This window comes from Hipposideros armiger, unplaced genomic scaffold, assembly GCF_001890085.2.
Source record: "Hipposideros armiger isolate ML-2016 unplaced genomic scaffold, ASM189008v1 scaffold_0, whole genome shotgun sequence".
Classification (NCBI taxonomy): Eukaryota; Metazoa; Chordata; class Mammalia; order Chiroptera; family Hipposideridae; genus Hipposideros; species Hipposideros armiger.
In genome coordinates, this window is record NW_017731350.1 from 1,217,146 (window position 1) to 1,276,709 (window position 59,564).

Consider the following 59,564-nt stretch of genomic DNA (forward strand, 5'->3'; position numbering starts at 1 on the left):
GGGGGGGGGAAATAAGGCAAGTTTATAATGCGATGAAAATATGCTATATCTTAATTGGAGATGTAGTTATATTGGTGTATGCATCTGTCAAAATTCACTGAATTTTACATTTAAGATCTATGCATCTCACATATGTAGAGTATACCTCAATAAAAAAAAACAAATAGCAGTTGCCAGGGGCTGAAGAAAGGGGTTAATGGGGAGTTATGTTTAATGGGTATAGTTTCAGTTTTGCAGATGAGAAAGTTCTGGGGATGGGTTGCAAACCAATGTGAATATACTTAACACTACCCAATTGCACACTTAGAAATAGTTTAAATTGTCATTTTTATGTTATGTGTATTTTACCACCTTTTAAAAAACAAACAAACTATGCTACCACATACAAGCTTACAAGCCTTATTCATGAGGGTTCAAACACAGACAGCTCAGTTTCTTCATGTAATAGTTATGTAGTCTCTTGAAGTTGAAGAGTCAAGGTAAGTTGTGTGTTGTACATATTTCACTACAATACAATACAATACAAAACATAATAAAATAAAATAAACAAAATAAAACATGTAGTGCTGCCGTGAACCTGCTCTCAGGGCACCCAAACCCTGGCTCTGTCTGACTGTTGGCAGTTACTGTCTACCTCAGTGTCACGACTTTCCATATGGCCTCACAATGGATTTTGAAGGTTCTCAAATGCTAATATGGCTTATGCTAGTGGGAGAAAGAAGTTCCAGAAGGATTTCCTGATGAATTCTACCCTGAAGAGCCTGGTTTCTTGTGTCTCTATATTGGGTCTTTTTTACTCCAATCCCTCCCCCATGCCCCCCTCACTCTCTGGACCCAGACAACACTTTATACAGTGATGACAACTGGTCAAGGTAACTGGGCCCCTCCACATCCTGCCCTCTGGGCTCTGTAGACCTCGCTCAGTGAAGGGGCTGGCCGGTGGGGACCCTGAGTCCTGAAATCCGTTCGTCTGTGCTTGCCAGGTGAGCCTCCCTGACAAGGGTGCTGAGTCTGGCCTGTCTTCTCTTCTGTCCGAGGCAGAGGGCAAGGTCATTCTGCATGTCTGGTTACAATGCCTAACATCACGGTCTTTTGCAGACATTTGGGAGAAAGTAGAATTGGCGAAGTGGCGGGGGATGTCTTGAATCTTCTAGAGGTTGACCTTGCCCTCTACTTCAATCACTGCTATACCTGTGCACTCAGCCTGCCTCTTTTCCGCAGCCCAGCGTCATGGTGGTGACTTATGAAGCAGTGGGCATGGAAGGTGGAGAATAAGAGAGAGCCTATGTGGCTGTGAAGGACTCTGTAGGGCTGCCAGGCTCTAGGGCTGAGGAACATCAGGGACCCTTTACATTTCTGACTCGGCCCACCTCAGCTCCCCAGAGGACAGAGAGGGGTGGAGCTGGAAGGTTCAGGAGACCTCTCCCGTGAACCCATTATCTGACACCCTGGTCCCACAAGCTCAGCCAGCCCCCTAGAGGTTAGTATGTACAAGGAGGAGAAGGCCCTGCCTCAGGTGTGTCCTGTGCAGAGGAGCTGAGGGAAGGAAGTAGGGGAGGGAGTGCAATGAACCCCTGCACTGGGAGGCCTCAGCCCACTAGCCAGGACCCCACAGTAACATCCTACGTGGCCTTTGCCAGGTCCTGTATCTGTTCATAAAAAGTAGGGGTGGGAGAACTAGCTCAGGGCTTTCTACACTGAGTTCTTCAGCCCTGGCTGGGACTCCCCTCTAGCTGTGCTGGTCCAGGAGCCAGACGGGGATGAGGCTGGGGGCGCAGGGGGCTGAGGAGAGCTGACCCCCTCCCTCACATGGAGCTGACTTCTAGGCCGGCTGTGTGGCTGAGGGGTGGGGTGATGTAGATGGTGGAAAGGGGTGACTGCAACTGTTGGGCCCAGGTGGGAGGAAGGCAAACAGAGAGGGCATCGTTGACAAGCAAGATTCATGAATCATGGTGTTCGTGAACTCAGGCCAATGAAGAGATGGGTATGATGGCCCCAATGCAGGGCAATTTGTTAACACCCAGTTTTCCCAGTCCCCATCACCCTCCACCTTCTCATGGTCCTAAGAGTGCCCTTTGGGCTGTAAGTGCTTTGGGGGCACTAACAGGCTCTCCTGGCCTGTGCAGTGGACTGCTGCTTTGTGGGAAAATAAAAGAGAGGTGCCAATTATTAAGTATCTCCTGCAGGTCAAGTTCGTGTTAAAAGCTTTTGGAAGGGTTATATCATTTGGTCCTCACAATACCCTAAGAGGTGGGATTCATCCTTCCCAATTTGTAGGTGGATGATTGAGGCTCAGAATGGGACATGGACTTGCCCAAGGTCTCCCACTAAATTAGGCGTGGCCCCTGCCCCCCTTACCTCTCTCCCTTCATCACAATATAGAACTGTCTCACTTGCAAGACTGAAGCTACCTCTGGGTTTTGTCCTCTGACCCCCCGCTATGGCTGTCCCCTGCTCTAACAATTAACCAACACCCCTTCCTTTGCTGGAGACGGAAACTCCCTCCACTGAGATGGATTTTAAGGGTTTGGCTGAAGAATGCTCCCCAGAAGAGGGAAGGTGAGATTTTAATTTTTCTGAAATACACTGGAACAATAGAGGTAAGAATAGCAATTATAGTGTGTTGCAAAGGTAGATGGAAAAATGACCCCTGGAGCCTGAAGGGGTCACGGTGTCTAAAGCACAGGGAAAGCACTTGCATTTAATTCCTGTTTTCAGCAGACGCTGTCCCCCTGCAGCTCTGTGAAGACCGGACTAGGGATGTCAGTGGGCAGCTCGATGGGGTCTGGGGCTCAGAAGAGAGATCTGGGCTAGCGCTAGATCAGAAGTTGTGCTAACAAGGGCTCTCCCAAGGACTGCTTGGTCTTTCGGTATCTCCAGAGCCTGTCACCTTAAACTGCAAAACTGTTGGATGAAGGAAATGGCTGACTGCGTGGTAGCAGAAGCCCTCTCTATGGCAAGGGCACTTAGGATATTGGAAAGAGATGCTAGAGGAACAGCCTCTATTCTGGCCCCACCCCACGCGGAAGTCTGGTGTTTCCACATTCTCACTCTGTTGCTAGACCCATAGCATCCACCTGAGGAGCAGGAATGCATTTTTTCCATCACAGTTTTCTTCTCAGCCCCACCTACCCTTGTTTTTGCCCCAGCTTTCCCATTGAGGCCTCTGATTCCACAATCCAGTTTCTAAACTGGAAACCCCCCCAGCTAACAGCAGGACCCAGAATGCAAGACTCCAGGTACATACACAGGCACCTCACCTGTGATGCTTGGCAGACCCACTCCCACATACAAACCAAACAAACCTCTGCTGAAAGGCAGAAGGCCAGCTTCTCACAAACAGAGAAGTGGTCCCCTGAAGACACACGGTAGTAGTAAGTGGACAGCGCCTTGAGTCCACTTGGTCGACACTTAGAAGCTGATTGGGTTCAAAGCTCCATGAGCTTCCAGAGATCATAAGTGACAGCCCTATGCATGAAAACTAGGCAGACCCAAGAAGCCCATCTTCCTGCCAACAGTTTTCAACCCAGGAAAGGACCACGGGAGGCTGAGCTGCAGTTCTGTTTGCCCACAGAGCCAGAGAGCCGGAAGCTCGTCCCAACAGAGGCCTGGAGGATGGCCAAGGTGAAAGCCCACCTACCCACAATGCCCCAGTGACTGCAGGAGTCCCTTCCTTTGGAAAATCAAGGGGAAGGGGTCAGCTGAGGGGTACGAAAAGCCAATTATATTCTGGCATTCTACCCTCTTTGTAATTGGTGGAAATCCTACAAACTTTCACCAGCTTTCCTAATACAATAGATTTGGGGATTTAAAAAGTGTTATTAGCATGGTGGCTTTTTAAATACTTGAAAATATACCCCTCACCCCCATTCCCACTAAAGTTGAGTATTTGTTTTTTAAAAACAAACACTAGGCAAGGATGCCATACAGTGCCCCTAGCACAGGTGACTGTTGTGTAAGCCAGCCCGCCCACTGGTTGGCCGTGGGTGGGGACCTACCCACAGCTGTCACTCTACTCCTAACAACTCCTCGGGGCACACCCTGCTCATTAGGCCCAGGCCACGCCTGGTCGCCCAGACTCCTGGTTGAACCAGAATGCCAGGGGCGGGAGGTGCTCCTTGAACTCTGAACAATGGGCTGTTAATCCAGGCCCAGGGCCTCAGGCCCCAGAGAGCTGGGCCTCAGGAGCTCCCTCAGCCTTGCCTGGAATGGGCCTGTGGGGCCTGCAGACTGCCTCTGTGGGGCCCGGGGAGCAGTAGGGCCCCCCAGAGGGAGCCAGGCAGAGCTCTAGGCAGTAAAAATAGACGTGTGTTTAGAAGCTTCCTCCCTCAGTGGAGGGCTGAGCCAGTGCAGACATTATCTCACTCCTGCTCAATGTCCCCCCAGGCAGGTAAGGGATGGGACTTGTTCCTGCTTTATAGCTGGGGAACCCAAGCTGAGAGGATGGGCAGGCAGAGAGAGGAGGCCGCCAGCTCTGCCCAGCACCTGCCCCATGTCTGACCACAGCTGAGCAAAGGCCAATGCTGCTGCCCCTGGGATGGGGGCTGTCCCCCCAGGGTGGAGATGTGCCCCCACTGAGACAGGTTACCTGACCCCTAGCCCACCTCAGCTCACACCTCCTCCTCAAGATAATCCGGACCTCGGCTCTCCTTCCAACAGCGTTCTCCCTTGTTTGCAGCACAACCACCCTCAGGGCACCATGTGGCATGAGGAAGGACAGGGTTGCCCACCCAGCCCCGCCTGGGAAGTCCAACCCACGGGTGCTTCTGCTAACTCAGGATAAACCGGATTGGGGTGAGGCGGGTGGCAACCTGCTGCTATTTGTGGAGGCTCCTGGCCTTTCTGCTCCCGTGACACCGGGAGGGTAAGGGCAGTAGCCATCTCTGCCCAGTCACGGGACTCAGGCCTGCCAGTGAGCCAGGATGGAGTCACAGGCCGCAGGCTGGAGGCAGAGAGTCTGCAGACAGGTGGCAAGCCGCCAGGAAAGAGCCCTGGCTTGGGGCATGGGAGACCCCAGTGCAGCAGACTCAGCCCAGGGCACTACCCAGCTTGGGCAGCCTCCCCCTCCTTGGGCCTCATCTGTCCAATGAGGGGGTTGGATTAGATGAGATCTTCTGTCTTTATAATTCCTCCACTGTCATTAGGCTGGGTTCCCTGACTCCCAGTCCCTCCACTGCTTCTCTCAATAAAACCCATTCTAATTGGGAGATTAGAATTAACCTCTGTCTAAATTAAAGGCTGGCTAGGGAGTGATGGCAGCTGCGATGGGCAGAGATTGTGCAGGTGCAGCCCTGGGCAGGCAGCCCTGGGGCCTCCTGAGAGAAGAGAACCAACTGAAAGCCAGGGGACCCTGCCCTGCACCTCCTGCCCGGACCCCACCCCTAATCCCAACCCTGTGAGGCTCACCCACTCTCTCCAGGTCTCCATAGCCAGGACTGAGGCACTTGGGTGGGATTGGGGAACTATGAGCTCCGAAGTAGGGAGCCCCACAGGGTGCCAAGGACAAGCCACAGAGCTTGAGAAAGTCTGAAGTCCTCTTAAAACAAACTCTGCTACATTCACCCACTAGGAAGGCCCACAGACCTCCAAGCTCCTGTAACCCCTTTACTTACCACTTGAATTAGTTAATTACTTGCAGAGCGTGTTTTGGTTGACAAACCATTGTCCCATACATGATGTCATTTGATCCACTTAAAAACACAGTAAAATATTTTCTCATTTTATAGCAGAAAAACTCAAGCTCAGAAAGTTTAATCAACTTGCTTAAAGGATCCCAGTCAGGAAGTGATAAAACCAGAACTGGGAGCCTAGTGGTCAAATTCCAAGGACAGTGCTCTCTCTAGGACACCGTGTCCCTAGGCCCTGGGGATCCAAGAATGCTCCAGTGGGACTCAGTGGGCAGAGACCCTCCCAGCTAGCAAAGGGCCCAGAGAGCCACGGCACTGTTACCGGGGCCCATATTCAGGTCCACAGAAAAGAAAGAAAAAGAAAGCCTCGTGTAGGCGGCCTGAGTCTCCGGGCAAATCTTCCTTGGGGACTGAAAGGACTGGATTTCTTTCCTCCTGCTAAACTCTATGATGGTCTCTCATAGAGAAAGACCCATTAACTGTCTTCAAATCTCTGAAAGCCATGAGGAACAGGAATGGCCATCTTCTGTGGGGACCATGGATGAGAGAAGCAGGAAGCAGATGGGACACAACATAGGGACAGACCAGGGTAAAGATGAACTCTTCAAACATGAGAACTGCCTGCGGATGTTACTGGCTGCTTTGTAAGATGGTAAGCTCCCTGTCACTGGAGGAATTCAAGCAAAGATTGGGTAACCATTCTGCCCTGGGAATGTTATAGAGGAAATTCAACCCCTGGAATGCTGAGAATGTGGAAAGAATGGACTACATAATATTCACAATTCCTCACATCAAGAGCCTATGGTGAAAAAAGAATTATTCCAGCTTCTATTCAAACCCTGGACTCCCCTCTATGAGTGCCATGTTGAATCAAGAGATAGTTGTTACTGAGTGTCTCCACCTCCTGCTGTCACAGGCTGGGACAGAGTTGGGGAAGGGGTCAAGAGGCAGGGATGCAGGGGGTGTGGTAGCCCCCCGACCACAGCAAGCTGAGGGTCTGACATGGGAAGGTTTTTCTGGAGCTCCACGCACTGAGGGCTGAGTGCTTTGAGGCCATCATTATCCACCCTCCCTGGGAGCTAACTGGGGCATTCCCATTGATGTGGGTGACCAGCCAGAGACCTGCCTGGGCCTCATGGGCATCTGTCCCCTTTGCCACAGTGACCAAAATGAGTTGTCAGGCTTAGTCAAGGCAAGCCCTGCCTCGGCCATGGGTGTTGGCTAGCCACCTGCATCCAGGAGACAGCTGGCTGAGTCGCTGGCCATCCCTCCTTTGCAGCTGGCCTGGGTCTTTCATATGGAGAAGGAGCTCTTTTGGGACTTCTGCGTACTTGAAATCCAGAATCTGGATTTACAGGCGGAGGGATTTGATACTAGCATCCCAGCACTGTCAATGGGACACCCCAACATACAAAACTGTCTGCCATCATTTCCTCAGGGTTAGGAGAAACCAGAACAACCTCCTCCTTCAGAGAGTCTCCCGGGATTGTACTCTGTTGGTGAATAGAGGGGCACCTTCCCTCTCCCACCACCCCTCCTGGCCACCCATCCCCTGTTTGAGTTTGGGTTTTCTCCTGGAGGCATTTGCTGCCAACCTAGGAGAAGGGCACCTCCAGACTTCAGGCTTGGCCCCCTTCTTCTAGGAGTCCCAGAGCTGCTCCCACTCATATCTTCCATCAAATGATGCTTACTGGGGCTACTGGTTAGCTCAGGCGGTTACAGCACAGGCTCTTAACACCAAGGTTGCCGGTTCAATTCCCATATGGGTCAGTGTGAGCTGCGCCCTCCACAACTAGATTAAAAACAACGACTTGACTTGGAACTGATGGGTACTGGAAAAAACACACTGTTTTTCAATAAAGTTTTTTTAAAAATGATGCTTACTGAGTACCTGTGCACCCCGCAAGCCAAAAAGGACAGGCCACTACCTCATTAAACAATATGCGAAGGATACAAACAGGCACTTCCCTGACCTGGCTGGGCCACTTACTTGCTGTTTAAATTTGGGCAGGTAACTTCACCACTCTGTGCCTGTTTACATAAATTAGTGGCAGAGCTGGGAAATAGTAGCCGACTGTGGTTTTCGAATTCCATTGCCAAATGCAGGTGGGGGTAACCTATCAGTGTAAGAAGTACAGGCTATGAATTCATCTGATCAGTTAGGGATTCTCAGAAAAGGCTTGATCAAGGCAGGGGTGGAAATGATTGCAGAGGAAGAAGCTAGGGCCTGCCCTGAGCTAGCTGTGTGGCCTTGAATGAGTTGCTTCCTCTCTCTGGGTTCCACCTCCTTCATGTTGTAATAAGGAAGGATGACAGCAGAATGATGGCATTAATCATTATGCAGGACTTACTATGTTTGAGTCACCTTAAGTACATTATCTCACATAATCCCTACAAGAACCCTATGGAATAGGTATTTGTATCCTCATTTTGCAGATGAGAAAATGGCAGTTCATGAGAGTTAAGTGACTTGTCCAAGGACATTCAGCTAATGAGTAACCTACCCTAGCTGGGACGTAAAGCCTTGGAGGGTTGACTAACTCCATCATCTAATCCTTATGTCTGAGAAGTTGTGATGTTCTTGCAGAGTCCCCAGGTACATACAGGGGCCAGTACCCTGGAGTTCCAAGCTGACCTGTACCTGGAGAAGAACCAGGTGGCTCTGGGAAGCCCTTCCTCCTGTCAAAGCAGCCCCAGCCAGCCCCAGAGTCTGAGAGGTCACTGACTTCAGGACTGATAGAGGGAAAGAAACAACCCCACACTTCCCCTCCCTCCAACTCTAAGTCCCTTCCCTACCCTTCCCTTCCCCTCCGTTCCCTTCCTTCCTTCCTTTCTCATTGAAGTAAAATTCACATAACAAAATTAACCACTTTAAAAGTGTACAGTTCAGTGGCATTCAGTACATTCACAATAATGTGCAGTCACCACTCCACCTAGTTCTAAAACAGTTTCATCACCCCAAAGGAAAACCCCATACCCATTAAACGGTCCCTCCCCCATCCTAGCCCTTAGAAACCACCAACCTGCTTCCTGTCTCTTTGGATTTACCAATTCCAGTAATGGAGTAAAAGGAATCATACAATGTGACCTTTGGTGTCTGGTTCCAAGCACATTTCTCAGACCACACTTTCTGTAACTCCCCAAGGAAGGAGGAGAAATGGGGACCTCTTCTCCTGCCTTTGCCCCCAGCTCCGCCTTCTGGTCCACATTGCCCTGCACCCCTGCCCGCAGCCTCTGTGGTGGCCCAGCTCGTCCACTCTGTGCCATTTCCTATTTTTTAACTACCCTGAGCAGATGCCTGGGATGGTTCGTAGGTTCATGCAAGTAGCTCACGGGCTAGCAGGGGAGATGGACAGGTAAACAGTTACTACAAACAGTGTGATAAGGCCGTGTTAGGGGGTTTTCAGAGAGCAGGGGAGCCCAGAGGGGAAACACATAACAGCCTTGGGGTGAGGGTGGTTACGGAAGATAACACGGAGAAGACCAGGGCTTTGGTCTGTCTTGTTCACCCTGTTTCCTTAGCACTTAGCATGGTTCCTGGCACCCAACACAGGATGAATGAACTGTTCAAATATATCAACCAATCAACCAATCAGTGCAACTCTCAGCTAAGAGTTGAAAGATGAATGAGAGTTGCCTTACCCAAAAGAGCATGTCTGAAGAATTGTAGGCAAAGGCTCAGCCCCTGTAATACACTGAAAGACATTCAGTCTAGATGAACAATGATGGGGAGGGGAGGCATGAAGGAGGAGACGGGCCAGATGGTATAGTGCCTTGGAAGGCACATAAAGGAGCTTGACTTTAACCTGAGTGAAAGGAGGAGCCACAAAAGGATTTCAAGCAGATTTGCATTTTGGAAGCTCATCTTTCTAATCTAGATGAGAGATTATGATGACCTAAGGGTGTGCCAGGTGGACAGAACAGACATCATTCTTCCACCTGATGTTCCAGTGGAGAACAGAGGTCCTTAACACATCATGAAAATAATAAATACTCACAAGGGTACAAGGTGCTCTGAGAGACACCATGGGTCAGGGAAATCCTCCCCAAGACATTGACTTTTAAATCAAAACCTGAGAAATGAGTAGGAGTTGGTCAATTAGAGAGAGAGAGAGAGAGAGAGGCAAAGAGCTTTCCAGGCTACACTAAAGCTTTTAGGAAGGTCCTGAGCAAAATGTGTGGAAGGAACTGAGAAAAGTCCAGTGTGGTTGTTGTGAAAGTGAGGCTGGGAGGTTGATCTGATGAGGCTGCAGAGATAAGCATGGGTCAGACCCCAAAGAACCTTCTTACACATTTTGGACTTACCCTAAGCGAAATAGGAAGTCTTTAATGATACAACATCCTATTTTGAAAAACAGGATCACTTGCATTTCTCTTTTGCATTTCTGTGCATGTGACCTTCCTGGTCAGAGCAAGCATCTTCTTGTCTTGGGAGTGGAGTCGGGATTCTCAAATAAGCAAATACAGAGAAGGACATAAGTAAGATTTAGCTTCTGGCATCCAAAACAAGATTTTCCAGCCAGACAATCGTCTCAAAAGACAGTCTTTGTTAAGAAAAAGGGTATTCTGGATGTCTTTAACTTCCTCTTTAAGGCATCAAGAAGCAAGCTCGACTGGATTGGTTGTAGAGCTTTACCTAAAGAAGAGAAGAGAAAGCCCTGATCTTTGGTCTGGAGGGTAGTGGGGAAGAGATGAGAGGAAGCAGGTACGGAAGGAAGTCAGGTATAACTCCTACTTGTCCATCTTCCAGTTGAAGTCCTAGAGAGCGAAGGCGTGTTAGATGAAGGAGGAAGGAAGAAAGGAGTGGTCCTTCTCAGGCTTGGGAGGAGACTTCCACACATATCTATCTAAAGGTCTTCACATCAAAGTAAACTTGGTGCTTTGGTGTAGCTAGGCACAGGGAAGGTTTGAATTTCACCTTCTCAAGCAACCCTAGATTCCCATGTGGTGTTAAAACGATGACAGCCCTAGATCTTTAGCTGTGGGTTTTATATGATAAATGAACCAGAAGCGGACCAATTGAAAGCCAGCTAAGCTTTTAAGGAAAATGCACATGACAAAAAGCATTGACTATGGCCTGTCCTACTCTTCACGGTTAATTCTGAATGTAATTCATGGGTCCAGAACCTGCAACAGCAGAAAATAGACTGTGAACACACAAAATCAGTTTGGTGTTTTGGCTGCAGGGTGGGGGACTGGAGGTGGCTGCAGCTGTCCAGGTGAGGGATGATGGGGGCTTATATGAGGATGGTGATGACCGGGCTGGATAGATTTGAAACATATTTAGGAGGTAAGATTGTTCTTGGTGGTGGTGAGGGAGAGCTGGGAGTCAAGGGCAGGAAGAGGGAAGCCCAGGAACATGGCATTTCAAAGAAGGAGCGGTTAGCAGTGCGGGCTGCTGTGCCTCGGCCAAGGAGATGCAGGCTGAGATGCGTCTGTAAGATCTGGTCACAAGGAAGCAGTCTCGAGGCAGTGAGAGTAGACCAGACTTGAGTGGGTGAGGGAAGAGTGGGGGGTGAGGAAGTAGCACAATAAGAAAAGATAACTCCTCTGAGACTGTCTGGAAGGCTGAGATGGGGGGTGGGTCAACGGACGGTTCTCGTCATTTTTGAGATGGGCAAGACTTGACCCCGTTTAATGCTGATGGGAAGGGGCCCTTGGAGAGGCAAAGGTCAGCCACAAAAGAAGAAGAGGAGAAAGCTAATTGACAAGGGTCCCCAAGAAGAAGGAGATAGGTTTGAGGATTTAGCAATAGCAGGTTGAGGAGATCCCCTTCTGATGGCCTCTGTTTTCTACTAAGTGGGAGGTGATGTCATCTGTGGAGAGCAAGGGGGTTGGGGGAAGGTTTGAGAGAGAGAGGAAGCAGTCTGAGCACCCCTTCTGGGGAATAAGAGAGAGAACTGGCCAGGAAAACACAAACGCTGAGGCCCATGGTGGCACCAATCTGCAAGGTTCTGTGATTTTCTCCAGAAGGAAATTCCTAACCTGAGTCCCCTGCTCCAAGCTCCAGGCCTGCCTTCGCACCGCCAGGCATGTGCACACCTGCAAATCTAGCAAGCTCCTCACAGTATGCCAAAACTGAACTCGGGACCTAGGCCTCCCCTCCCTCACCCAGCTCCTCCTGCTTACAGTTTTTATTCCTGGAATTAGACATGTTGGACTTCCAGGGGCACCTTCTTGCCCTGCTGACCCCACTGCTACCTCTGGCTCTTCCCTGGGCTGTGGGCAGAGCCTCCTCACAGACTCCCAGACCCTGGTCTACTTCCTCCACAACCCCTCACCCCTACATTAATCTTCCCAGAAGGTGACTGTGGCCATGACACCTCCCCTCCCATTCATATCCCCTCTGAAACTCCCAATATCTCAAAATAAAGCTCTTGTTTCCGTTTACTTTTGGGGTCTCAGCTTAAATACCATTAGTTCTGAGAAGACTGTCCCCCCACCCCCCCACCTCCCAGATTAGGGAAAGTTCCAGTGGTACCTGCACCCATGACACCTTATACATCTTCTTTGAGAGACCCAGTGCACTTGTAATTACTTGTTCCAACCCCCATTAGTGATGGCAGCTGTGTGTGTGTGTGTGTGTGTGTGTGTGTGTGTGTGTGTGTCCTTATCACGTCTATCTCCCCAGCAGGGAGGACAGTGCTTGGCACAAATAGACACAACTTTGGAATGACTGACGGATGGAAAGATTCAAGCCTGTCATTAAGGCCTTCAAGAGCTCAGGTTAACTTTCTATCATCCCCTAAAATCAGCCCAGGCTCCAGGTACTGGGGGCTCCTTTCTGGTTCCCAGAGATGCCTCACACTTGCCTCTCCCACCAGGCCTTTGCTCAGACTGTTCCCTCTGCAGGGCCTGCTTGCTCTCCACTCCATCGTGTACAGTGTACAGACTTCCACTGCTCCTTCCAGCCCGGGGCCCCTTCCCCTGCGGCATCGCCTCCGAAACCCCCCCACTCGCCACAGGCCAAACCCCATAAATGTCTACCTTCCCTGTTCTTCCACTCCTATCAGATTGTAACCTCCTTGAGGGAAGCTTCTAATGTGTACTTAATTGATATTTCAAATGAAAACATCTGACGGTGAAGCAGGGCTGCCTCATATAACACTTGTATAAATAGTGTTTTATACAACGGTGTCCCCAGTAGTGACTTTCATGGTGTCATGTACTTCGTAGGGACACAAAAATAGTTTTGAATAAATGAGAGATGTTCTTCCTCAAACCCATAAGGATATGACGGTGACAGTCTTCATCTTCACATTCATTTTTTAAAATTAATTTAAACGTGGTTCTCCTATTTGACAACATGAAAAAGGTGTCTGTTTTCATCGGCGAACAAAGTCTGTCTTTTCAGGTTTATTCCATCTTTGCTTGAGAAACAAATGCAGGCCTTATGCAGCAGATCAGGGGAGTCACTATATTTGCCAGAGTACCAGACATGCCACTGTGTAAGGGAAAAGGAATTTCTCCCCCAGCTGATAACTGCCAACACATTCAGCGACGGTCTCTTGGACTTCTGAACACCACCACAAATGTGAAGGCCTAGGAAATCTATGAAGCACTAAAATAAGGAGGAAACTATATTGCTATTCATAGCTGTTAGGTTATTTTCCATGCTAATGTTTCATGATTGTTTTTAGTTCAGAAAATAGAGCCATTGGGATCCTTAAAAATACTCCCTAAATATAAACCCATCGAGACAGAAAGAGGGTCGGTGGTTGCCAGGGACTGGAGAGGGGGCAATGGGAAATGACTGTTTAATGGGTCAGGGTTTCCTTTGGGGGGTGATGAAAATGTTTTGGAACTAGACAGAGGTGGCAGCTGTACCACACTGTGACTATAGTACTAAATGTCACTGAATTGTTCACTTTAAAATGGTTGCTTTTGTGTTATGTGAATCTCACCCCAATAAAAAACATTACACATCGCCTAAATACCACACCCCTTTCTAAATGCCCCGCAGGACAAGGCAGTGCTATGTTCTAGAGCAGCCCCAGGTCTAAGGTCCCACAGCACTATTTACTTTGTTTTTGGATAAGGAATAGGGTCCCTCATGTATATGCAGGGTTATGTCCTCAAAGTGTCCCCAGAGACACTTAGCTGAGCACCACTACAAAGCAGGCCAAACATTTTGTTTCTCCTTTGGGTGACACAGGACTTGGGAAGGTGTTTAGTTTGATTAAGGGCTTTCTAGTTCTAGAGGTGGAGCCTGAAGCAGGTTTTTTTTGTTTTGTTTTGTCTTTTTCCTTTACACAAGTGGAACTTTGCAGAAACAACAACTCGCCGAGTGTGGATAGAGCCCCACAGCTTCCCTGGGGCGTCTGACCCCCCGGGCCCAGTGGAGGGGAAGGAGAGGTTCTGTACGAAGGGCAGAGTCACGGGCTCCAGTTTCTCTCCACTCCAGGCAGGTCCTACAAAACCAAAGGCTGACTGTAAAGAAGGGGGTGGACCTGTCTCAACAGCTCGCGGCTTCTCAGAAAACAGTCCTTTTGTTGACTTGTCAGGGGAGGAACAGACTCTGTCAGCAAGAGCAAGGCCCAGGTGTGACAGCAGCATCCAGATCAGGTGCGAGGCTGGCTGGAGGGGAGGCCATCAGCCCTCCTCCTCGCTGGGACCCGCTGCCTGTGGGCCTGGCGGGGCCCTGGGCCAGCACCGGCCAGGCTGCCCACATCCAAGCTCCCCATCCATCCTTTATAAACACATAGCGCCCAAAGGGAAATCACACCCTACCATTTCAAACATGGCTCCCGAGCCAGAGCCCACTAGCTGTACCATAATCAAGTTGCATTACTTGACTTTATAACCAAAGTCTGTGGGGTTTAACCACCTAAGTTTCCTCCTTATTTTAGCACTTCTCATATGCCTTCACAGACATGGCCTCGTTCAGTAGCCCAAGAGACAAATGTTGCTGAACGCCTTGGAAAATACTGGCTCCAGGAGAAATCCGCGGTCCCATGAACAAAGAAAGCCTAGTGACAAAGTTGTGCTCACTCGGGGAACTCTAGGTGCAGCAGGAAGGGATAGTCCTAGCAATCCCTTGCCAAAACATTTCTCCTGAAGGAGAGGACTCTGCTTAATCCCTAAAGCTCCAACTCTGTTGGACATGTAATCAGTAGAGTTGGCCACCAATTCAGGTCCCTGAATGGGTTTGGACCAAGACAGCCCAGACTCAGAGGTGACTGCAAAATGCCCTGATGGACCCTGTTAGGTTTGGGAACCCAAAAGAGGTGGCCCCTTATTGTTTTACTCAAGGAAAGACTGAAAAAGCTGTCCAGATGCATTTAAGGCATTTAATAGCTTCACAAAGCAGCAGGACTGCTTAGGACTCCTTGTAATAAGTGCCCGGTGATTATCGACCTCCCTAATTGCCATGGGGGTGAAGCGGTGGAAATTTTAACAGAGAAGCAGATTTCGAAGTGTTACTGGAAGACAAAACATGTTGTGGAAGCGCCTAGACATGAGAGGCAAGCATAGACACATGAGCACAGGCTTCTCCAGACAGCATAATCCCTGAGGCCTGCAGCAGCTGATGTGAACGTTATAGCTACCGGCCTCCTTGACACTATGACACAAGGAGACACATCAGTGGCTCAGGAAAGCACAGGTACTACTGAGACGCCCCCGACTTTCTGCGTAGTCTGCTCAGGCGGAAGAGGTCACTAGGAGGCCCGATGCTGAGACTCCGACTGCCCTGCTCCCCAGTGCCCAGGTCCTCTCAAAGGGAAAAGGGGGAGGTATCATAACCCCTCAGATGTGGCTGTTCATGATACTAGCGTTACCTTCTCTCCCTTGACAGACAAGAAAACTAAGGCTCAGAGAGGTTAAGTGGCTTTCTCCAAAGCCAATGAGTAGCGGGGGCAGCCTAGGATTCAGGGCTCCTTTGACTCACAGCCCTGTGCTCTTAGGTCCTCCAGAGAATGAAGCCTGCGCGCACAGCTTGTCTAAAGATTTGGAGAAGTGGTGTCTGGTTTGGGCCTCTCAGCCAGCTGCCAACCACTACAAGCATTACCTAATGGCTGATATGCCTCCCTACCATTTACTCTGCCAGGGACAAGCACTCGGAACAATGTTCCCCACCTGTCCGGGTTTCCTGGTCTACCGGCCAATGGGGGCTGACATTTCTGCGTGTTCCGCACCTAACAACCTGTGGCCATTCAAAAAGGAAATCTAAGGATGTGACCATTCCACGTATTTGCATGGCTTGGTTGTTTTCAGGGCCCTTTCCGGGCCCTTTCCTGCTCATGAGTTCATGCGACCACCTGGAGAACCTGAGTGATACCTTTAATTGGTTCTTTGAAGATGCTTGGGTTTCCAGAGACCTGTTCAAACAAAATACCCCCAGAAAGGGACAGCACCTTGAATTTTTATTGGTTCACACCTTGGTGGTCGTTGGCAGCTAGCTGAGAATCAGGCCCTGAGAAGTAGGAAACAGGAAGGGGAGGGGCTGGGAGATGATGGACAGGAGAAAGGCATGAGAAAGGAGGGGAGGGGACTCTTAAGCCCCTCCCAGCAGCCCACCTCACAGTTTTGCAGAAAGAGGTTCCAAGCAAGTCATTCCCTGCTTCCCTCACCCACTAGACACCAACTCTACCCACAAAGCCAAAAGTAGAAAGTACTAGAAGGAAAAGTGACAGGAGAGACAAGATGGAATAAACCAACCATCAGAGGCTCTTCAATCTTAATTCATTTTATTCTACAAAATGCTACTCAATTGAAAGTGGAAAAGCTAACCAAAAAAAAAAAATGCAAAGAAAAAAAAAAGTTTTAATATGTTCTTTCTTCCATAGCAGCAAGCTTTTCCTAACAAGCTTTCTTTAGTGCAAGTACTGTAGGCTTGTATTACAGTAAAATAACAAAACCGAACAAGAACAGAAAACACCATCAGAGATGTTTCAGAGCAGAGATAGTCCTCAATTTTCAAAACTATACAAAGATTTTTTGAGTTCACGGTCCTGCCTGGAGAGGCCTAACTAGAAGCCTTTCCAATGGGACCATTTCACCTATACTTTAAAAAAAAAAAAAAAAAAAAGCTCAGGAAGGTAATTCAATTCCCCATAGGGCTATAGGAATCTTGTACAAGTTGTTTGCCTCCAGGATCTTAGAGCAGACTTTACTCCACATCATTGACATATCTCAAATACAGATGCAAAAAGCTTAGGATTTTCCACTATACACCAAAATACTATATATACATCTCCCGCTGCAGAACAGACACCCTGATATCTAACTCTTTATACAAAGGTGAGCATTTTCTTCCTTGATATCAAGTAACCACAAACTGAAATAACTGGAATAAACTTTTAATCATACAGAGAAAATAAGTTTTAAGGAACAGGGCAGGATCTTTCGTTGTGTTCTCTTACAATGTAGACTTCCTGGTGACCACTGTCCCCAGCGGAATGACAATCATCTTTAAAAACAGAACCTTTTTATACAGTTTATACAGCACAAGTCACAAATCATTTTAGAAACAAAGTAAAAAGCATCATTAGCCTAACTTTTTTAAAAATAAGGAAGAAAGGGAGAGAGGAACTGAGTACTTTAATGCTATCTGTTTCTATTCAGGCTTGGTACAACACAAAAGATGTAAACATTTAAAATAAATAATAAAATAAATGTCGACTTTTTTTCTCCCCCTCCCATACCCCCCCCCTCAAAATTTGACCCAGCCCCTCCTGAACATGTCAGCATTGGGAAATTAAAACCCTTTGTTGATGTCTGGCCAAAACACTAGAAGCATGAGAAGATGTCAAATTAGTAGTGGGATGACTGGAATTCCTTTTTAAAAGCTGCAGGAGGACATGGGCACACCTGGAAATGTACACACACACATGCATACACACACATGCACACACACACACATACATACACACACACACACACACATACCCCAACCTGTCAATAAATAGTGAGATGCTGGCTTTTAAGATGAATGCCAAGAAGACTCAACAAGCAGAAAGTAGCAAGACCCCTTTACTTACATTTTCAAAACCAAGTTACACATACTACATATCCTATTGGTCCACAAATTCTATAAGGACTGTTACCCCTCCAACCATCTGCGGAGTGCAGAGGAGCACATGACTGGGTAGAGGGAAAAAAGAAATTTAGAGATGGGAGGGTATTGTAGTGGATGGGTCTTTTGAGACAAACCTTGGACTAAAGACAATCTTGCCTCAGATTTTTGAAGACAGATCTTCTCACCTCCAAGTTTTTGTTTATCCATTTCCTGGGGTCCTTTAATAAAGGATGTCCTTATCCCTTAGTCTTATCCCAAAGAGGAAGTATATAAAAGTGCCTAACACAGTGCCTGGCACATAATAGGTGCTTGTTCTTTACTTTCTTAAAGGGGCCACACAGGTATCTATCTGATCAGGAAGGAAATCGACCTGGAAGTTACATGGTGAGATTGCAAGGAGCACTGTTGGTCCACCAAGGACAGGGTAGAAAAGTCCCAAATGTGTATGGAGGTGAGCCCACCCTTACACTTGGAGCCAAGTGGGAGCAGGGAGGAAACTCCTTTCCCCAAAGCCCGAGAAAGAGCAGCAGCATCTGATGGCTCTTGGCTTTGAGATGCTTGTGTGCCTGGCCGCAGTGGATGCACCTGGCCTTTTACACAGGCAGAGCAATCATTTCCCTCTGAAAACCTCCCCAGTGAATTCCCTGCTCAGAGCTGGCTCCGGCCATTTCCTAAGCTTCACCTGGGCCCTCTCTCTTTCCTGTGTCAGCAGCTGTCCCCATCCACCCAGCCAGGAAGAGGACTGTTCTCAGAGAGGCCAGCCAGGTGGCCAAGAAGACTGCGTGTTTCACACTAGCTTGTCAAGGAATGACTGCCCTGTGCTGTCCCCCAGCTGCCTGCAGCCCAACTGATGTCCACACCAGCTGCCTCACTGCTGGGGACACAGGGGAAGCACAGCAGTTCCCAGCCCAAGCGCCGAGGCCTCCTCCGCCCCACCCCCCACCCCGCCCCATGACAGCTGTTCCCTTAGCTGGAGCCATGGAAGAGGAAGCAGCAGGCCTGGTGTCTGGCGATTCTGGAGCAACCTGTGTGCGCGTGGACTCCGAAAGCCAGCCAGCAGGAAGTAACTGAGGACATGCTCATGATTTAGGCGTAACAGTCAGCCCTCCCCAAGCTCCAAGCCACCTCCTAGAACAAAGCCAGAGGGTCCCGAGTGGGAACGCAGCTGGAGGCCTCGGAAGTGCTGCGAGGCAGCTGGGTTTTGCCTTCCGCGGGTCCCAAAGCCAACACAGCTCTAGTCGGAACAAAAGCCAAACACTAGCTCAGAAACATCCAGCCTGGCCCCAAGTCGCAGACCGGGACCTGCCTCGGGAGCAGTGCTGTACAAACCGGGGCATAAAGCGACTTTTAGAAACTAAACACCAGAAAGCAGCTTCAGAAACATATATATATATATATATATATATATATATATATATATATATATATATATATATATATATGCGCACAAAGAAGCAAATAGCCCCACGTGGCCACAAATACCATTTGAGATGATTAAGCTTTTCAGAGCTGAGTGCACCCGTTTTCTTTGCCCATCGCCTGCTGGCTGACTTCTTCTGCTTCCTTGATTAATCTGAAGCCAGAAATCCAACTGCCAATTCCTATTAGGCCCTTCTCTCCCAGAGCCACAGAAAACCGTGATGGCAGCACCACAGCCAAGAAATGTAGGAAATCACATTTTAAAAGCATTTTTGGACAAAATCTTTTTCCTTTTAATCTCCTTCTCTCTACGTGGCCCATCTTTCACACGTCACCAGTCGTAGCGGGCTATGTATTTTAAGCATAAGCCATTCCATTCTGTGCGTCTAGTGCATGGTAAGTAAGGTAATGGACATTAAATAATGACCAGCACAGAAGCCCAGGTATGTGAAAGGAACAGGTGAGCTTTAAATGTCACTGCTCTCTCCCGAGTCTCACTGAAATTTAACCCCCCTTGGGTCTGATTTAAATAACAGTTATGTAGTTTTAAATTATCATACAATAATCTCTACAGCTGAATCACAACAGCGGTGTCTCCCTCAGAGCACGAGCCCAGCAGAAACGAATTCTGGAAGATCAGGGGAGCTATGTCCTGGGGAGAAAGAAAGGCTCAGAGGGGTGGGAGGCAGGGACCCCCCTGAGCTGTGCTCTTGTGGGGCCAGGAGGACCCCTTCCCCACCCCACCCCCACCTGTGGGAAGGGGCCGGCGCTCCTTCAGTGGGAAGCAACACATCTTAGCTTCCATTTCAGCGGCCCCCAGGAATGGAGAATACGTCACAAGCCACAGCAACAACTCTGGGCCAGCTGGTGGACCTGAGGAGCACACTGATGTGAGGGGCTGGGAGAGTATAAAGAGAAAGCACTTGATCCAGCCGGTGACAATGGGCACTTCAGAGAGGTGAGCAGCCAGGACAGGGCAAGGCGGGGGCCAGGGCTGATGTGAGGCGAACCCCGTTCCAATCGCCCCCCTCTTCCCTGCCCTGCCTTTCCATCCACAGCGAAGGTGGCTTTGAGGCTTGGGGAGGGGCCACCTGGCAGCCATCTGGGGAGGGTCCAGGCCCACGCTCATTAAACCTCTGTGGGTGGCGTCACCCTGAGAGCCAGGGTGGGGGAGGGTGGAGCCGGCAGGGACGTGGAGTGATGTGTGGTTCCTAGGGAGAGGTGCCTCCCTGGTCTGGAGAGAAGGGTCCAGGGGCAGAATGGCGAGGCAGTAATTAGAGGAGACGTCCTGTTCAAGACACCAGGTGAAGGGAAGCCGGCTAGGACACAATGGGGCTCGTTGGCACTATTCCTGGCCTGGTAATTAGGTGTTGGCAAACCCAACCTGCGCCCCGGCTGTCTCGCTCACACCCTTTCTTCTGGCCAAGCCGCTCCTCCAAGAGCCGTCTCCAAGGATGGGAGGAAGGGTCCTCTGAGCCTCCCAGTGATGGCGGCATCTCCTTGAGAGCTCGGGAAGCTCTGCTGGTGGTTCTGGAGATGGTAGTGGACGGGGGAGTGTCGGGGGAGGGAGATTCTGTATTGCACATTGACTGTCTCCTTCTGGACAAGTCAGTCCCAGCAGAAGAGCCACTTGCTGCCCCATCTCCAGAAATGAAGAGCTTTAATATTCAGATCACCCAGATGAAATGTCATGGCAAATTGGATAAAAACCAACAGGAAGTGAAATTGACACTGGGGGGAGAAAGGGGCAAATAGAGGGGAGGTGAAACCCATAGGCCCCGAGCATGCTTGGTGGGGTGGGGAAGGACACCATCACTCCAGTGACATTTCCTAACGAAGGGACAGGAGTGGTCCACGCCAGCTTCAGGCTCTTCGGGAGCCAGAGGTGCCCGAATCCACTAAGCCACGTTCTCCAAGACTTTTCAAGAAACAGGATTAACGTTTTGCCAGAGAAACGACGGAGGAGGCCCCATGACTTCCAAGAGATCATCCGAGTCGTCTAGTGCCTCATTGCCAAATCCCGCCTCGGTCCCCCCAGAGCCAGGAAGCTCTCCGGCAGGGTCCCCCTCTTGCCCTCACAGACCTGGAGCACTTGCAGGTGCTGGTCCCTGGGAAGGAGGCAGTGACGAGGACCCCCTGGGAGCTGGGTTACAGAGCCAGCAGAGTGGGGGAGTTCAAGGAGTCCGATGACTGGTCTCCACTGCTACTGCTTCTGCGGTGGGCCTTGGAGCAGGACTCGGAGGGAGACGCAGGCGATTCCTGTTCCAGGACGCTGGGGTAGGTGAAGACGAGGTTCGAGGTGCCCGGAGTGATGGCGGGCGTGGAGGTCACCACGATGGGGGTGTGCAGGGGCTCCTCCCCGTAGAAGCCCCCAGCAATGCTGATGGGCTTGATGACAGAGCGCTGGGCCTTGTCCAGCCCCGCTGTTGAGGACGAGGGGCTGTCCTCTTCCAGGGGCTCCTGTTTCACCACCACGGCACCCACTCCACCAACCCCACCGCGCAGGGAAGCCGGGGGCGATCGGCGCTCCTCAGGGCTGATCTTACACACGGGCCCGTGGGCCACCAACATGAACTCCAGCTTCTCCTTCTCCTTCTGCAGCTCGGCGATCTCCTTCTGCAGGCCTGACTTCTCCTCCTCCAGTTCCTCTGTCTCCTACAGGAGAGAGGAAGAGGCATGTGAGGGCCAGCAGCCTGCCAGGGCGTGGGGGCTGTGGGGGTGGGGGATTCAAATCCAGGGAAGAAAGGGAAAACCAGCTATGTCCTCAGAGGACCGACCGTGAGAGCAGCCAGCTCACATACCTGGCCGCAGCCCCACTGGTGCTGAGTCACCCGGAGGCTCCGGACTGAGCAAGGAGGCAAGTCGGCTTGGAGGAGGGATGAAATCACAGCTGTAGCCGCTGTGACTGAGCGTTTACTTTCTGCCAGGCACTGCGTTAAGCGCGTCGTAGGCATTATTGCCTTCAATCCTCTAGCAGTTTTTTGAAGCAGGTATTAGCATCAACCCATTTTGCAGATAAAGAAACCGAGGTTCGGAGAGGTGTAATAATTTGGGGAAAGTCACAGAGCCAGCAGGTAGGGTAGCCCATATGCTGCTATATCCTACAGCTTGGGTGGCAGGACCACCCCCTGGAGACCCCTGAAAGGGGTAAGTAATTGTGAGATTTGGAGGAGAAAGGGAACACAGCTATAGATCCGCCCCTCTCTCCTTCTCAGACTTCCTCAACCCCATCCTGCCTGCCTGCGGACACATACACACTAAACTCCATGTTACATGACAGTGGCGACTGTCCGGACACAGCCTCGGACAGCGCCTGGCTTGTTCAATCAGGCCTGGCTGGATGGTCACAGTCCCGCTTCACTTTCTCCCTCTACTATCTGTTTCAGGACTCACAGAACCCTGGAAGGCATTCAGCTCAGCCGCTGAGCTTAACGGACGAGGGACCTGGCAGCCTGAACAGGCATGTGAGGATGGCAGGGTCCCACAGCAAGGGCCTCGGCCCCTCCTTTCACACAAAGCCGGAGGAGCAGCAAATGCACGTGGAAGGGGTCACAGTGGAAGGCGAGAAGGTGTGTGTCACCAGCCTCCTCCCCACTTTTCCCCTAACGCCGGGTTCCTGTCAAGAATGACATGGTACGGGGCCAGAGCTTCAGTAAATGGAGTACAGCATATTCCGGAGTAAAAAAAAGTTTCCATCTGTCTCAAGGGTCTGACGAACGTCATGAGCTTATGAGAGGTTTCCTGTGGAGGATGTGGCTCAGGGGCCTGGGTGGCTGGGCCGGGGGTGGGGAGGCGGGGGAGTAGGGTGTGAGGCTTCTGGGGGAGGGAGGGAGGAAAGCAGAGGGGCCTCGGAGGGCGGGGCTCTCCTGGGGCTGCTGGTAAGGGCGCCAGGGCAGACCCAGAGGGCCAGGGTCCTCGAAAGGCTGGTGGTGAGGAGGGCTCTCCTGGGTGAGTCTCCCCATGGAGTGCTCATCATCAACGGACTCACCTCACCTGGCAACAGAGAACTCCAACTCACCCTCCCCAACTTTAACGCTTCCGTGGGACACTAGTACAAGCGTCACGGAATTCACAGTGTCCATTCGGTACCCAAGAGCAAGGGCTCCAAGAGGGACAAAGGGAAGCCGGAGCAGGTGAATGGGACCTGGGAGCATTAAATAAAGCGATGAGATGTGCAAGGCCATTTCTGATTTCCAGAGCCCCTCCTGGCTGGTCACTGTAAGGGACCATGACAGTCTTCCTCATCTCCCTCTGAAAACATTCCACAGAGGAGAGTCAGTCCTGGCTCTGGGCTTCCTCTGCGCGGCACACGGCCCATCCCGCAGGGCTAGGCTCTGGAGGGAGTTACGTGATGTCGGTCAGGTCAAGCTTTGTAGAGGGAAGGGCAGGGCCACGGGCCCCCAGGTGTGGGCAATTAGGCAGCAGGGGAGAGTGACTCACCAGGGCAGAATGAGGTACCAAGGCACAGCTTCGGGCTCATGGCAGGGGCGGGAAACCCTCCTGCCCGTGAAGGATACGAGAAAACCTCAAGATAGTACAACTCAGCTGGCACGTGCGCCATCTCCATAAGACCCAGAAAGTATCAAGACCCCCGCCGAGATGAAGGAGCCCAGGCAGGCAGCAGGTCTCCTGTCCAAACTAGATCGCCTAAGCTAGGCTGGGCCGCTCCTGCTGGCAGAAATGGGGATGGCTAGAACCTTGGGAAGCAGCCCTGGAGGGGGCAGGTCTGGGCCTGCAGTGGCTCCTGGGGCCTCACAGTGCCCCACGCTCTGTCGTCCCTCACCCAGGAGACCCAGCAGGTCTGAGAGCAGAAAGCGCTGAGTGAGAAAGCATGCTAGGCCCAATGAGAGTGTCCCGTTCTCTCTCTGTGCCCAGGCTGGTGCCAAAGGCCAGCTCCCTCCGTCCAGCCTTCTCTGTTCTTTAACCCATGTGCTCAAAGGAAGGAACGTTTGTCTCCAACGACTCATGTGTAGGCCACTAGTGGGCAAGGAGAGGGTGGGAGAGCCAGGAGGCCTGGGGCTCAGGCTGTGGCCCTCCCAGAAGTGCCCCCACCCCACGCAGAGGTCCTCACCGCCTGCAGCTTCTCTGTCAGCTCCCGGCGTCGGTTCCGGCACTTGGCTGCCGCCAGTTTGTTCCTCTCCCTCCGGATTCGCCGCTTCTCCTCCTCTTCGGGGGACAGCTAGAGGCCAAGGTTGAAGATCATAATTAGGTTCAGGTAAACGGTTCACCGGCTTTCTGGGATTTCTTTTTTTTTAACCACATTTTAAGTAGGGCAGGAAGTCCTTCTGGGAATGGGGAAGGACGGGAGGAAGGCGAGAAGAGTGTGGCCGGACTCAGAGGTCCCCGGACATGACGCCCCGTGTTTGAAGGGAGAACAGGGCAGCAATGGGTCAGGGACAGACCGGCCCAGGCATGATGACAGCAGCATTGGTCATGTCAGCTCTGATTCAGTGCCAAGGCCAGAGAGAAGGCGCTGGGACTACTTCTCCCAGAGAGTCCCCTCATGCCAGCTAGGTCCGGCCCTACCCACTTAAGCAGTTTCTTCCAAACCCTGGCTAATTACTCCTACCCAGCACTCTGCCTGCTCTGCAAGCCTCATTATCCCCATTTGGTTAAGTAGCTGGGCCCAGAGTGAGAACCACCCGGGGCAGAAGGTCCTGTTGCCAGGAGGAGGGTCATGGATGCCACCCCACGTCCATTTTCCTCTGCCAGCCCTGGAGTGCCAGGTACTCACAGCTCAACCCCGAGGACCCAGCAGTGTCCTGACACCGTCCTAGGCTGGACAGGATGGGGCAAAGGGGAAGGCGCCCTCAGGCACGCTGAACCCTGCTGCCCACCGTATCCACTCATTCGACAAATGAGCCAGGCACAGTGTGGGGGGTTCGAGAGTTATCAGAGAACCAAGTGAACCAACATCCCTCTGCAGAGCTCACAGCCGAGGTCCTTCCAGTGAGGCTACTTAGGGGACTGTGACTCACGCTACAGCACAAGAGCTCTGCTCCACTCAGCAGGGCTGTTTACATACAGCCCTTCCAGGGCTGTGACCCAGTGCCCAGTGACACGGAGAGATGGCTGTGGGCCAAGGCAGAAAGCAATCCAAAAGGAAAGACCATCCCATTCAGTTATCAGACACTGACGGCGTATCTACTTTGTGCCAAGAGCAGGACTAGGGGCCTAGGAGACTCTGGGGGGAAGCAAATCTGGGTCCCCCCCTCTAGGAACCCTTGGGGAAAAAGCCAAAGCCACTTGTGAAGGCAATGAGGGAAGCTACCCCACTGAGGGACGCTCTGGCCACCCTGTGAGGGTTAGAGCCACTCGTCTGGCTGAGCCAAGGTCAGAGTCCCCAGGACACTCCCTACTGCCCCGCTGGCCTATGGCTGTGATGTCCTGAACAGCAAAGCAGGGCACAGCATCAGAAAGGACAAAGCCATCCCTGTCTACACCGAGGCGAGCCTATGGCCCCACCGTGCTGGAGCCCTGTATCTAAATTCTCCATAAATACTGGCATGAAAACGTGCCAGTCAACTGCTCAGACATGAAGTGTCTCCGAGGCCATTTCCAGCACAGAGAAGCTCACCGTGCCTACTCAACTTTCAAATCCTCCTCTAGCAGCCCAGGCGTGGGGCTCAGAGGGAGGCAGGAGGCCTGGCAGGCTGGGGAGACCTCCTGATACCTCAGATCCCTGCCTCCCAGGGCCTCCGCTGGGCTGGGCTCCCACCCATCTTTGTCTGCCTTGGGGACCACCTTCCCTCCCAAGACATCCTGACCGGGCTCCCTCACGCCCTCTGCAGCCCCCGCCTCACTGGAATGAAGGAAGCAGGCCCAGTTTCCCTCTCTCACTGGCTGCGCCCTCACTGAGTCCCTCATGGCTTGCAGCGGCCTCCAGGTGGAATGCACCAAGCAGTCGGGCAAGTAACATCCCTTGAGTCCTCAGACCCCATCCTCCATCCCAGCCTCTGAAATCCTCTGTCTCCCCGAGGCAGCCAAAGGCTCCACGCTGTCTTCTGAGAGGTCTCAGGCTGACTGGGGGGAGCAAAGTACAGATCCGGCATTTCTGTGGGGCCCTGGACAAACCACTGAACCTTCTGAGCCTCAGGCTTTCCACTTGGAAATGGCATTAGCAGGACCTGCCCTGCCTTCCATAGTGTCTGTGATGGTCAGATGAGACACAGTGTGGCAGCTCTCTCTAAAGGAGAAAGTGCTAGAAAGAAGCTGCAATTCAGAGGTCTCCTCCCTGGTACTGTTTCTGAGTCCTGAAAGACTACAAGCGGACTGGAGACCCAGAGTCCACAGACTCGGACACCCTGCTCTGGGCAGGGGCCGGCTGCCTGGCTATATGGCCGAGGCCCCGAATACTTGCTGCTCCTCAACCTGTCTCAACCTGAGCCCAGCAGAGTCACCAAGAGCCTGGTGGCCCCACTGGCCAGGGCTCAGGGCTCCCCGTGAGGCCCAGCTAGCCCCCTCGTCCCCACTGACAAAGGGCTGGTCATGGTCCACTTTGGCCTCCCTTCCCCCTTGGCTGCTTCTGGACAGCTTTTGGCCTCTCGATTGGCCTAGAAGTCTCTGTGGGCAACTTGTGAGAGCTGTCGGTATAGGAAGTGTTCAGGGGCGGTGACATCAACACGGTTACAGCTTGAGTGTCAGCAGCAAAGAGTACCCACCCACAAGCCACACACACCCTCCCCTCCCGGCCTCCTCAGTCCCTGCCACTGGCTTCAGAGGGAGCCTTGGGGCAGGCTCGGGAGGTAAGCAGGGAGGCACCAGGCTGGCTCTGGCAACAGGCCCCTCCCCCTGGGGGGTGGAGGTCAGGAAGGCGGATGTGAGCTTCAGGGAAAAGTCCCTGGGGCTAGGCACCAAAGAACCAAAGTTCTAGGATGCTGCTGCCCAGGCTTCCTCCAAGCTGCTAGATGATTGTCTGAATTCCCAATTAACAATGACGTGAAATAAAGTGCTCCTGGCTCTCTCCTTCCCTCTCAAAAAAAGGAAGGAAATTTTCCAGACAGACTGTCCCAGGGCACGCCTAGGTGTGTGGTGGGAAAACCACAGAACTGAAGGCCAAAGGCGGTGGATTCCAGTCCTGGCTCTGCTACTAACTCACTGTGTGACCCAGGCCAGGGGCCCTTCTCCTTTCTGAGCCTCAGTTTCCTCATCTTTAAAACGGGTGCAAAGGGGAAATTAGAAGAGCTGGTCTCCAAAGTGTCTTCCAGATATAAACTTATACATTTGGTGTGAGGTAGGCCCAGAAAAGAATGAAGAGTGTTCAGCACATCTTTCTTTGTTCTCCTGCTAACCCCAAAGAATCCCTCTCCCAAGCCTGGCTGTCCCTCGAGTCACATACAGGGAGAATCCTGCTCGTCAGTGACTGTAAAGCTTGGCACCTTGGGCTCCCTGAAGGAAGCGTATTTATAAAGGACACTAAGATCACCACTACTGCAATATTTACAACTGTGATTATGGAAAGCAACAGGCGGATATTGGCTCCTTGCCCCAGCAGCAGATGCCCAACAGCAACCGTGAGCTGTATCTGCTAGAGCGTCTACTACACACACCTCCCCGTGTCACCCTGCATGGGTCCTGCTGTTTTAACAGGGCAAATCAACATGCAGTGGATACAAGGCCCATCTTTGTCTTCAGAGGAACAGGGCCCCCGTGAAAGCTTCCTGTTCCTTGGACAGCGATCCTTGTAACTAAGTATCCTGGGCACTATTGGCACTGGATCCACGATTATCCACTGGGGACCATGTTTAAAGGTCCTTGTGTTGGAACATTGTCAAGCTGGCCATCCCAGAGTGGAGGTGGACAGTGGATGAAATGGAGAGAGGTTCCAATGCTGAAACTGGAGTTCTCTAGGTTAACGTTTCCTTTGAAAAAGGGATTTCACTGCTCAAGTCTTTTCCCTTTCCCTGGACTCATGGTGGCATGGCGCTGTAGGAAGAGCACTGTACAGGGAGTCCAGGGAGCTGGGTTCTAGTCCAGACTTCCTCACTCACTTGCTGAGCGGCCCCAGGCAGGTGTGTCTGGGCTTTAGTTGTGTCACCCGTGAAGGGGGGGGCAGATGGGGCACTTTGCCGAGGGCTCATTCCTTCCCTTCTGGAATCATGCGTGATTTCAGTGTCTCCTTCCGGAACCAGGGAGCCCATCGTTGCTCTGGCTCACTGTTGATGCAGACGATGGGTCTTCTGAGTGCTGGGTGGATGCTGCCTAGAGATCAGAGGCCCCGCCACTTTCTGGCGTCCCTCCCAGCCAGGCCGACTCCTTCTCAAAGCTGGTCCCCTTGAGGAAAACAAAGGCTGATATCTGACCTCCCACCCTCGCCCCTGGTTAGCTAAAGCCGCTGAGCAGGCACCAAGGACCTCAGAGTCACTGCATTTCTGGAACATGCACTTGAGTTGGAGGCCTGGGACACCAAGGAGGAATGTGAAGTACCGCAGGCAGTACCGGCCTAGAGGGTGACCCTTTAGGGGTCTGTCTGCACCAGATACCAGGAGACAGTTAAGGGCGAATCCCAGAAAGCTCCCAGCCAGGGTTCACCAGCTGCTTGTCCTGTGGCCCCTCTGGCAAGGATCCGAGAAGGACACTGCTACAGGTAGGGCCCACCAGGCCTTCCCATTTGCTGATGCCATACCTCTTACAATATGCTTTCCCACACATGACTGCATTCGAGTGGCAACAAGTCTTGTTTTTTATCATAATCCCCATTTTGCGGCTGAGAAAACTGAAACTCAGAGATTCTGAGGGACATGGGTAAGGTGCCAGAGCCAGGCCCGGCCCTCAGGTCTCCACCTCCGCCTCCAATGACGAGCGCCATGTGCTCCTGGTCCCTAGTTCCCTCTTCTTCCCAGTGTTCCCAGAACGTTGGCCCTGCTCCCCACCGGTCTGCAGAAAAACACCCCGTGTTACGAGACCCTGAACGCCACCGATGGGCTCTTTTATGTGGATCTGAGCTGTACCTGCTCATCTCTCCTTCTGCGTCCCACGGTGGTGCCGATGGTCTTGATCACGCCAGGTCTCGGGAGGGCCATGTGCCCAGGGACAGAGGCCAGGCCCGGCAGGGGGCTGTAGGGGTGCGAGCGGGGGTACGGGTTGGACATGGAGGTGATCACCGTGGGCTGCACCATCCACTGCAGGTCCTGGCTGGTCGTGATGGCGTTGATGGTGGGGATGAAGGCGCTGCCCGAGCCAGGCATATCTACCCGGAATTTCTGAAATGAGGAGAAAAATAGGATTGAGCCAATAATTACTGAGCAGAACAAGGACAAGCAGAGCCAGGAGGCAAAAACCAGCAGAAAGCAGGGTCAACACTCGGGGGACCAAGGTCAGGATACTGGGTGGGCTTCCCTGGACAAGCCCTGCACATCCAAGAATCAGGAGAATCTTAACTATTCCTGAGGCCCCGTGTCAGGTTGGCTCCCTGCACGAGGTCCTGGGAAACCCTGGGGCTCAGTGAGAATGTGGTCATATTCTAAACGGCTTCTGAGTCAGATGTGCTCCCTAGCCACTCACACTCAGCAGGCCCTCTCTGCATCCCTCCAGGCTAGCTAGGTCCACATCTGCAGGACGGCAGGCTTCCACCTGGCCTCCTGAGCCTTTGGGTCACCTGCCAATCATTCCCCAGGGCACCAGCTCAGGATCCCTGGAGGAAATTTGTACACCAACAGCTCTGGAGCAACAAAGATTACCAAGGAAACTTATGGTGCCTGCTTTTGTTACTTTCCAAAGAGGTTCAGGATAGGGCTGAGACCTCATCAGGGTGAGACCAGGGCCATGAAAAGGTGTTCTCCAACCCATGAGACTGAAAAGGGGCCGCATTTGCTCCCAGCCTTCCCCTTGCAGTCCTTGCCCTGCACCCCCATCCTGCTTGGGGCAGACATGCTGTGTCTCTGTCTACATATCTATCTGTCTGTGTTCACAGATGTGTCTGGGGGAAACTTTGGTGCTGCTAGCTCAGAATTGTCTGTCTCTGAATTTATGCCCAGACCACGCTGCAGAGCTCCCTGGAACGCGCTGCAGGAAGCATTCTATTTAAAATATAGGATGATGACAGAGTACAAAAGCTAAACTGGGTCGTGCTCCTCGGCAGCTGGGCTTGACCTTTCTTCAAGGCAGCTACTACTAGAAAGTAGGAGAAGGAGGGAGAAAGGAAGGACTCTCCCACTTCCAGGTTTTCAGGACAAAGCTCCCCTATTGGAACCCTCATCCTCAGGTGACTCGTTTCCACAAAATGGTTCTATAAACCCTTCCCTAATCTGGTGGGTAAAAGGATGACAGTAACAACACGTGCTGAGCATTTACTGAACGACAGGCACTGTAGTAGTGTTTTACCTAGATTACCTCATTCATTCTCCCGCTGAGGTACGAGCTATCATTATCTCCATTTTAGAGGCAGAAATTTAGGCTCCAAGAGACTAACTTATCCAAGGCCACAGTGCAAATAAGCAGTGGGGTCAAGATTCAAACCCAGTTGAGCCAGACGAAGAGCCCAGAGCCCTCGCACACGGTGCTACACAGGCTTCTGTCGCATTGCTTCTCTCTTCCTCAAAATCTAGCCCCAAGTGCTGGTACCCACCCCCACTGCCCTCAGACAGAGTGTCAGGACATCACTGCCAAGGGGCCCTACAGACCCATAGGTCTGTTTGACCCCAGATGGAATCTCACTATCATTACCGCGGATACTATAGCACTCCCCCCAATTCTGGCCTAATCACACCAACCAGGATTAGAAGTATTAGCAGCGATGGCAACTGCCACCACCACTGTCTTTGCCCCAGTGACAGGCATCTAGGTTCCTGTTGTATAAACAAAGTAAAGCTTTGAGTACCTCATTGGAGCTGAGGACTCTACCTGCTCACTCCCCTGACAGCTGCCTGACCCCAGGCTTGGTGGTGGAATGTGGCTGTCTCACCTCCTAGACTGCCCCAGGGCTCCAGGCCAAAGGCATTCAGTGAAGAGAGTGACCCGGCACAATGGATTCTGGGATTCCATGAGGAATGCTACCCAGTGCAATGAATTCTGGGATCCTGTGAAGCTACCAGTGCAATAGGTCCTGGGATTCTGTGAGGAGAGCTGCCCAGGGCAATGGACTCGGTGCCGCCTCAGAAGGCAAAGACAGCTGGGTATTTTTTATCAGAAGCTGACTGTATATGGGTGTATGTGTGTGTGTGTGTGTGTGTGTGTGTGTGTGTGTGTGTGTGTGTGTGTGTGTGAGAGAGAGAGAGAGAGAGAGAGAGAAGGGCAGGGTACAGTGAACAAGGAAGGATCCAACAGGGAAATGATTTTCAAGGAGAAAAAAACGGACAACTGGGCAAGGCTGTGAGGAGGCAGAATACTGAGAACATGTGCAGAAGCACTAAGGCCCAGACGGCCATGTTTCTCTTGGGGGGCTGCATGGAGGGGCTGTGTCAAGAGCGGGTGGGCAGAGAGTCAGCACTGCACTTGGAGTCAGGAGGCCTGGATTGGAGGCCTTGGCAAATTACTGAGGACTCAGTTTCCTTGACTGTCAAGGGGAATACTAACACCAAACTCACTGCACTGTCATGAGGATTAAATTAGTAGCTACTTGTAATCATAGGCTATAAAAGCACACCAGTGGCTTGCAACCCTGCCTGCACATTAGAATAGTCTGAGGAGCTTTTTTTAAAACACCGATGCTGGAGCCAGCCTCCCCATTAGAGGCCCAAAATAACTGGTTTGGGGTGGGGTTCTGATAAGGCTTTTTTTTTCTTTCTTTTTTTTTTTTTTTAAATAAAACACCTGAGGAGATTCTAATGTGCAGCCAGGGTTGAGAAATGCTGCTCCAAACAAATGGAAGGTGGCACTGTCGTCACCATCACCACCACCATCATCATTATAAGAGTCTGTGCAATCTGCATGGGGTGGCTCCAGGGACAATTGCCAGCTTCCCACTCCTGGGAAGCACCCAACATTTTTATTTCTCTCCCCAACTCAGGTTTTGGGTTTGAAGAACACTCGAGGCATCCAGCATGATGGTTTAATGTGACCCTCCATCTCTGTGGGGGAACTGTCAGCTTTCCTTCCAGGAAAGCACCCAAGAAATTCACTCCTCATTCCAACCAACAAAAGAGCCTCCATTTCAGTCTAGGGGAAGCAAGGAAAAACCTGAAGCAAAGCTTGGACATTAAGATCCCTCAGGAATGAGTGGATGACTCTCGGCCCCTCTCAGGGCCCTCCAGCCGTTCACTCTGTGATAGGTCTACCAGGACAGTGCCCCCCGGCCACCAGCCAGACTCCTTGCAGCAATGGCTTGGTCTAGACAAAACAAGACAGCAATAAAAGCAAGGCAGTAGGTAATGACCACCTCTAAATGCACGTACCTCCCTGTTTCAGAGGGAGGTAAAGCCATCTGGATAATACACTGGCTCTCAATGGCAAGGAAAACAAAGTCCCATCCCCAGGGGGGACTGGGGTTCTGATAAAGAAGGCTTTTGTCTTCAAGAGGAGCCTCTGTGAGACACACACACACACACAAGTTGAAGTGAGATCTGTCAGATGTGTCTTGGCTCACCTCCACAGATACTATTCCGAAAGCCACACTGGTGTAGGAGAGAAGAGGTGAGGCTAGGAGTTTGTGGTCCCAGGAGTTAGCCTGGCTTTCTTCTATGCCAACAGACCCAAGAATCAGTCAAATGTCATGCTGGGGATATATCATGGTTCTCTATGAACGGGTTACCAGTGAACAGAAACTAAGAGAGGGTTTCCCAGTTGCTGGCATTGAGGCAGTTAGGCTGCAGCAAAGGTGTATGCTGGGGGTGGGGGTGGGGGGGGTAGAGGAGGTAGCCCAGGACCTCATGTGACTCTCCTGGGGCCCTCCAGCTCCCTTGGGAGCTCCTTCTCTAGGGACAGGATCAAAGATGTGAGATGGCTCTGTGGCATCCCAACCTGGCAAAGCCTCCAAATGCTGTAACTCTGCTATCCTGTCAACTTCTGGGTGGGCAAGAATGCCTATAAAAGGGCAAATTGGCCCCCCACCGACCTCTTAGAGCGAAGTTTGGCAAACTTTTGCTGTAAAAGGCCAGACGGTAAATATTTTAGGCTTTGTGGGCCGCACTGTGGCAACTACTCAAGTCTGCCATTGTAGTGTGAAAGCAGCCACAGACGATACGCAAATAGGCGGGGCCCGGGGTTCCATTAAACCTTATTTACAAAAATAGTGAGGCCATAGCTGGGTGACTTCTGTCCTGGAGGATCATTCTCATTTCCTGTGCTCAGGATGGGGGCAGGGGAGATTAAAGAGAGAAAACAAGAAAGCAAAAGTCAGACCTGAGGTAGTCCTCTAACCCAAGGAGTCAAGGGGATGGGCTATCACTGGTCGGCGTAAATCTCCAGACCCTGAAGCTGAGGTGTGAACCCTTACAAGCCTCTGGGCACTAGAACCTCCTTTACGCCGCTGCACCCTGTATCTGAGGGTGCCATGGGCTGCTCAGTAAGTATGTGTGTCCTCTCATTGCCTATAAGAGACAGCTCAGAACACTGGGTCCCTAGGACCACCCATCTTCATCAGATCAGAGAGGTCCCTGCAGCCCACCAGTTGCTGGTTTGGGAAAATGACCTTTCTGAACTCTGCACAAGGGCCTTGGATTCAAAAATGAGGGTTATAACCACGGCCTTCTGCAAAAGGGTCTTGGAACGAGGGTTTGGGCTCCCATTTCCTAGAGAGGGATGGGGCAGGCCTTACCCCAGAGACTCCTGAGGCGGGCAGAAATGGCATCTGAGATGGAGTTCTTGGCCCATCCCCTCGGCCAGGTATTCCTCTACCAGATCACTTCTCGACTGAGCCTCCAAGCACTCAAGCCATGAATACTATGAATACCTTTGACCTGCTTCCACAGGCAGCAAGGTGTGATTGTGCGTGTTTGGAAAGGGACTGGGTTCCTTCTCTTAAGAACCCCTTTTTTTAGATTCCCAGCACTGAAATAGGATCAGGTAGAGGAGAGGGTAAGTGCAAATGCTCCCTCATGCCCCCCAGAACCCCCCTGGTGAGGCCCAGTTTGGCTCAAATGTTCTATATTTTTACTGAACTCGGGATGTTCTCCAAAGCCTTCTAGATTCTGCATTGGACATCACTTTGACCTTTCATTCCTATCTGAGGAAAACCACTTGGTCACAATGGAAATGGGTGCTAATAACTCACTATTTCCCCCAATTTTACAGTATACAAATACTACCTCAGTTAACCTGCCTCCTGTCAACGTCCTCTTTTCCCCAGGTTCACTTGAAAGAACCATGCTCTTCTTTTTCACCAAGCTGCCAGGGTGAAGAAAAGCAGGAAAGAAAAGAAAAAGCAAGGAAAAGAAGAAAAGTGGCCAATAACCGAGCTATTCACTCAGGTTCCTGTTTCTTTCCTTCCAGAGTCCTTTTTGCCAGAAACCCCACTCCAAAGCACAGGGGAATTCTCTCCACTATTCTGCAGACCCCTTTTGTACCCCCACCAATCCCCAGACATATGCGCACTCAGTGGGAAGGGCATCTCATCTTTCCTACAACCGCAGCAGGGCGAGCATGGCCAAGCCACGGCCACGTGACAGGTTGAGAGACAGTGCTGGGCAAGAGAATTCTTCTATCTTCCCTCTCCAGCCCTGTGAGTTGAAGAGGAATAGAGTTACCAAGTGGGGTTTGGAACAGATATATTTGCCTCATTCGGGGCAGCTGCCATCATTTTGAAATGGTGTGGCCACCAAAAGATACCACATACAACATGAATGAGACATGTCCACCAAGTGACGATGCTATTTTTTTTTCTTTCAACAAGTAGACCAGAAAGTTTGTTTCCTGAATTCTCAAAGCCAGTATCTTTATTCCTGTTTAATAGAGTTGAATAAAACCCTAAGGTTTAGATGGAAAAGGTGCCTGCTTTGGTTGCCTTGTCCTGGTGACTGCCCTCCCGGGCAGACTCCTGAGATTGAGACCAACAGGACTTGGGGTCACACTCTGCTTTGGACCCAACCTAATCATCCAGACCTTATATGTCAGACTTGGTTCCTTATATGTCAAATCTTTTGATAATGTACAAATCTTAAATTCACCCGCAAAGGACAAGGATTTGTTAGTAGGGAGGATTTCCAAAAGAGAGGCACTGTAAAACCTTTCTGAATCTGACAAACAGCCACAGGATTCAAATAAGTAATTAGTCTCCTCAAGGAACAGTTATAAAGGGGCAACAGTAATTGATGTTAAGTTCTGGTGTTTGTATTAAGACAGGAAAAGAAAAAAAAATGAGGCTCCTAACTTTACACTCACCTTGAATAATAAATAAGGCAGGCAGAAATAAAGGAATGCAAATGCACTCCATTTGGAGAGGAAAATTCGATTGCTATTCAGACAATACATGACTGCAGTTTCACCCCATTCACTTTGATGAAAAAGTGACGCTGACTTCCACCATCAAGAATCAGCGGAACAGACAAATTCCTCGGAAAACATTTTGTTTGATCCTAATCTACGACATCTGTGAGATCAAGGCAAAAACAAAAACAAAAAAACCCCAGACCCTTAATACACACCTTCCACTTTCCCACCAACTCTGAAGACCACCCCCCACCAAAACAATTCCCCGTATTCTAACAGAAACACATCAACAAAGCAAGCCTTGGGAACTTGAAGATACTGTGCTGGCACCCTAACGAACAGACAGACATCAAAATAGGAAAAGAAAAAAAGACACTCCTTTTTCAACCAGGTTTTATTTAGAACAAAAGACAAATGTTTTAAAAACTGCATCTCAAAGTCAAGCAGTTTCTAGTTGACTGCTGTTAAATCTATGGCATTTATTTGTCCAGAAGTAAAAAGAAAAAAATCCTAAGAATTCTGAAAACTCACCAAGTTAACACTCTCTGGGGCTGGAAAAATACATTCCCCAGATGGTTCTTCTCAGAATGTCCTGTAGGGGGCACTAGAGAGGTATAATTGAGGCTGGCTTTGGGAATCACAGTCATTTCTGGTAAAAGTTCTTTGATGTGAGGAATGTCCCAGCCTGGTACAGTTGGCAAAAGTTCACTCCGGGAAATTGTGTGCGTGTGTGCGTGTGTGCATGTGTGCATGTGTGTGTGTGTGTGTGTGTGTGTGTCTGTCTGTCTCTGTCTGTCTGTCTCTTGGGAAAGGAGGGTTGCCAAAGAAGAGAGGTAGTCTGGTATTCCTTAACTCCAAAAAGGAACTGTCCTCTTGATTTATTTTCACAAGTTATCTAAGGAACAGACAAATGGCAGCCTTGTAAAACTTCTGAGTCTTGTTTATGTTTTGTTTTGTTTTGTTTTCATTCAAGGGGGGCCCAGCTGATGAAAACAAGTTATGAAATGACCTGTGTTTGTGTAACTGGCTGGATTGCGTAATGCTCAGGCCCTGAAACCGTAACAGTGGAACAGCCAGGCAGGGCATATATCTGGGAGGTGTTTTCCTAGGAGAGTCAGGAGAGAGAAAGACAGAAAACAGCAACAACACAAAGAAAAGGCCAGGAGGGGAGGTGTCTGCAATGATTACTGACAAAACAAAATCACCAATGACCAACCTTTGAGATTAAAACTATAACTGGAACAGGAAATATTTCTCATGCTTCAAGTTCCTGCCATACACCAGAACAGAGGTTTTAACAAAGAGTTATCTGCCCCCCCCGCCCCGCCCCCCCGCCCCAGTCTCTGGAACTTATGGCCATGTGTTAAGACCAAGCTTTACCAAGCTCGAGAGAAGAGGAAAGTTCTGGGTTGAGTAAACCGCAGCAAACATCAGGAATCTTAGACCCCCCATAAAGAGATCAGGAAAAAATAATATTCACTTGCCCAAGCAAAAACCAGAGGACTCTTACACTGATTGGTCCATCGAGATGCCATAAAGGAGGAAGGCCCATCACTAACTGCCAGGAAAGTCTCCCCGTAAAGGAAGCTGAGAAAAATAAAGTGATTATAGGTTTTATCTGGTATGTAATAAAGTTACCTTGAGCCCAAGACTAGGTGGGGTCATAGCACAGGCTGGTGAAGTAACAAAAGTCAGTCCTTAGGACCACAGGAGCGCTTTGCTCAAAGGTGGAGAGGTGATGGAAACACCCTCCCCCCTCCTCCCACCCCTCCCCTCAAGAGTGGACAGGCTGAGGAACTTGTCTAAAGTGGTAGTACCTTGCCAATCCCTCTGGTTTGAAAGGCGCCTCACTCAAGCTGCTGGGCCAAAGGGGCGGGCGTATATTCGAGAACCCCATGCACTAGTTAATACTAATTGCAAAATCCTCATGTGTTACAGCATGCTAGGAATTAGCCAACAGCTGCTTTTTGCTTCGGTAATGAGGCCCCATTACACTCTGCTGGACTGAGTTCTCTTCCTTCTTCCTAGCACTGGTTTCCTGTCTGATTTTCTTCCAAAACAGGGAATTGCCTCCACTCACATCCTGGGCTCAAAGCCCTAGTGACACAGATTATTCAATTGGGGCACTGATGTCCGGTCTGACTTCCCATCCAGGCCCCAGGGTCTGAGCAAAGCCAGGCGGCAAGACTGTCGTATTTCAGTAACTGTCACAGAAACTGCAGCCAAAGAACAGACAAAAAAATCAAAAGATCCCTTCCTGATTTGGAGAGGGGAGGGACGTTAGGGAATTTGCTGAATTAGAGAGTGAGAGAATGGGTAAAAATGACTCCAGCCCCTTGCCTAGTGATGTTTGGATTCAATACAAACTACCAACGGGGCTGGAAGGCAAACAAATCCAACATTTTTATGAAAAAATTTGACACTCATCACCTTGGTGCTCATTATTAAGTGTGCACTGACTGCACCCTCCATGCTCAGACTAGGTTGTCTACAGTGGGTGCTTATGGGGACACCAGAGAAGATAGAGGAAGACACAGAAAAGTCATTTTGGGGACTCACCAGGTATGCAGAATCACTTTGGAACAAGGTGCTTCAGATCCCAAAGAGAACTGTGTTTCCATTTTATTCTCCCGCAGGGTCCATCCTTCCCTGGAAGCCCACCCCAACCCCTCTGGCTGGCTGGCTTTTAGAGGCCAAGGCCACCGCCTTACCGGAGCAACTTTTTGCTGCAGCCAATTTGGCTAGACTCCGCAGATCCTGACTGCTGCCGGCTTCAGGTTGTAGTGGCCTTGTGTATTAAGCCAGCTCCCTAACAAGCCTGGGGGTGGAGGTCGGGGGCAGCTGAGGAGGGGAGGCACCCCACCAGGACCTTTGTGGTATTTACCAGACACACAGATGCATGCACAATCCCTCCAGTGCAAACCAGTCCTGCTGCTTTAGAAACAAGTTGTTTTTCTGTTTCCAGAACCACCCAGGAGCCTAAGTGAGGTCTCTTCCCTCCACTTCTCTCTGTAGGTATCCTTGCCCCAGGTACTCCCAGACCCTCCAGGCACCCCTTCTGGCGGCGGTGCAAGCTCCTGCTCCCACCCTAACAGGAGATGGATGGGCCCAGGATGCATGGGCGCCACCCGAGGTCAATCAAGTCTGACCTCCTCCTCCTTGACCTTCGCACCTGATTGCCAGAGCAGCCACCCTCACCCTCGCTCCGGATTACTTGAAGGAGCCTAACCGTGTTTTCGAGTCCCTAACCCCTCAGAAACTAACTGACTGCGAGGAACGGGGGAAAAAGAGGGAGAGGGCTTTCTCGCAGAAATAGGGGTGTGGGGCAGGCAGGATATTAGGAGAGGCCAGTGGGTGCGAAGATTTTTTTTGGGGGGGCCCACCACTTAGAGCGGGAAAGGGGGCGCATAATTCCTGGGAGAAAAGGTAACAGGCTTGCTGTTCAAGGAGCTTGCCTGGATAAGATGTAGTGAAGGAAAGGGTTTGTTGGCTTTCAAGCCCACTCCCCGCTCCAGTTTTTTTTTGTTTTGTTTTTTAAAGGTAGTGATGGGGGGCGGGGGGGCAGGACAAGAAAATCTAGAACTTAGAATGGTGGCCCGTAAGACATTTCTCACCAAACCAAGAAAGGGAAAAGAAAGCAAAAGAGGCGGTGGCGGCGAGAGGAGGGAGGGAAGCCGTCCACGCCGCCAGGTGCATCCGGGGCCCGCACTTACCTGCTGGCCGCCGCCGCCGCTGGAGTAGGACTCGGCGTGCGCAGGAGAGCCGCTGCTGCCCCGGGACGAGGTGTCAAAGTTCCCGGGATAATCCTGGTACATGATCCGAGGTGGGGGCCCGAGAGGAAACAGGGTGTTTTTCTTCCCCCGCCCTCGCTGCGGCCGCGCACCGGCTGCTGCGCGCACGCTCCCTGCGGGCCGGGTCTGGGCTTCAGTCTCTGCTCCCGGGCTTCTCCCCCACGGCGGCGGGCGCGGACAGGAGGCGGCGAGACCCGGCGACAGCAGCCCCTGAGCGCCTCGCGCTGCACTTCTTCCCTGCTCTGCGAGCACCGCGGGACCGGCTGTCCACCCAGTCCCTCCCACTAAAAAGTCGGCGCGTCCCTCCGTCCCTCCCCTGCGCGCGCTCTCCCGCCCCCGCGCGCAGTCCGAGCTCCGCCGGGACCGCCGGCCCAATCAAAAATGGGAAATTAAAAAAAGAATGGGAGCCCGGCGAGTCACGCTTGCCCCGTCTGGGGTCCCCGATTTCAAGCAGGGCAATAAAAAAGTCGAAAAGAAAGACTGCCCGCTTGGAGAAACTTCTATTTCCTCCTTTCAGAAAAGGAGCTGAGAATAAACTTCCTGTGGCCGATGCGCCTCCGGAGTTTCGGAGCGGCTCGGACACTTGACTCGGAGAAGGCAGCCTGCGCCCGTCTCGCAGCCCGTGGAGTTCAAGCTGAACAGGCGCTGAGAGGGACGCGGCCCCGCTCCCCGTGTCGCGGTTCTGGCGCCCGGACCTGCAGCCCTTCCCCGGCGCCCGCTCTCGGACGGGCCGGCTTCGCCCGCAGGCTCCTCTCTCTCTCTCCCTCTCTGTCCCCGCCGAGCGCCGCTCGCTTGCTCGCTGGTTCGCTCGGAGCCCCTGCGCTCTGCCCGAGATGAGTCACTACAATGGCACGAGTTCAACTCCACACTCTTTATTCTCCAGCCCCTGTACCATGTGGATTCACTCACGTCAACCCAGACTCCACCTCAGGGAGGAGCGCGCGGGGAGGCGAGGAGGCGGAGGGGGCGGCGCGGGAGGAGGCGGGCGCGGCGCTCTCCTCCCGGCCCCGTCTCCCGGCCGCGCTGACGCCAGCCGCGCACCCCGCACGAGGAAGGAAGGCTGTGGCTCGAGTGGGAGCGGCCGGCTGGCGCGCTCTGGGGGAGCCACGGCAGCTTTGGCCTGTCCCCGCTCACCCCCCAGGCCCAGCGCCCTTGGTCTGTTCCATTGGCGCATGTTGCCAAAGATGGTCATTTGCGTTAGAGGACGCGAGTGCGGGTTCCCTCGCTTTCGCGTGACGTGGAGGGAGAGGGATTCCCTCGCCCGCTCCCAAGCGCGCCGCGGGCTCCCCCCACCCCCCCTCCACACACACACACACACACACACACACACACACACACACACACACACACACACGCCGCCCTGGAAAGGGGCGCGGGGCGGGGCACCCGAGAGCTGCCGCGCGGGTCTCGGCGCCGGGTTTCAAAAAATAATCACAGTCCTGAAGAGCGAGACGGGCAGTTCAGTGCGGCGCCACCGCCAGGCCGGGAGCCGGGCGCGCAGAGCGGCTCGAAGGGAGGGCGCGGCTACGCGTAGTCGTCGGCGCCCTCTGCGGCGCCGCCCATTGCAGCGGGCGCCTTGGGCACGCAGGGTACCCGCGCCGCCCTGCGGCCTGGCTTTGGCGGGGCGCCTCTGGGCGGGACTGGCCTGCCTATTCTTCCCTCAGTGGCTGGCTGCCCACTGCTCCCCCCCCCCATCTATTTTATTTTGGGGCCCTACAATTAATTTATTAGGGGTAAGCTGAAAAACGAATTTTAACCAGTCGACATTCTGGCCGCCCTTTATGCCGGACAATTTCGGACGCATCTCCTAGAAGCAATAGGGCATTATAAACAAACGACAGACTGTTGCGAGTTTAAAAAAAATAATAATAACAGGGAAGGAGGGAGGCCTGGGAGAGGGTGTGGCCCAACGTTGTCTTCAGCTGTTTTGGAGTGAAGTTCAAGGAGCAAGTAGTTGGGACTCTAAGGCTTCCCGCCCACTGAGCCGGGTGGGGCGAGGTGCGGGATAAAGAGCACAGGCCTTAGAGTACGAACGCCAGGCTGTACTATTTACGAGCTGTGGGACTGGGCGAGTCCCTTAACCTCTCTGGGCCTCAGTTTCTTCCTATAAAATGAAGGGGTTGGGACAGGTGACCTCGTAAGGCCCTTGTCAGCCCTGGAACTTCCATCCTTCTGCAGAGATGATCCGGAGGAGCACTGTACTAGGAGTCAAGGAACTTGGGCTCTGGTCCAAGCTCTGCCTTAGTCTCGGTTTAAAAGGCGCCGTCTGTACCCCCACAGAGTCCTTGGAGGACCCAAAGGGAAGATGCGTGAAGACTGAAGCGCTGTGCACGGTAACACATCATAGTTCCGGTCCTCAGTTTCCTTATCTGTAAAGTGGAGGTGTGACTAGGAAAGAAAAATACAGCTGGGAACTCAAAGCTTTCCCGGGACTCTATATAAAGCGCTGGCGTTTCCGGGACGGCTGGCGGCATCTGGCCGTTCCAATGGCCCTAAAATACGGTAATCCCAAACAATACTCGGGGTCATTGTTTACAGTTATAAAACACATTCTGTCCTGAGCTCCATCCCCAAGGACGCGCGAGGCGAGGCTGGCCAGACTCCTCTAACCTCCGCCACCGCCCGCGGGGCAGAGTCCCCAACTCCGCGGGCCCTGGTGAGGGGTGTGGGGCAGGCTGGTGTGCACACCGGCCACGGGAGCTTAGGGTGTGTGTGTGTGTGTGTGTGTGTGTGTGTGTGTGTGTTGTCATCCCTGAGTCCTGCCTGCTAGGGTGTTTACGCGCCTCTCCCAGCAGGACTGAGTAAATGCAGTCCTTTGACGCAAAACCAATCAGCCCTTTTCCCAGCGGCAGCGGCAAACCCCAGAAAACTGGGGGGTGGGGATGGTGTGGGAGGGAGAGCAGAAGAAATCGTGACACTTTTTCATTCGCTTCTCCGTCCTCTCCCGCGCCACACGGACCCTCGACCGCCTTGCGAGGTCTTCAGGGTGGGCAAAGGGAGGCGCAGCCGGGGCGTCCAAGTCCCTCCTGTGAGCTGCCGCGTATCAAAGAGGCGCGAAGACGCACTTTTGGTTTTCCTTTGAGCAGCAGCGGCTGCCCGGCCCTCCCCCACACTGCGCTCGAAAATCCGGGTGCTTCTGGGTCTCTCCCACACAGTCCTTCCAGTAACGCGGGAGGAAAGGAGGAGGGGGAAAGGGAGCGGGAGCTTCCTCCTCTCCCTCCGCCGTCCTAGGCGCGCCCAAGCCCGGGCAGGCGCCTTGGGGAGTGCGCGGGCGGGAGAGCGCACCCTCTCGCCCTCGCCTGCCCCCGCCCTACCTTTTCCCCGGCCCTTTCCTTTCTTGTGGGTTCCCGTAAAGCCCAGCAGCCCCGAGACGTCTGCAGAGCATCACGGAATCTGTGCTGATGCAAGTCGCTAGCCTCCCTTTGGTGAGCCCCGGCCTACCTCGGAGCGCTTTGATCCCGGTCTTCCCCTGCTCCAGAACTTGGCTGGTTCCCTCTGCCCGCGGGGGAGGCCTGTCTTCCGCAGCCTGCCCTCACCTTTCAGTCCTCGGAGCGCCAGACACACAGAACTGTGTCCCGGTGCTGCGGGGACTGAACCGCTGGTTTAGCTGGTGCCTTGGCCACACTATGTCTGCCAAACTGTGAGTTCAGACTCCAAGCCCAGTTCACTGACCCCTCCGTGGGGAATCATTCCAGGATCACATAGTTAAGAGTCCTCTGGCTCCCTGGAATAACATGCTAAGAAGAACAGAGGCCAACCTTTGAGCACTTACCAAGAGTGAGGCACCAGGCTGAACACTTTATAGGGACTGTCTCTTGAAGAACTCCCAACAAACCTTTGAGGTGGGTATTATTCCCTGGTTGCAGATCAAGAAGGTGAGATTAAGGAACTTGTCCGGGAGAATTGGTTAGTTGGCTAGTGACCCAGTTGGAAGTGCAGCTGGGCCTCTATGACACCTGCTTTTCCTCTTACCCAGGATACTGCATGGCCTGCCTCCCACTAGAATGCCTTTGTTTCTCTCCTACTGGTCTTCAGAAAGCATGGACTTCTGGTACGTGGCTTTGTCATACACCTAGAGGTGCTCCTTTTCTATCTGCTGAATAAATAAGCAGCCTAGCAGCATCATTCAGCCTAAGGAAAGGTCACATCAAATGAGGGACAGGAAGGAGGTAAGCTGGGGTGCAGCGGAGTAAAGTGTACTTGGGCTGTCTTCTCAGTGTGTCTCTGGGTCTCAGGAGGTCACAGGACCGCCCTGCCCTGCATTTGCCAGTTTCCTCCTTTGTCCCTCTAGCCCAGGGTTTGGCTCCTGACTTGAATCCCTGAATGGCTGCCTTCTCCGGGCTGCACTGGCCCACACATCTGAGGCCTGGATAGTTCAGGAAGCCTTTTCACATACATGGCCTCACTTGTCCTCACACACAACATCCCCAAGCAGGGATGTGACGGCAGCTGGGGTGACTCTGGACCGCCAAAGAGGAGGCCGAGGAACAGAGCGGCAAAGCAGCCTACTCAAGATTTCCCAGCCTGTGGGTGTCAGAACCTGGGCTCAGACCCATCTCACCTGACTTTACACCCAGTGCTCTGCCCTTTACCCATGCTCCCAGCCTTGTCAGGTCAGAAGCAAACACTTTCTTAATGATAAATGGCCCTCTATCTATCACACCCGAGCAAATCTGCCAGCATTTCTGTATAATAAACCATACATTTTGATGATGTTTTAACATTTCTGAAAGCGGGTGCATCTTATAATCAATGACTGTTAATATGGAAGTGTTTCTGTTTGTCCAAAGATCTCTGGATCAGTCAGGAATCCACCAGGAAAGAGACTTCAAACAGTAGCAGCTGGAAACTGTGACCACCCTGGGGTAGAAAAGGGGAGGAAATAGTATTATGAGAGCTGAGTGCTCACTGGGGCCATGGAAGCTGGCCATGCAGCAGGAGGGAAAGAAGCAAAACACTGCCAAAGAGAGTGCCAAAGGCGCTGGGGGAGGGGAGTATCATACCTGTCTCTTCCCCACACCTCTAGCCAAAGGCAGCCCACTGAGGTCAGCCTCTCAGGGCACAGAGAAGAGCAAGGAAGAGTGTGGACAGTGGATCTGGTGGTGCTGGGGAAGGCACACGCTCAGCAAATGGGGATAACCAGCACAGATCCTATTAAACCCAGATGTATCTTCTCATGGGTGGCATTTCAGGATGGGGGGAAGCCAGTCAATCAGTGAGTCTCAGACCTCATCCCAAGTGGGGGTGAACGTCAAAATCTGCACAGCTTTTTCGAAGTGCATCTCTCCTCCTTTTAAATGTCACTGGTGCGCTGAGCCACTAATCTGGAGGGGATGTGTTGTGTTCCTCAGGTGTGGGGACAGAAAAAAGTTTGGGAACCACGGATCAAAAGAGATCAGCATCTGGGAGAAACAGCTGGATGAATAAGCAATGCTGACTCCCTCCTCTGTGGACTTACACGACCACCATTAAATTCCAAGGAGGAAGTTAAGTATTCTGAGATGTGACATGTACCTTTTGCCCACCATGACCCCCATTTCACGCAAGGGATATACACCCATGAAAAGAAGTGAAAACAGAGACGTCAAGATACTATCATCTAGAGCAGGGGTCGGCAAACTTTTGAGGCGGAAGAGCCGCCAGGGGTCAACAAACTGCGGCTCGCGAGCCTCTGAAGTAAAATTGAAAATGAAAATAAAACTATCATAGTTTCATTTGTAAAATTTTTAAAGGATGTTATTCACCTAATGGTGATTATGTAAAAATATATTTATGGCTCTCGAGTAATTTTTAAATTGTTGTGAGGGACAGGATTGGCTCTTCCAGGGGTCGGCAAACTTTTGAGATGGAACGTACCCAAAGAGCCACATGTGGCTCGCGAGCCGAGCCGCAGTTTGCCGACCCCTAGTCTAGAGGCAATTGTAATAGCAATATTAAAACTGAACGTTCTGCCTCTGGCTATATGTAAAAAAATTCATCAAGCTTGACTCTACGATGAGGACACTTTATTTACTGTGTGTTATCTTCAATTAAAAAAAAAGCAAACAATAACTAAACCCATTTTGTTGCCTTAGACCACATTCAAAGTTATATTGAAGTTTGTGCAAGCCTTCTCAGAAAGCAAACAAGATATGACAATTAAGTTCGTGAACTTGCCACCGTGCGCTTACATTGGCAGCACTGTACAAACATCTCGGTAAGGTTTCATAATCTTAGTATATCAGTGTCTCACAGCTGTGTTCGTGTGGACATGTGGTGGTGTCTTGCTGAGTGGTGTTCATTATTGTTGTTGCGTGTTTTTGTGTGCCATCGCGAGAATGTCTGAGCTTGAATTAGAGCAACGAACAAACATTATATTTCTTGTTAAACTTGGCAAGAGTGGAAATCAGGAACATGTTAGTCCAAGTTTATGGGCATAATGCCATGAAGAAAATGGCAGTGTACAAATGGATTAAACTTTTTCTGAGGGGAGAGAATGCATCACTGATGAAGAGAGATCAGGGTGGCCAGTAAGGAGCAGAACTGATAAAAGCATTGCAAGAATTTCTCGAATTGTGCGTCAAAATTGTCGGCTGACTGTGAGAAGCAAAGAAGACCAAGTAAACATCAATACAGAAATATTTAGGAAAATCTTAACTGAAAATATTGACATGAGAAAGGTGTGTGCAAAATGGTCCCGAAGGAGCTCACCAATGAACAAAAGCAAAGGAGAGTCGAAGTTTGCCAAGACCTTTTGGAGAGGTAAGACGATGCCTTGGGCCGTGTTATCACTGGTGATGAAACATGGGTGTACCAATACAACCCTGAAACAAAGTGTCAAAGTGCACAATGGAAGTCAGCCAATTCTCCATGACCAAAAAAGTTTCGTCAGTACAAATCAAGAGTCAAAACAATGTTGCTAACCTTTTTTGATATCAGAAGGATTATTTATTATGAGTTTGTATCAACTGGACAAACAGGTAGCCAAATTTACTATTTGGAAGTGCTGAAAAGGCTGCATGAAAAAGTTAGACAAAAACAACGCGAACTTTTCGCCAACAATTCATGGCTCTTGCATCACGACAATGTACCAGTACACACAGCACTGTCTGTGAGGTAGTTTTTAGCCAGTAAACAAATAACTGTATTGGAACACCCTCCCTACTCACCTGACCTGGCCCCCAATGACTTCTTTCTTTACCCGAAGATAAAGGAAATTTTGAAAGGAAGACATTTGATGACATTCAGGATATCAAAGGTAATATGACGACAGCTCTGATGGCCATTCCAGAAAGAGTTCCAAAATTGCTTTGAAGGGTGGACTAGGCTCTGGCATCAGTGTATAGCTTCCCAAGGGGAGCACTTCAAAGGTAACCATAGTGATAGTCAGCAATGAAGCATGTAGCACTTTTTCTAGGATGAGTTGAGGAACTTAATTGTCAGAGCTCATATGCAAGTGAGGCCTTCCTGGCCACCTGCTCACAGCCCGGTGGACTTTGAGTAGTCACTGGCCTAGAAAGACTCAAGCAGGAACAGGGTACTTCCCCAGATTTTGATTTTGGTTTTGGTTTTTTAATGCTGGATACATTCCAGAGATAAAGTAACTAGTGCTATTTATTATTCAGAAATACCTTTATGAGTCAGAACAGAAGTTACCCCTGGTAGGAATGTTTGTCGAGTCCAGAGAGAAAGAACAGGACAACATCCCTTGCTTCACCTTCTGGGTCTAAGACCTGCACAGGGAGAGACAGCTCTGGGTTGGGGAAACAGAAGTCCAAGGATGGCCCTGCTATGGCCGGCTGTGTGACCTGGGCTAAGTCCCTTGACATCTTCAGACCTCTTTCTCATTTGCCATCAAGACAATACAATGGACTGAACCTACGGCTGTCGCAGGGTGAGAGAGGCACAGAAGGCCTAGAGGGGAAACTCCTTCCCCACTACAGCATTCAGGATGGGTCTCCTGCCAGGTATCTTCAAGTCCCACTTGGAAGCACCTCTCTCCCGCCCTCCTATTCTGTGGACCTGGAAGTCAAGGGGGAAGGGGCTATTCCGGCCCTAATGTGAGCTTCCCCCGCTCTGCTCCATGCTTGGGCTAGAGGCTCCAGGCTGGCTCTATTCACTTCTAATCTGCTCAGAGCCAGGACCTTGCCTCACTGTCACAGCTATCCATCAGCCTGGCACCAGGATTTTCCAAGCACTTACTGGGGAAGGGAGAGCATAAGAGAAGCCTGAAGCCCTCAGGCAGTTTACAATCTCGCTGAGAAGAAGAAAGAGTAAAACACAAAATAGTGGGGGCAAGGGGCATGGAGCAATAACAATGGTGACACCTATAAAAACCTTTTACAGGGCTTCCTTTGCACCAGACAGTATTTTAATTGAGTCATGTATATTAACTCAGTTAGTATTCACAACAACTTTATGAGGTAGTTACAATTACTACCCTCATGCAAGAGACGAATGTCAAGAGGGGTAAACTCACCCAAGTTTTCAGAGCAAAAATGGAAAGGAGCTGGAATTGGGACATGTGCCTTCAGGCCCCAGGCTCTTGGTATAGGTGTTTATGAACCTTCCCATTAGTATGGCATTGAACCATTACAAACCATGTCTTCACACACAGACACGTCGCCCACACAGGGTTTCATCTGATCCTCTCAACAGCCAATCCAATAGCCAGGGCCCACATGAGTGGCCCTGTTTTCCAGATAAAGAAACGGAGATCCAAGTTAGGTAAGTCATGGGTTCAAGGTCACACGGATCTTGCATGCAGGGCAGGGTGTACCCAGGTCTGTTGAGTCCCTCCGGCCAGGCCTGTGCTTTTCTCCTCCACATCCTGGGCCCACAGGGGATACAGGAGTCGCCTAGAGAAAGGAGGCCCCTTTGCTAGTTCCGGGCTCCCTCCAGCTCTGCTGAATCTCTGTCATTTGGCTGGTCCACCACACATTTTCCCTTCTTCTGGCAAGAGCACCCTGACTTTCCTTTGGGGAGCCTCCACTTCTCCATTCTATGTGGCATGGGTTAGCTCTAGGGGTTGGCACAAGGACACATGATCCAGTGCTGGCCAAACAGGACACCCCACTTCCCTGCCGTTGTTACTGATTGGTTCAGGATTGTAGATAGCCCAAGGCTGGCCTTTGAGAGTCAGACCTGAGGCTTGGACTGAAACCCTCGGGAAAGAAGCACTTTCTTTTCAACTGGGAGACCACACTCTTTGCTGCTACTCGGGGAGAGGCTATGAGGAAGAAAGCCAACCCAGAGGGAAACAGGGACAAGCCATGGACAACGAGAAGTTTCTGAGGACACTGATCACCTGAACTCTGCAGTGCCTCAAGTGTTGGTGCTCCTGGACTTTCCATCACATGGCAAGAAATTCCCTTTTCTTTTCCAGCCAGTTTGAGTTGGGTATCAGTCAGAAACAAAAGAGTCTTGAGGAAGGCACCATTGAGCACACAAAGAGCACCTACTGTTAGCACTGTTTACTAGATGTTTCAAGGAGAAAGCAAAGACCAGTAAGGAACTGGCTGTCTTTAAAGAATGTGGAATCCGCTGAGGATGAGAAAGATTCTCAAATAACTTGAAAACAAGTCAGAACACAACAAATGCCACAAGACAGCTACCAGGGTTCTCTGGTTAATGCAGAGGATGAGGACATACCAGATGGAACACATCAGAGAAGGCCCCTTGAGGGTGGTGGCAGTGACATTGGTACCCAGAGTCTGATGGGATGTTGGCAGGTGAAGGTGGGGGAGGTTGCAGAGCAGACAGCATTAAGAAGGGTCCAGGTTCAGGAAAGTATGCAAATGCAGGGGCATGAATAAATTGATGAAATTGACTGAGAGGAGGGGAATGGTCTCAAATGTACAGTGTGTGTGGGCGGGGATGAGGAGAGGCTGGCCCTGAGCGGTCTCCAAGTATCGGAAGGCATTCTCCATGGAAAAAGAGTGTGGCTTATTTAGCATGGCCCCGAAGGACAAGGCTGAGGGTGGAGGGAGGTAGAGCCAAGGAAGGCTGTACTGCCTGAAAATATCAAGCTCAGAAAAGGCTGGGATTTGGTGGGCGTTGTAAAGAGGATTCAGAAACCAGACATGAGTCCGGATCAGCTGACCCTGCCAGGCCTGTGTGCTCTGAGCCAGACATGGAAATCTCCTGAGCCTGACCTTGGAGGGGGTTCGATTTCATTCCAGAGGCAATGAGAATTCACACCAACTTGAGGAGCTAGGAAAGGAGGCAGGAGCAGTGATGGGGCCAGAGCTTCACCTGTGTCTGTGGATTTCTTTTATAAATACACAATTTGGGAATTTTTAATATGGACTGGATAGTAGATGATGCCCAGGAATTTTGTTAGGTAGGATAATGGCATTCATGGTGCGTACGTAATTCCGTATTTTTTAGATGGGCACTGAAGAACATAGGGATGAAATGATACACTGTTTGGGTTTGGGTTTTGATTTAAAATATTTCAGTAAGAAAAGGGGAAGAAATTATATGTATTTTTCACACGTACTTTGTGTATGTGTATATATAGGCAAGTACATGTATATACACATACATATATATGTGTATATATAAGTGTGTGTGTGTGTGTGTGTGTGTGAGAGAGAGAGGGTGTGAAATCTGAATTGTGATATATATGCGAGAGGGAGAGCAACCTGAAGCAAATAAAGCTCCTCTATTGATAATTTTTTGAGACAAGAGAGAAGACGTGATCTAAACTATGCTTATAAGCTTGAATTTTCCAAATGATTTTGAATGCTATCCCCAGGGGGAAGATTTTTTTCATCACTCCAAGGACACATATAATGAGCTTCAGCCTGAATTTGAAAAATCTACCTTTAAGATGATCACCCTGGTGGCAGGGTAGAGGATAGAAGGGAGCAGGAAGAGCCCAGAGTGGAGAGGGAAAAGGTGAGAGAAGAGAGGTACAGAGGGACCTTAGGAGGCCAAGGATGGGAAGAGTTCAAGTTCAATGCTCGCACCTGGGTAATTTCTGCCACTCCAACTGTCCGGGGTATGCTCAGATGGAGAGGACAGGCCTGCGCACTCAGCCAGACACCCCAAAGACAAGACACCCAGAGCGGGGCTAGGTGCTGCCAGGGTACAGGGTGAGCACCCCCCCACACCTCCCGGGCGTCAGCACACCCCACCCTGGCACTGTGGGTCACTGGACACATGGGCTGCCACATGGAACTTGCCCCNCCCCCCGCAATGCTTCTAAAGACACAGAGCCTGGGAGTGCTGGCTCTGTTATCTGCACAAGTGAGCACATCGTGGATTTCCTGCCTGGGATACAGAAGCACTTAGAGGGTAGGGGATGTTCCTGGAGAGAAGGAAGGAAAGGAGGGAGGAAGGGAGGGAGGGAGGGAGGGAGAAAGGGAAGGGAAGGGAAGAGAGGAGGGAGAAAGAGAGGAAGGGAGGAAGAGACTCCACTTGTCTCTTGAGGCTGCTGTGATGTTTCCAGAAACGGCCCTAGGTTTGTAGGCAAAAGACGGTTTGATTCCTGAGTTTGCCACTCAGAGCTGCAAAACCTTGACAAAGTCACTTCGTCTCTATACACTTAATTCATTCATCTGCAAAGCAGAGTGAATAATGCTGATTAGGGCATAGCTCAATGCACAGAAAAGGCTGAGATCCAAGAGGCCTGGGCTCCAACCCTGGTGCTGCTGCCTGAGAGCCGACGGACACTGGGCAGTTACTGAATCCCTCTGAGCCCCACTTGCCCAAGATCTCGGAGGAGTATGCATATATGCATGTATCTAAGTGTTTGCACTCTGCCTTATTCCCAAAAGGATTTCTGCAGCTGTGGGGAAGCTTCAATGCGACAACATGGGTAGGGCCTGCCTGTGGTCATGCTGAAAACACTGCACTCCTTTCCCTGCCTGTGTCGCAGGGTTGCGCTGAGGCTCAAATGGGATAATGTTTCTGAAAATGTCTCACAAACTGGGAAATTCTATACACATGAGAACTAGGGGCAGTGGGGCAGAGGGGATGGGTTCAGGGAAGCTGAGGTGGGAATGGACGTCCAGTCACCTCCCAGAAGAAGAGCTTGGGTTCTTGGAGCTCTGAGATCCTCCACCCACAGGCTAGGTGCCCATAAACTCAAAGCATAAAGCAATTCCAGGAGGAGCCATGGTTACAGGGTCCTGTCATGTCAGAGCTGGAAGGAACATGAACGAGAGATAATTTGTTGCAACCTTCCATTGTACAGATGCGGAAGCTGAGGCTCAGGGAGAGAAACAGGCTTGCCTTGGGTCACCCAGGGTGGCAGAGGCAGAGCTGGACCAGACTCCAGTTTCCTGACGCCAAGTGCAGGGTACCATTTCCATGGCCCCATGAACCAGAGCCTGATGCGCTGCCCTCACTCCAGTCTGGGGCACCCCAAAGCAGGACTGCAGGAGCCTTACTTCCCAGGGTGAATTCCAGGAGTTTAAGGCAAGCAGGCTTGCCCCTCTCCCCCTAAGTGTGCCTGAGGCCCCACCCCGATGACGTGCCCAGGGGCTCCTGAGCAGTCACTACAGCCAATGAATAGAGCCCACAGTCGAGAGCAAACACAGAGCCCCATTGTTAGGGACACTGATTACTGCGCTGGGTTGGGCATTTATTTATTATCACATCTATTTCTTTTCATTAACAGAAGGCAAACATTCCCCACCCTGGTCACTGGAAGGCTACTGCCTGCACTAGAGGACGGGCAATGTCTCTTGAGGCTGGGTGGGGAGCAGGTTCAAACTACTTACATGGTCCTTCCTTCGGATACAACTCAAACGAGGATAGGGGAGACTCTGGTCAGACGTCAAGGAGAACTGCCCATACCAGCAGGATCCAGAGACTGTGTGCGTTACTAAATAAGGTCGAAGGTTATGGGGTGGGACTGGGAGCCAGGCAGAGCGGATCCTGTTCCTCACGTTGCCTCTTTACTTTTGGCGAGATCCTTAACCTCCCTGAGTCTTGGTACATTCACATGTAAAATTTTAGAGGTTGTGAGGATTAAATAACGTAAGTGAAAGCAGCTAGCACAGTGCCCGATCCACAGCACTATAATAAACAGCCCAGAAGCTGTATCTGAGAGCACAGTGAACTGAATGTGCAGGTGAAACTGTCAGGTAACGGGCTCTGTGCGAGGTGAATCTGAGCAGCGTTGGCCTCCTGGGGGCCTTAAGGACAGGAGAGGATAGCAAACCCCGCGTAAGCTCACTTGGGGACAGAGGAATCAATTTGGTGGCCTTTTCAATTCACTCCATGCTCCTTATTTAACGTTCAACGTTTTAGTCTTTCTCTTGGGCCCAGGGATGGAGCCCCCACCCCCACCCATCCCATCCTCAGGCTGTCTCTCCCCTTCTCCCCTTGGGACACACCCTTGAGGACCTTCTCTTCCCCCACCATCAGTCTTTCCCTTGGGAGGTCCAGGTATTCTTGTTCCCATTTGTTAGGGTCCAACTTTTATGAGAGTTCCTCTCCCACCCCCAGCAAAGGTAGGAGATTTAGTTGGAACCTTCAGCAAAAGCTCCTGGAAGAGCCAGGTTCAGAGGTGGCATTACCTAATGTGGGAGGTCTGAGCAGGTGGAGTCCGAGGTCAAGGTGAGGTCTGGATCGGAGCGGGTCCTACCGGGCAGAGCGGCGGAAGCGTTCCTTCCCCCCCTGGCTTCCTCCTTCAGGCTGTCTCTGCGGTGCTTCCGGGCCAGGCAGGGGCAGGAGAGGCCCAGGCCCCTGGGAGGACGCCATTGCCCAACCTTGCCTCGCCGCCGTCTGTGTCTGAGGGGAGGAGCTTCATCATTTTCCAGGCTCTTGACTCTCATCCTGCAATGGATTGTCCGTTACCTCCAGCAAAACGCTTAGCAACAACTCAGGATGGGAACCAAAGACTCTGAATTCCACCCTTTGGTTTGACCTCAACTGATATCGTAAGACCAGAAAGAGGCTGCCAGGGCATCACAGAAGCTGAGTTTCCCAGAGAAGCCCGGGAGATCTGCAGGGTGAGAAAAGAAGATGGTAGTCAGTGAAATGACTGTGTTTTCCAATTGTTTGGAAAAACCTGACTTAAGTCCGTCTCTCTGCTCAGGACTGCTCAGAGCTTTTAATATGCCAGTGCAAATTGTGAATATTCAGGATGCATTTCCCAAAAGTGTCCCATGGAAAGAGTGATTCAGCCAGCCCTCTGGCATTATGGGAAGGATACGTAGGGACAAGGACCTAGGGACAGAGCCACCAGACAGTCAAGGTCTCCTGATCCCTGAGATCTGTGCACTGTCCCTGAGAAGCTGGCTCACCCTTTTTCTGGTTTTGTTTTTGCTTTGTAATCAGGGACAGAGGATAGTGGGGATAGAGTTTATTTATTTAAATTTATTTAATACACTCTGCAGGTCAGAACTAGGGCCAGTGGGTAGAGGTTCCTTCTGAGTAGAACTGCAGCTCCACCCAAGTAAGATCTAAATAATTAGATCTGTCTAGACGTGAACTGAACTAATGACGTAGTAAGCTTCCCACCACAGGCGGTGTCCAAGCCACAGCTGACTGACCACTGGGTGGTGTAGGCTGTTGAATGGTGGGTCTGAAAAAAAAATTAAAAATGTATCCACCTCCAAATCCCCAGGAACCTGTGAATGTGATCTCATGTGGAGGAAGGGTCTCTGCAGATGGAATGAAGTTACATGAGGAGGTCATCCCAGGTTATCTGAGTGGACCCTAAGTTCGATATCAAGAGTGAGGCAGAGAAGATGATACACACGGAAGAGAAGGCGACAGAACGGCAGAGGCAGAGGTTGGGGCGATGTGGCTAAGGAATGCTACGGCCACCAAAAGCTGGAAGAGACCCAGCTGACCCCTTAATTTTGGACTTCAGGCCTCCAGAACTGTGAGAGAATACATTTCTGTTGCTTTAGGCTGGCATGTTTGTGGTCATTTGTTCCGGTGGCCACAGGAAACTGATAGAGGTAGGGTGCTGTGGAGGGGAGATAAGCACAAATGGGTGAGGGAGGCTGACTGAATGACCTTCGGGCCTCTCCTGACTCTCTGCCCATTGGTCCTCACCCCTTGATGACACCCTTGATTCAGTGTTGGGAAAGCTGTGGCAGGACTTCCCAGAGTCAGCTCAGTGGCAGAAGCCTGGCTGGCGCTTCCCGAGGCCACCCACAAAGCCCCCACTTTGACCTCTTTAGCAGAGTGTCCCTTAAACTCAAAGAACCTACAACAGCTCTGGCCCCCAGTGGGCTAGACCATCTCCACTAAGCGACTAGCTGGCCTGGCAGGCAGGGCCCCCATCCTTGGGTCCCCTCTCTGTACTTGGGTGCCCTGCCGCAGTGACAGAAATCATCCCGATAACGCCCCCCCCCACACACACACAGATAAGGAGGGCAAGGCACGCACCCCTGCGCACAGCCTGTTCCCTCACTGCTGCACGCATGCACTTTTACACGCACTCAGGGGCTCTGTCGCAACAGCCTCTCTGCCCTGAGACAAGCAACAACACGCCCACCTGCCCGTCTCTTCTTGCCTGGAGTCCCTGGCAAGGTAAGAGCAAGCCCAAGTTGCAGGGCAAAGGAGGACTGAGCGCCAAGCGAAGGAGGAGCCTGTGCTTTGACTGTCTCAGCAGCAACCTGGGGAGACCTGGGGACAGGAGACAGAGGGGCTGCAGCCAGTGCCCCCCTCAAAGCTGCTGACTGCCCAAATGCCCACAGCCATTAGTAAAGCAAATCTCGGCTGCTTTGTCCCTAAAAGCCAGGAGCCCAGACAGGCAGGCACCTCGGAGAAGGCTGCTGCCTTCCTCCATGGGAAGCAGAGTGAGCTTTGCCCACCTGGGCGAGCCAAGCGGGGTGCTGGGCGGGAGCCTCAACCCTGGCACACCTGTGCACGTGGTGTGCCTGGCTCACCTGGGGCCTGGCTGGCCCTCAGGGGTGGGGAGGGTTCCCACCTGCTCAGCTTCACTCAGAGCAGGACTCCCCACAAGCCCCTCAGGGACCCTGGATCGTCTCAGAGGTGGCCTGTCTTGACTTCCCGGTTCCCTGTCTCCACTTTCCAAATTCTCCACAAACCCCAGTACCCACCTGCAACATGAGTTCAGGGGGAAGGAAACATGGCATCCTCCCCTTTGTAGGTCAGAAATGTTTTGTAACCAAGCCCTCGGGCTCTGTAAATGTTTGCTTGCAGGATTGTTTTGCTCAGCTGGGGCAGTGCTGGGCTGAAGCCCCCCCCCCCTCTATTACCTTCTCTCCCTCCCTTCACCACCCTAATTTCAGGCTCAACTGTGCGCGTTTAGGGCTTAATTAAACTCTTGTCTTGCTTTCAGAAGAGACATTTTCTGCCCCAGGGAGTTGCTACTGTGCTTTGTGAGGAGGGCAGGTCTGAGCAGGCTCTCAGGTGAAGATCTGCTGGGAGGGAGTAAGAACATCGCCTCTTGGAAGGTGCCCAGCAGTGGCCAAAGGGGAACCAGCAGGGCGGGAGGCACGAAGGCCCCCAGCCTCTGCGAGGCCACCTCTGGGCATCGAGGGGCCTCCCTGCCACTGCCGCCACTGCGTGCCTTGTTCAATTATCGCAGGTCACGCTGTCCAGGTCACGCTGTTCCCGGCACCTGCCCTGCCCTACCCTGCCCAGCCTGCAGCAGCCGCCAGCACCTCCCGCCCACTGCTGGCCGCACCCTGGACTCACCATCCAAGATTCCTCCCGCGGGGGCAGGCCCACGATACGCAAGGGGCCCTGGGAGGAGCAAAGGGGTCCAGCAAGTGGACTCTGTGATCCAGGCTTTCAACCCGTAGGATAGGCCTGCCAAGCACTGATTCCCGGAAGGACTTGGTGGTGCAGAACTTTCTAGAGAAGTGTGTCTCAGAGAGAGACCTGGGTTGAATGCCTGGGTCTGCCCCTTAATATCTATGTGTCCTTGAGCAGAGTATTTTATCTTTCTGAACCTTGGTTTCCTCATCTGTAAATCGGGAGTGCTAATCTACCTCTCGCACAGATGTGGAGGGACATTCAAAGAGACAGCATAGGAGACAGTATTATGCTAACTTAGGTAAAAGGCTATACAAAAATTAGATAGTATGTCTACTGAGATTAAGTAGGCTGTGAGCAAAATCACTAATGGAGATTTTAGCATTTCCCCCCAAAGGTTGCTCCACCCTCCTCTCCCCATATCACACCCTGCGCTCCATCCATTTTACTCTGCATGCTCTCCTCCTCACCGAGACAGAAGCTGATCTCGCCATCCCCTGCATTTCATTCCCAGGCTTCAAAGCCCCCTCAGGAGTTACTCCATTGGCCTTCCCCACTGCCACTTTTACCAACAGGGAAACTGAGGCAAGGAGCAGGAAGGCCCGTGTCCCGACCACACACAGCATGTTTGTGAGAGCCAGCGGCAGGAGCTAGATCTCCCATCACCCTGCTCGGCCCCAAAGGTCCTGCCACTGTCACTGGGATGAATCTGCTTTCTAACCAATGATTTGAGCTCATGCAGGGACAATCGTTAAACACAGACAGGATTCTGGGGTACGTGGCTCTGAGTCAGGGTATCAGGATATCGAGGACTGTCAGAGCTGGAAGGGACCTCAGAGGTCCCATAGATGATCCCCCCCTTGGGCAGCTGGGCCAGGAGAGGGGCAGGAGCTGCCCAGTCACACCCCTGGCCTCAAACCCTCCCTGCCCCATACCACTGGGGAGGTCCACTGCTCAGCCCTCTGTCCCAGGAAGCATGGTCCTGCCCAGAGAGGCCCCCAGGCAAGGCACGGGAGGCCACTCCAGGCCTGGAGGGAAACCTGTAGGCCGCTGTCCCCAGGTGATCCCCCACCAGCCCAGGTGAGCCTGCTACTTCCATTCTTCTGAGAACTTCCCTGTGGGATGACACAGAGCCCAGGAAAGGAGGCTTTTCATCTTCCCCTGGGACGACCTGGGCTGCTGCCTCAGAGCACTTCAAAGCCCTTCCTGACATGATCTCATTCAGCCTCGACTGCCCGCTGGGGTTGGGAGGGAGCTGGGGCTGGGGGGATTCTGCGGACTTGGGGGTGGGGTGGGGGAGGGAGAGGTTATTTAAGAACATAGCTAGTCCAAGGTCACACCCTTGGCAAGTCAGTTTCCCGGTGTGTACCTCAGTGTGCCCGTCTCTAAAATGATGGTCAGTAACACCCAGTGCTACCTGGATGCCTTGTGCAATTGTATCAGTGACAACGAAGGCACAAGCAAGTTGCTTGGTCCACAGTAGGTGAGAATAAATGGTGGCTTTTTCAAAAAGCCAATTTCCTCACCTGGCAACATCACACCCTACCTCACAGGTAGGATGAGACCAAAGAACACAAAGATGCCTTGTACACAGTCTGCACACACTGGGTGCCCTATAAGTGTTCATTTTCTTCCCAAATTGCTAGGCCAAGCCAGAAAAACCCATGCCTATGGGCCTCCTCCTATTTGCCCAAGTCTTCCCAGAGCTTAGTGGCCAGGCTCCCCTGGGCAGCCGCTCTGGGGCCCTGGCAGGCTGGGAGGCTCTGGCACTGCCCATCAGCCTTCTTGCCCGCTGCTGGGCTGGGTGGAAGCCCACGTTGTGCGAGTCTCTTCCAGGGGCCGGGGGCTGTGAGTTCTAACCCTTATTGTGTGGCCTCAAGCCAATTTCCTGGCCTCTCTCAGTTTCCCCACCAGTAAAATAGGGCTAATGACCATTAGCCTCCTGCACTGGGGTGTTGTGAGAATTAATTAAGGTTTGTAAAAGGCTTTGAGATCCATGGATGAAAGGCTCTGGAGAAGGACAGAGTGTTATTATCCATTATTAGTACTGTTATATTCCATCCAAAGATCTCAGTCTCCTACAGACAATAATTAGTACCTTGCAGGGGTATTTTGAGGTTGATTAGTTCCATTTTACATATGGGAAAACCAAAACACAGAGAGAAGTTAAGTCAGGGCAGGGCAGACGGGGCGGGAACTGGCCCACTATTCCTAGAATCTATTGCTACCTTGGCTCTTCTATCCCCAGCGCCCAGGGTCCACTTGGGCATTTTTCTTTGGACCAGTCAGCCAGGGTCCACAAGAGGCTGGTGAGGGGCTCAGAGGAGCACCTCATCACCTGTTTCCCTGATTCTTCCCTCCTCATTGTGCTGTCCCCAGGGAGCATGACTGGGATAGCCCCTCTCCCGTCTGGCTGGGCAGCAGAAGTTGGCACTGAGGGGACTGGAAAGAGGGCAGAAGTAGGAGGTGAAAGCAGAGGGCATGAAGGGCACTGCTCTGGGGTACTAAGCACAGACCGCCCCTTCTCTGTTAGCTCCCCAAACTCCCTTGTCACATTGCGGGTAGGATCACATTCAGGCTCAGGTAAACCAAGGCCAGCCCAGCCTCCCAAGCTACCTTTACAGAGCCATCCAAAAGGGGGGAGAAGCACAAAGCTGCAAGACTGATGAAGTAGGTGGTGCCAGGCTGTCATCCCCGCTGAGAGCTCAGAGGACGAGAGTCCCCAGTCCGCCTTTCCTGGGAGAAGCTCATTTGCTTCCTGAAAACAATCAGGAGCCTCTGATGCTTGTGACGGACTCTCTGACATCCCGCTGTGTGGATACAGTGATTATATATTTATATTTTTAAAAAGTGTCCCAAAGCTAGTAATTTGAAGCTAAGTTGTACTTATTTGCATAATAAGCCATGATCCCAAAAGTAAAATCAGCTCATGAGTGCAGCAAGCTGCAGAGGTGTTCAACAGCAAACCCAGCCTCGGAGCATGAATCCCCAGCAGGGCTTCCACGTTGCACAACTCCAGGCACTTGTCCTGCTCCTCAACCCCACTCTCTAGGTACCAGAGCACTCAACGAGGGACACTGCTGTTCGGTGGTGTGCTGGGAAATCTTTACTAACAAGTTCAAAAGGAAACAAAACATCCTTGATGTGTAGTTTTTGCCAATTTCCATGGTATATATAAATACACTTACCATCGCTGACTTCAATCTGCCAATGTGACATCAGCCAGCTCACCAAATTCTTGACTCTCTGACAACGAGCTCTCTTAAACTGGTTCAAGCCAGCTCCTGCACACTGCTCTCCCCTGAGCCCTGTTTCTTGAAGGAGAGGGGGAGCTTATCTGGTACCATAGGAAGGGAACTGGGAGGTCCCTCTCACCCAAAGTAGTTCCTTCATTGCTCTTTCTCAGTCACCAGAAATCCCTATGGAACCCTTGATTCCAGTAGAGCCCTGACAGAGATGGAGAGAAGGTGAGCTGAGGTCCCTGCTCCAAGGATTATATTCCTGGGATGTTTCCTTGAGAAGTGGCAGCAGGTTGCTGCCCACAAAATGGGTAGGTTTTGATGAAGGGAAGGGGTACAGGGAACTGTCAAAGCGAGAGGCCTCAGGATAGAGGCTGGAAGCCTGAAACATGGCATTCTGAGCTGGCCCCCACCTCCAACTAACAAGAGAAAAAACAGGCTATTAAATGAGTACCAGAACACTTTTTTTTTTTAAGATTTTTTTTTTTTGGCG

The 59,564-nt window shown here is 51.5% G+C and overlaps 1 protein-coding gene across 6 annotated transcripts; it reads right to left on the reverse strand.

The window, feature by feature from the left end:
* Positions 1-16,298: 16,298 nt before the first annotated feature.
* Positions 16,299-42,977, reverse strand: FOSL2 (FOS like 2, AP-1 transcription factor subunit). Of its 6 annotated transcripts, none has more exons than XM_019654315.1 (5): positions 42,600-42,977; positions 39,081-39,271; positions 29,016-29,267; positions 24,137-24,244; positions 16,299-21,720 (listed from the first exon to the last, which is right to left on the reverse strand). In XM_019654315.1, the coding sequence occupies exons 2-5, from the start codon at positions 39,180-39,182 to the stop codon at positions 21,214-21,216; spliced, it is 969 nt and encodes a 322-aa protein (XP_019509860.1). In that variant the 5' UTR covers positions 39,183-39,271; positions 42,600-42,977; the 3' UTR covers positions 16,299-21,213. The 6 variants fall into 6 exon arrangements, with proteins under 6 accessions (XP_019509860.1, XP_019513062.1, XP_019512218.1 ...); XM_019657517.1 differs by lacking the exon at positions 42,600-42,977 and adding an exon at positions 36,878-36,954 and having other exon boundaries at positions 39,081-39,169; XM_019656673.1 differs by lacking the exons at positions 39,081-39,271; positions 42,600-42,977 and adding exons at positions 36,878-37,583; positions 37,927-38,071.
* Between the last annotated feature and the right edge of the window lie 16,587 nt (positions 42,978-59,564).

Coding starts and splice junctions, on each gene's coding strand:
- FOSL2 (XM_019654315.1), bottom strand. CDS start 39,182: ATGTACCAGGATTATCCCGGGAACTTTGACACCTCGTCCCGGGGCAGC. Junction 24,245..29,015: donor GCAGAAGGAGAGATGAGCAG/GTACAGCTCAGA, acceptor CTTGGCCTCTAG/CTGTCCCCCGAAGAGGAGGA. Junction 21,721..24,136: donor TGACAGAGAAGCTGCAGGCG/GTGAGGACCTCT, acceptor TCTCTCCTGTAG/GAGACAGAGGAACTGGAGGA.